Here is a 66380-nt window from a genome sequence, read left to right as displayed (position 1 = left end):
GGCACATGCTTTGCGACCAGATAAGCTAACATTTTTATGAGATATTGGATGAAAAACACTGTCAAAACAATTTTTTTAAAATTTTATCACAGATGATCATTTGGAAATGCTATAAATCGATAACACTATTTTTATTTGGGAAGGAGACAAAAATAGCCTATTTTTAAAGGTTTTAAAAACGAATGACAAATCTCTGCTTTGACTATACAATCCACAAAGAAAAAAAATGTGTTTTTAAATTTGGGGATCCATGCCACCAATGGTAGGATAGAACCCTGTACATATTTTAAAGAGGTAGATTCCACCTAAAACCTTTGAGTTGCCATAATCCCCTAGGGAATTAGAATATCTTTAAAGGTCAATTCATGAGAATCACTACACAAATGATCTTATATTCAGAGACCAAGCTGAATATATGTCCAAATGATTTGAAGAAAGAGGCTATCCAACAAAACTCCTCAAATAATATGTCAGAGAAGTTTAATTCTTTTTGCCTAAAATAAAAGATTGTTCCTCCAAGCAACCCATTTTACACTTTGTTATTGTTTATAGGTTCAAGCTTCAAAAATTACCTAAAAGATACTCCCACCAAAATCAGAAGCTATATTCAAGAAAGCCCCATAATTGAAACAAAATCTTGCTCCAAATAGGAACAAAAGACATTCCTGATGACAATTGGTTGAGTTTCAAATGTTTTTTTTTGGTATGCGGGTTGCAAATCTGGAACAAAAAGAAACAAGTTCATATCAAATATGGACCACAAGGAATATAACATTAAATCCAACATTAGTTTCTGTTATGTAATTTATATATTGGAGTGACCATGTGGCCTCCAATATGTAAGGAAGCTAACCAGACCTTGTTCCTCCACGCATTCATCATTCTATGTTTACAATGCCTGTTTTCCTCTTTTATTAGCTGGTCATCCAAAGACTACTGGTTACACTGTGTGACGCTTTGAGATTTAGTTTCTACATGGGGAACTCACCGAAGTCGGTATAGCTGCAATACTCCACGAGGTGGTAGCCACGGGATACCTTGAGGTAATTAACACAGGAAGCACAAAAACTGGAGATACAGCGGAGTACCCAAAGTGTGAGTTTGGTTAATGTATATGTTGGCACTGTTTGTACATTGCAAGCATGCAATAAGGTACACGGAAGTGTTGGCACTGTTTGTACAGTGTGTAGCATGCAAAAAGGTACACAGAGGTTATGGCACTGTGGGAACAGCACATAGCATGCAATGAGAGGCACAGATGTGTTGGCACTGTGAGAACAAAGCATAGTGTGCAATGAGAGGCACAGATGTGTTGGTGCTCTGGGAATAATGTGTAGTGCGTAATGAGAGGCACGTACGTGTTAGCCATCTGGGAACAATGTCTAGTGTGCAATGAGAGGCACAGATGTGTTGGCACCATATGAACAGCGAGTACAGTGCAATGGGAGGCACAGATGTGTTGACACTGTGGGAACCGAACATAGCGTGCAATGAGATACATAGAGTAGCAATAACCCTGGAGCTGAAAACCAGACAGCGAGTGTATCAGAGTACACACATAAACATAGATCATAAAAGAAAACAGGTGAAATTGGCACAACAAAATACACTGGCACGGATTCTTAGACCCCCACCGGACTTCACCAGGGATCCCCGAAAGTGGATATGGACTTTACTCAGTGAGGACCCAGGTCACAGCCCAGTATAGATGATTCCCACCATGAAAGCAACAGAGTACTTAGCTGGTATGATAATTCTGCCTGGAAACACCACTGATGGAAATGTGGGTATGGATGTGCTGCTGTTGAGTAGTCCGAACCAGAGTTGAAATAACACTGGAAGCAAACTATCCTGCAAAGTATAGCTCCAAGGTAGGAGCAGCTATGAAAACACATCTGATACTCAGGCACCGTAGAAATGCACTGAGCAGGTTTATATAATGGTTGTCTGTTGGGAAATTCCCTGCATAAGTCATCAGTTGGAGGTTTATTGAAAACACCTGAGAGAGGTGCTATGTCATCTCTAGCCTGAGGCTGAACCCAGCTGTGCTTTAAGTATTCTAACTGAGAAGTCCAGCAATTAGTAACGTGCTGAGTGTTGGAAGCAGACCAATGATATCTAAGACCTGTGGTACTGACACACTGTGAGCATCAACATACACTCATTTTAGAGGAACTGAGACACTATCAGTTTGACTATCAGAAGGACATCCATTATGTGAATGGATTATTATGTGTTGTCCTATTATGTAATTATCTACTATCTGGGATAGCCAGCGTTGCCCATGTTGAAGACTGGATCCTGAAGTACACCTACAACCTTAATTTGTTTACATTGTCCTAGCCTATAACCCCATTCCATTGATCCTGAAAAGGACCCACTGTTTGCTAACATGCATGCAAACAGTGGAGTAACTACCGTGGGTGCAAGCGATGTGGCTGCTATGATGCCCGAGCTGCCTCTGTGGCCTGCCGCTCCCCCTACACCCAGTCATGCACACAAGCTGGGCAGGTCCAGTCAGGGTTGCCGAGGGTGCTCGGGTATCAGCGGTGTTGATTTGGTGACGCATCGGGAGGCAGACATGGAGACAGCGCTGCCAGTCACGAGGCAATCGGAGCTCGCGGAGCGGCAGCCAATTAGCAGTGGTGGCCCCTGATCGGCTACTGGTCTGCGAGCTCCGATTGGCTCGCGATCAGCGCCAGATTCAAGTTGTGCCAATGCTAGCTGTCCATGTCTGCCAATGGCACGCAGGGAGAAGCGAGAGGCTGATGGAGGGACACGGGAAGGTGAGTTGCTGGGAGGGGCATAATGTGTAAGGGGCATTACTATGTGGCATAATGTGTAAGGGGCACTAATAATATGTGGAATATTGTGTTATATGGGGCACTAATAAATTGCATAATCTGTAAAGAGCATTACTGTTTGGTATAATGTGTAAGGGGCATTACTGTGCAGTGCAAGGTGCATTACTGTGTGGCTTAATGTATAAGGGGCACTACTACTGCGTGGCATAATGTGTGTAAGAGGTACTACTGTGTGGCAAATGTATGCGGAGAGCCTTTTATGACCTTGCTATGTTGCCCATAAAGTTCTAGTTACGCCCTTGCATGCAAACACAGAGGGCTGGCTAATATAAAAGGTCACTTTAAAAAGTACTAACTCTGGATTTAATATGAATTTGCATGAGTCATAATTTGCTCAGACTGTGAGGACAAAAGGATACTTTTGCAGCTTTCACACAGGTTTTTGGAAGATTGTTAATCTCCACTGGAGCCAGCCCCAGAACCTGTGTAATTTCAAGAGTGTCCCCATTTTTAGGGGTTGTGTGAGAACCCCAAATTTCAAGCGTAGGCAAAAACCTAATCCTGTTCAACCTACACCACCATGCCAAATTTGGTGGAGCTAGGTCCAAAACTCTGGCTGTGCAAAAAGGACAAACAGACAGACACGCTTTCTTGCTTATTATATAGATTTAGAAGTTCTTCTCCTTTACTTACATACCTGTTTCCATGTTATTTTATATATTTGTTTTAATTGTCTTTAAATTTAGGTTGTTGATTTAGTGTTGCTACATGTTTTATTGGTTCAGAAACTTTTTTACTTATATTATATTCATTATTATACATTTTTACTAGAAGGTTATTTATTGGACATTATTCATACTGAAGAGATTAACAAACTCTACCTATTGTAACCTATTTTCCTTATAACTATATATTGGGAGTGAAGGATTAAATATTTCAGTTACTATATAGTGATACCATATTCTAAATAAATTACTTTACTATTGGATGGTCTATTATCTATCATGAAAATGAGTAAATAAAGGATCTATTTTTAAACCTCGTTTACTAGAATCATCCTGAAATTAGATCCCTCGATTATTTAGGGTTCTCAATTTTTGGGGGTTATATCATACATCGATCATATATTTTATTTGGGGTCCCTAGTCCAACACCGGAAATAAAGAAATCTTTCTGGAATGTGTAGAGAATCTACTCGGCCGCTCCCCTTTAGCAGCAGAATGGCCCAAAAGTAAAACTTTATTGTGTTCCAAATCAATATGCACAAAATATTTTTTGAAATATATAAAATGGCAGAAATCAAGTCAAAAACTTTAATATGAAGCCTTCCTCTCTAAGAAGTAAAGACATAAATTGACCAAACAGTGTGATAATCTATGATCTATAGCAGTGGTTCTCAAACTCGGTCCTCAGGACCCCACACAGTTCACATTTTGCAGGTCATCCACAGGTGCAGCTATCAGTTTCACTAGTAATTATGTGAGGAGACCTGCAAAACATGCACTGTTTGGGGTCCTGAGGACCGAGTTTGAGAACCTGTTTTCTATAGTAATGTGCTTGGTTCAATTATGTGCAAGTGACACAGATTTACACAGTGCTACTACAATTAACAAATCCGACTGTATAACTTTCCTTATAAAAAATTTAATCATCACTTCCCTAGAACTGGCAGCTGTCTCTTCCAAGATGTGTCAGTTTTGGAATCATTCACTAATAGATATACAAACGAGAGCACAATTATGACATCCCAGTCGTGCTCTCGTTTGTATATCTGGTATAAAATCGGGAAGCCGGCTGCCTTAATACCGGCAGCTGGCTTCCCGACTGTCATATCCCGGCACTTAGAGGGGGGATTAGGGGTAGGCACTTGGGGGGGGAGTAGGGTTAGGCACCCCTAAGGAGGGTTAGGGGGTTAGGTTAGTCAATACTTACCTATCGACGATCAGGATTTTCAGCGCTGTCGGGCTTCCGCTGCCGGGAACTCTGCTTTGGTCGGCCAGGCGCTGCCCATTCCGTATATCTAGTGATGTGCCTAGACTGAACGTTCACTCGTTCAGTCCAGGCACATCCCTCCATCCCCGCACATGCTGAATTGTCAGGTTGACCAGCATGTACGGGCGATGTCGGGTGTCGGAAGCGACCAGCGGGCACGCGCATCGCTGGTTGCTTCCGACCAAAACATGTCCGATGCATGTGCGATTTGCAAGCGATTGCACGATGACGTCGTTATCGTGCAATCGCTTGTTAAAATCGCCTAATGGATACCCCCTTTAGAGCAAACCAAAAACAAACCACAGAATTTAGTTTTGGTACAGCTGGAGTATTGTTACTTACAAGTAGAACATTTAAAGTTGTCCACAAAGTATGTCAAGGGTGTTCAAGGATTGACAAAACAGAGGTTTTGGCAGATCCCAATGTTTTAATCATTCTCAGCCACTATTGGTGGACATGGGAAGCTCTCACAAAGGGCCGAATTCATTTCAATGCGAAGATGAATAGCTGCGGGAAGGAGCTCCAGCAGCGATTCAATACAACACGCTGTGTGCCTTGTCAGGAATGGATTAAGTCAGAGAATGCCGGTTCTCGCTACTTAACCTGGATGTTTAGGCGCGAGAACCGACACACTCTGACTAAAGAGCAGGCACGTGGCTGTTATCGCCAAGCTAAACAGCGGCGTGCCCGGCACTTATCGGATTTCTCCTTCATCCCCAGGGGGGTGCGAGAAGAAATCCTTTAGCCGCCCAAACAGCGCGGTGTATTGAATAGCTGCGGGAGCTGCCTCTCACGGCTATTCAGCTTCACATTGAATTGAATTCAGCCCATAGAGTTTATGCCAGTTTGTCTGACTATTATAATTCTATTCCATCACCCTTTAAAGTCAGTGCTGATCTGAAGTGCACAAATGTATAATTTGATTGCCAACACAGGCACTGTAAATGGAAGGATGAAAATGGACTCTCAAATGTAGAAAGGATACAGTTTCTTGTTACAATTTCAACAGGACTATTGATGTATCCCTCCTTGCCTCTGTTCCCCAGTTGTTAAATAGAGACAAATAACTTAAAATACATGAATGTTAACAGCAGCTCAGATTGTTTCAGATAAAATAATTTATACACATCTATATGTAGGCAAGTTTGGAAAGGGAGGAGAATAAGCCAGTTGTAGAGCGGCAAATTCCCAGAAGTGCTGCACTATATGCTGGTACTACATACAGGATTTAAAAATTCCACTTGTCAAAACTAGTGAAGGAAGATTAAATGCAATAATATCGGAGACTCAGTTTAAAGTTTTTGCCCACTGGTACAGATGCCCCTCAGTCCTTGCTAAAATGTACCCTGGTGTTTCAGCTACATGTTGTAGATGTGCCTCAGCTGTTGTCTCCCCTCTCCATATATGGTGGGAATGTGCTTCTTTACGCCCCTTTTGGAATTCGGTGATCTCTTTATCTAAAGAGATTGTAAGCCAGGACGTTAGCTCAGAACCGGATTTCTGGCTCCTCAATAATATAGAGGGTCCTGTGTCTTTATATAAAAAAATAGATTATGAAACACCTCAACAGTGCTGCCAATGCTGTAATCCCAGTCCACTGGAGATCACCGAACCCCCCAACTATAGCTGAGTGGATTTCTATATGTCTATGGATGATCTTATGATGTCTGGTGCTACTAGATATAGAGAGTTCAGTGACATATGGGGACCATCGTTTCTGTTTAAAGATTCTCCCTCCTATTCAGGCCATATCAGTGGAACTTGTTGACTCGCCTCATATTTTAATACATTTTTAGGATAATATTTCGGGTGGTTCCCTTCTCATTCCCCCCAGCCCCCCCTCCTTTTCCTTTTTTACCCACAACTTATGTTCTGTTCCAGGCTTTGTTGTATATTTTTGACTTGCCTTATATTGTTTGTGATTTTTTTATGTTGTATGATAAGTTAGGTTTGTGGAATACTGTGGATGTGTTTCTTCTTTTTTGTTGATTTAAATAAAAAATATTTTAATGCAAAAATATATATAAAAAAATTTGATATCTTGCTCTTAAATAAACTGCATTCAACTTCTTACTTGCTCCTCCTGTGCTTTAACAGTCAGATAAAAATTTTTTGCACTGACAGCTAGTAGTGCTAGACTGGCATTACATTCCTATTCGTATGCTCGTATAGACAGATAAATAACGCATGAACTTTATTTACCTGTGTATTACATGGATACAAACACATCCACACAAAGACTGCCACATTTAAGCCTCCTGTTTGAAACTTTTATTTGAAATATTCTGAAGCAAACATACATATAATCCTCAAAGGATTAAACAAATGGGAGATTATGTTTTCATAACAGAAAATTTATGAGGACAGTCTACTCTGTACATTATTGTAACCTGCATATATTCGTATAAAAGAGGGTAGAAATATTTAGCTTTGTATCAAAACACAGGATAATGAGTAAAATTACTTATCTTTAAAGGAGACAAACAAGTATTTCTCTTTACTTGCTTTAAATAATTGTAATTTAATAAAAAAAACAGCACAGGAAAACTTGGCTCAGCGGTAAATAGGATCATATAACAGGTAATATATGAATTAATGCTATGTAAAAAGGTGCAGTGCCACTTAGCAGCATGTCTTCAAGGTATGAAGTGGACCTAAATATAGATATATATTAAAAACAGTCCCAAATTAAATGTATGTATATATTTTACTGAGCTATAACAGAGTTGTGTATATATAATTATATATTTAACGTTGTATGTAATTTTGTCATATGAAATCAAGCTATTGCCCTCTGTACGTTTCCATTGTATTGAGTGGTGGATCCCTGCAGTGTCCCTTCCCAAGCATAAAGTTGGCCACAGATGCAGTGATATATAGCAACTGGTGCGATAGAGAAACATTTAAAAAATGTTCTCATTGATGTAGTTTTCATTAACATGGAAAATATAAAAATCGTCCATACATAGTGTATTAAAGTTAAAAACTACAAATTTATTCACAATATTTGAAAATAAAGAAAAAAAAATGTAAAATGGATGAATATATTCTCTGTGTTACAGCATGTACACAGAAATACAAACATTCAATGCAAACACAGAATCTTAAAGCAAATAATTCATATATGAGTGTTGTTACTCCTTATTCCAATGAAAAATGGGGAATTACCGGAAGTCCCAAAATTTCGGGCTCGTAGTTTTTATAGGTGGAGGTCTCCAGATGGCCTCTCCCTTTTAAGTCCTGATTGAGGGAACTTCCTTCCGCAATCCCACTAGGATTAATAGTCCTGTCACAGCTTACCACGGTGGTAAGCTGTGAATAAATTTGTAGTTTTTAACTTTAATACACTATGTATGGACACTATGCATTTTCCATGTTAATGAAAACTACATCATTGAGAATTGATCACTACATACGGGACATCGGCAGGAAATCATTTGGGAAGTACTGTAACTATTGTTCCTTTTGAATTAGCACTGTGCGCACTTGACAAGTCACTATTTGTATCTTATATAATTTGCTTTAGTACTGACGGGTAGTACTGTTTGTGACTAGTTTTTGCAGCAAAAGAATGTGCTAGGCGCCCGTTAGAACTGCTCACCCCATTGGTTATTATTTAAAAAAATGTGCCTAATGAAAGATCCCATTGAAACTGAGAGTATCGTTGTGGTGAATGTCTGATAATTAAGCCAGGAAAAAAACGCTATTGGCCTATGAGGGTGCCCTACAACTATATAAAGACCTTCTGGAAACTAGAAGTGACCTGGCCGCTTGCCTCCCAATGTGAAGTGGCCAGATCCCTTCCAATTTGGTCAGCAAAATGTGAAAAAGTCCAGGTGTGGCCAACTTTACAGACAGGAACTTTGAGGAACATGAAGAAAAATACTGTACTGATTCACAGCTTTATTTAAAATATATTTAGCTTTAACGTGTTTCTGAAACATTTACATATATATTTTCTTTGAACACTACTAGCAGCTATATGATATAAAGCAGCTTGCCTTTTTTTGTTTTGGGGCCAGTTAAGGCGTACCTGTTTTCTACACACAATGGAATCGGCCTTGTAATACAGTCATATCAAATCATAAGCAACCAGAGGTATCACAGATGCAAGAGGTGCAACACAAAAATAACTTCCTCCACAGGGAATAGATTACAGGTGCACTTGTAGATGGCTTCTTGGCTTAGAATATCACTGATCTGTTGGTAGGGTCTGCAATACATAGTTTGGGTCTCACAGTGCCATAAAAGCCCTGTAAACAGTAATTGTTATGAATAAGAAATGATCAATTACATTTTAATATGCATAATCAATCTGGTATATGCAGTCTTTTCATGAAGACATGTTTGACATAAAATCTCTCTCTTAACATGAGTCTATGACAAGTTTATGGCAGAGGGTATGGAGGTACAATCTATAGTGAATTTGCCAGATTTTCATTTTCAAATATTTAACAAATAGCAGCCACATCCTACACAATCTCCAAAAATTACAACAAAACCACTTGTTATTTTATGGAATGTTGAATTAAATAAAGGTGTATTTATATTCATTAAATAAAATACAGAGGTGAATTGTGCCAGATTTACAGGAATAGGTGAGATGGATAAGAAAGGCTATTGCAAGATAGGCATTATACACACAGGGGATTATACACACATACACAGACACACACTCTACACAAAATCATGCACATATGTACATTAAAACAAATCAGACAGACAATGAATACGGAAAATAGGGCAGTACATTTACAGAAAAAAAAACCTTGTTGTGAAAGTATATAGATTTATTTATATTTATATATGTATACATAGTCAATATGACTACATTTAAATACAATAAAAACAATCTTCAATAAGTCATCATAACATTGAAAACTGGGAGAGCATAGTCTATCCTAGAATATGGGCAGAATACTTTGTTAGGGAACCCTGCCTGAAGGTGACAAGATGGAGTCAGCAGCGACACATTGCAAACTGTAATGTTGTATATACTGACAGAGAAAACAGAGGAGGACTAGTACATCACCTGGATTCAGATTTTGACATTTAAATGATGCAGGAGAAATAAAAAACAATGCTGAACACATTATTCATGGCAGACTCAGATTTACTAAAGGGCACTTTGTCAAAGCCACCGATCATTGATGGCCTTGACCAATAGTTTTAAATCGGCAACAGAAATCAATGCTACACTATTTATGCTGCTATTGCAAAACTATTGGTCAAAGACGCCCGTTAGTAAATCTACATTTCACTCACAACATGTCTATTGCAAAGGTGTTCCCATTCCTCAGGAGCCACACACAACCCAGGTTTTTGGAATACTCCAAATGACTAAGCCAGCTGTGCTGGAGTAGAGAATTAGGTGGTGCAGCCACCACTAAGAGCCAATGGTGCAGTGAATGCATGAATATACTTAAACCATTTATAGATTAAAAACAGAGTCCATTGGCAAGAATAGTAAAAGCTGGTACTGCAGGCTAAAAAATTGTTAATTGAATGAAATTGGTACTGGATTACAAAAGCAATTTGTCCTCTGTATATGTATATGATATGCATGTAAAACATAAGAAATAATATGTATACTGTCACTTTGTACAATGATGCATGTTTAACGCATAATTACAATGCATTTTGGAGCCTAGCAAAAAGCTAGCCACATACACGCAGATTAGCTCAGCCAATTAGGTCACTTCCTACGTGCTACTCCACAAACAATTGTTGCCCACTCTTTAGATCAGAATGAATTGGGTAGAACAGGCTGACAAATGACCTATGTAGCCTCATCAGGTAAGTGCATGTGTGGGAGATCATCTTGTTTAGATATTTGGTCTTACTGGCCATACCTCAGTGTAAATGATCTGTGCAACTTACCACTCCACCAATGTGACCCAAATTACTCACAGATCAGGTCACTTACAGCTTGGGCTGAAACAACTGCACTGGAGTTTTGGGGGCCAGCAAAACTAAACAGCTTTTTTGCTGTCTTGCTCCCACAAATTTTATGTAATCAGCTGGTGTGAGCTACATCTATGGTGTAATTTGCAGATGAGACTCAGAAAGATGTATCTGTATTACAGCCCTATTCTAGAACTATTTAACAATTAACTGAAATACACAGCCAAAGCCTATATATGAAAGTTAAGTTCAATCAAAACCGCTTCGGCTAAGTCAGTAATACTTGAAAGAAAAATTTAAAAAAGGTTACAATCTTTCCTAGAAGGCAAACAGGTAAAGATGATAGAATTGTAAGGGGCTGTTTATAGGATCTATGCCTTCAATGCTTTAAACACACAGCAATTAGGAACAAAGTTCACTTGAATAGAAAATACCTTAATTTTTACACAATGTAAAACTGTACAGTAGCACAACATGTTGCAAGATTCTAACCATTAAAATGTACAGAACTGAGGAAATACACTGAACTTAAAGTTGAAAAATTTACCATCAGAGCTGTTTGTTTTCATAGTATATGTTCTTCAGATTACAGTGTGGATGAATGGTGGTGAGCAGACAAATCAGACTTTTTGGGTCCCTTACATTCCTGGGGAATATTCTTGGCAAGTGGACTATACGGCTGCTTTATTTTCCCATTGAAATCTTGTTCACAAACATGTATTTGTAACAAATACAGGTGCCCTTGTCATGAAAATGTGGATATGACTGGACCAGACCAAGGATGTATACATATTATTGCCAATGTTTTTCAGCATAGGATCAAAGTAAAATGTCATCAATGAAAGGGTTGTTTAAATATTATAAAGTATTGTATCCCAAAGAGCTTGAACATACCCATAGGCAATTACTTTCAATACCCAATGAATGATGTATTTTTAAAGTTCTGGTTAAGAAAATTACAGTTTTTAAACAGACTCTCTAAACCTTCATTTATCTCTACTACATTTTTAAAGTAAGCAGAAATGTAGTTCATTTAGGTGTCACAGATTTATCCAAAGTTTTGCAACACTGACATGTATGATTTTTTAAGTTGTACAAAAGCAGGCCTGGCCAACCTGTGGCTGTCCAGCTGTTGTGAAACTACAAGTCCCAGCATACCCTGACACAGTTTTGCCATTAGGTGTTGCTAAAACTGTGGCAGGGCATTCTGGGATGTGCAGTTTCACAACAGCAGGAGAGTCACAGGTTGGCCAGGCCTGTCCTAAAGAGTACACTGTGTCACCTCTGACCTGACAGTGTATTATACATGGAGACTAGGATTAACCTCAGAGTATTTAACATCAGCCAGTAAGGGTAGGGAGTATCACAGAAACAACTGAATAAGCCATTAAGGGGGGAATTTTATGGTTAGCACTGGGCGTCTAACTAATGGGCGTCTATCAGAGCAATTCAATTGTTGCTCTGATCAGATATCCATTAGTATTTTACACGCTCAAAAGGACAGGGTTTAGCCACATAAAGCAGCTAACCCTGTCTAAAACCCTGCTAAGTCCTGGCTTGGATGTCCAAACTACTGTTTGGGCAGGTAAACAAAGGACTTTTCACACATTTTTTCCCGCAGCTCCGAAGGCTGCAAGAAAAAATTGTGACTGACTCGGGTAATGGACGTCTGATCGGAGCAAATATTGAATTGCTCCGATAGACGCCAAGAGCTAACATTTGAATTTACCCCTATGAGCCTAATGCTCACACTGAATGCGGTTAAAAACTCTGATGTCAATGCCTGATCTCATTCAGAAGTATAACATACCGACAAAATCTCTGAAGCTTTGATGTATGGCTGTTGCTCATTTGCAGACAGCTTGCAGTCCTTTACAGATAGAAACATTTGGTTGGGACCCTTTACTACATTTACACAGCATTGAGTGTAAGGGATGCAAAATAAAAGCGTATTTATATAGTACAGGCATGCAATATCCGATACCCCAAGAAAATAGCTATTAACTCCATAGGCTAGTGTCAGAAAAGATTTACTTCTGTTATATACATGTACATTTTTCACATCGAAGTTACTTAAAAAATTTGCATACAAAAACACCTCTAGGCTTTCCTTACAGTCCAAATAATTTGCTTAAGATCCCTATCAGTTCTTATTATTTCAGTAAACTCATAGTGAATGTTTTGCAATGGTTCTGTTTTGGTCCCACTTTCTCAACATTTGGTATGTACATAATACAGCTCCTGTACACAAGGATCCCAGCAGCACTGAAATATCACACACGTTACTCAGAGAAAGAATGTCTACTGCATTTGGGATCTTTTATCATTCAAATATACATAACCAAAGAGACAGCAGCATCCATGACATTTCAGCCAAGTGTTTTATCAACTTAGTACATATGTCTTTATGTACTGGATTCATAACATTTAGGTTGATGAAATGTTGCCTATGGAATAAGGATCATTCATTTAATGTGTAGTAAGGTATATCTTAATAAAATCCTTTTCCTGGTCATCAGCTATAGCCCATGAGCTATAATTCAGATTCTAGTAAAAGGATAATTCCTAAAAATGTAGCTTTGGATAAATTCACAAAGTAGAATCCATTATCCAATGGCTTACCTACAATCAGATTCAAAGACATATTAATGCACCTTTCCCAGCTAAGCACGCATCAGCATACTGCCACAGACAGTGTAGGTAACGACAGGAGGTAGCTGCAGAAAGTGTCCTATAATGTCCGGTACACTTTCCACACTGCAAGCGGATCACACCTGAGCATCATGCTACCTGGTAGGTCCTCATGGGTTTATTTACTTAACAGGTTTTAAAACCCGGTGCTTCAGATGGTGTTTATGGCTGAAATGTAAGAAGGGAATGCTTTTACAAGCCGTCTTTTAGTAGTAATCTCATTGCCCTTTTAAATTTCAGACATAAATACGTTCGGAAGAGCCAGGTTTTAGAACCCGGCATTTAGTAAATAAACCTATGAAGACTTTCCAGCCAGTGTGAACCCTGTATTGCAGTTAAGCAATCTGGCAGGTCTTATTTTGATAGATTTTACAGTTTGGCTTTAGCCTTTAAAGACACTGCAGTATGTGGGCTAGTCATCTTAGAAGTACTACGCTGACAAGGAAACAGGGTTTATGATTATCAGCTAACAGCTATTGTTTCTTGTCCAATAAAGCAAAAACCATTCAACCCACAACCACTTTTTTTCAAATAGAGGGTTTTCACATATTGCTAAGGACATTTATCATTGACGCTTTTATTCTGCCCTCCATGATATATGTTGTGTAAGCTTTACATCTCCAATGAAATCAGAATTAGCTCAAATATGAAAACTTAAGATGCTAAATACAGCAATTTAAACACCGATCCCTTACAATACCTTTTAGTATATATTTATCTTGCATATTACAATGTTGGACTCTTCTTGCTGAATCAATGTAAACATTATTACATGGTCATTCAAAGCAGATATTCAAATATTATGAATGAGAATACAGTTACTAGGGCAGGGTTTTATTAAAAGCAATGGGCAATAGAAAACTATTAATATGACATATCCCACTTATATAAAATGTATATAGAAGTATTAAAGTTTTTCATGTAACAATTTAGGCCCATGTGTGATGTTAAAGTAGAAAAATAAAGTAAAAATAACCCATTGCTGTAAATATGGAATAATCTTGCATAAAGTAAATAAGTAAAAAAAAAAAAAAAAAAAAAACTGGCCAAAAAAAAAAAGGAATGTTACCAACCAACATACATTTCCTATACGTTCTATCGGTATCTGTAAACGTGGAGAAAACTTCTACTATACATCAATATCTTGTCTCAACCTAATTGATTGCATAATTATGACGTTACCTCCCTATTAACTGGAGAAGAGCATAAATTCAATATTATTTTCTAAACAAACATCAACATCTTTGCTTTCTAGTGAACGCACCAAAAACATTTTAGGGATAACTTTCATATGGTAATCTGGACATCATTCAAATCAATGGTAAACACACCTGAATGGATGGGAAACAAATGCTTGTTCCTCCACATTATGTGACGACCATAACTCAATAACATTAATATCTGGAAATAATGAAATCTAGTAACAAGTTGTTCTTCCAGCCAATGCATCTGCATAAGCAGGAGACATATTTGGGGAAAAGGGGGTTAGGTTGGGGGGAAAGAAGGTGGGGATGGATGTTACTATTTAAACTGACTTCTTTAGGGAAATTTGTACTGGGTGAGAAGTGCATTCAATAATTTAAACAGGACAAGTTCTAAATATAATAAGTAACAACAAAATCCCAGAGCAATTACTTGGTATAGGTTTCATATTTGTTGAAAAAATAAATAAAAAGTTGCATATGCAAATATAGGCTACAAAGGATGCTGAAGTAATGCATTATTCAACAAGGCAAGAAAAATGATGTATGCCATGGATAGAGAAAAGAGTTGTAACCAGATAAGGATTTGTAGTTTAAAAAGAAGAAAAAGGTTGACATAAGGTAATGTAAGCAAATATGGATATTTATCATTACCGTCAATCATGCAAGGTGAGCTTTTCAGAAATGGGCAGTCCCCTCTTGAAATATCCATGCAGTTTGTGAATGGCTCCAGAGAGAGACACCCCTCCCCCTCCTAGTTTGTACATACGGGGAGGGATGGTGGTGGGCAGGTCACAACGATCAGAACTAGGTTTCCAATGTGAATAAACCCTTTAAGTAGCTAATTACTAGGAGACTGTAACCCCAATATTTTCACCAAGACAACCATCAGTTGCCCCTCCTCCCCTTTCACACAACTTGTAAGCTCCCCTAATAACACATGGGTCACATAATGAATATACTATCCACTATTAAGACTTATATTTAGTCATGAAAGAATATGCGTAAATGCTGTTGGCATACATATGGATGTTTTTATATTTAGCTGGGCCCCTTATGCATCGTATGGAATTTGCTCATGTGTGACTTAAGAGGTGTTGTATACATTCAAGTGCTTCGGGTAATGCCACCTAAACTTCCCTTAGTGACCTGTAGCAGTCCATACAGAGCTCTCATCATCCATGCCCATAAGGTTATTGTTGTACTATACAATGAAACATTTTTCTGAAATGTACAGAACCAAGTATAAAAACGCTGCATCATTTACCTGAAAAAATCTGTCCAGAATGAAAGTAAAGAATTAAATTTTTTATCTCTTTCCCACCCACAAATTTACAGAATCCTTCAAAAAGACACAATCCTCCTGCAGTGGTGAATACTATGGTATACGGATGCCAAAGAGAAAAAGCTCTGTCACTTTAAAGAAATGGGAAAAAAACAACAACTTACATTTCTCACTTTCCCTTTATGTTTTTCTGCTGTCCCCCACATATTGCTGAGCCTCGTCGTTCCGTGAAAAGGACAAAAGTGTCCTAAATGACGGTCCACACAAACAAACACAGTACCTTAAACCTTATTTTCTGTTTTAATTTAAATCAACATCCCTCTCAGTTTCTCAGTAAAAATAGTTTGTTTTAAAACTCTCATTTTAGTCATTAACATCTGCTTTGTTTTTACTTCAAAACATGTGATTTTGTCATTGGAGTCCAAGCTTCACTAAGCTACAGTAGAGCGGATCATGTTTTCTGTCTGGTACGAGGTCGTTCCTTGTGAGTCCGTATGTGTTCAGCATGCGCACTCTCAAGATCAAAGGTTAAATTACATTGGGCACACTCCCATGATCCTCCCTGCTCTGACTTTGAAGTTAGACCCTGCTTCTTTGAAGCTCTCAGATTAGGACTTGCTTGGCTCTCATCTTCTTCATCCTCCTTCACCTTGTGCACAATGAAGAGGTGCCTGTTGAGTGATATTTGGGAGGTGTAACACAAACCACAGTGCACACACTGGCATGATGAGTTGTCACTCTTGTGCTGAGGTATGTGCTCTAGAAATTCTGTGCTGTTGTCTGCAGTGAAGCCACACTTTGCACACTTGTATAGTGATTTCAGTTTCTTTGCATCAGGACAATCTTTTGCTTCGGAATCCTCAAGTTCCTTCTTAACAGCCTTCTTGGAACCGGTGGTCTAGTAGGAAGAGGAAAAAGGCTTGAGAAAAAATAAAAGGGCCCTAACAAACAAACCTGGTGCAGTTCATCTACTATGAAAAATGAAAAAACACCACCGCTTACTCCACACAGCCTGTACAGTTTCAACATTGCCAATATAGGGGCCAATTCAATTAGATGCGAGCTGCTGCCAGCAGCATTTAGAAGCACAATTACAGTAGTCTGATCTTGGCTCACACCTCCATAGGCAGCGAGCAGAAATCAGCCTCTGAGACACATCCTGTGACTTCGGACCATATAATACACAAACATACAAAAGGGAAGAAACGTGTACCTGCTCTTGATCTCCACGTCCAGCAGGTGAGTTTGATGTCAACAAAGGAGAGGACACCTGAGGAAGTTCAGGGTTTTTGATGCCATGCATTAAAATTATATGATTGGCCAACATGGATGGCTTGGCAAAAGTAGGCTTCTCGGTGCAGTAGCTGGAAAACACAGGATAATAGAATATTGGTAGTGTGCCCCTATGCAAAGGTGCAACCTTTACAGCAGATCTATAAACCATTTTTATAGCTTCAAATATTGCTAATTAACTTGCCAGATGTAACAAATTTAGCATAAAAAATGCCTCAAATCAAATGTCTTTACAGAGGTCACATAACTGATATGGAAGGAATGCTCAAAATATATTATATATATATATATATATATATATATATATATATATATATATATATATATATATATATATATATATTTGATGGGACAATGATTTTTGATCAACAGGTTAAATGTAAAAAATATGTAAGTTAAAAAATATCTTAATTTTCTCTGGGACTAAATACATTTGAATCTTAGAAAATTGTGCTTTTTGTGTGCCTGTTTAAGGACATGGGGGGTAAGAGTTATTTTTCTAATTTACGGGTATCACATAGGATAGAACATACAAAATTTTTATTTTTTCTAAATGCTATAAATAATAATTCCACTTTATGTTGAAAGTATAACTACCACAACTCCTTACCCAATAGTTGGTTCTTCCTTCCCTGTGAACCCCTCCTCTCTATTAGGGTACTTGATCATGCGGGAGCAACAGCATGGGAGGGACTGATTAGTGTGGAAGCTCACCATTGGGAGGCCCTGTATTCTCCTGTTGTCAGACTTTGAGGTCTCCAACATGATGCAAGACAATAGTAGGAGACAGGACCAACATAATCCTAGTCTATTACTTAAGATCAGCGACAACAGCAGCATGTGGTTTTGGTTACATCTATTCTTCACTGCACTAATTTGCACTTTTTTTCATAGGCAGGGAAAACTTTTAGGATTTATCAGTCAAATAAACATCCCTTATATTCATCACAGATTGTGCAGCCAGTAACTTAAATTAATCTGCTGGCTATCATATCGATCATTAAGTTCCTGAACATCAATCTGCAATGTGGCACTGTTCACTAATTGTGCAAAAGGTCATCATCCCACATTCAGCAAATAAACATCTACTGCATTTCCATTGTGTTTATGCACCTTCTATTTTCAACTCTAAAGTTTGGTGCAACTTATAGTCCAGTATGTTTTTTGGTGTGAATGTTGAAGAAAGCAGACTGCATTTGGTAATGTTAGCTGTAACACAATACACTCCTTTTTGAATCCTCTAACTACCACAAATGGGCTATATGTGGGCAATTGTTAGTCAAGACAAATCCTATGTTTAAAGTTTTTGTTGTGAAGATGAAGAAGCTTACATGATAAATAGGTAAGTTTTAGTGTTTGAATGTTTTCATGCGTTCTTTTTACACTGGAGGGGAGTGCGTTTATCAGCCTACTTTTTTTGCGGTTTAGATCTCTACTAGCACTAATAGATGTTTTTTCCCGACTGCTTTGTTCTTGTTTTTAACATGTTGAAGGTTTATCACTTGTATATATTACCATGAGGACCGGTGCTGTTTAATGCGACACACTTCCGGTTTTCCCAGATGTGACGTCAGACACAGCACACTCATGTCACTACTGGTGTGTGGAGTTCACTAGGATACTTATAAGGAAAAGGCACACATCCAGTAAAAGACATCAAAACGACTGCACGATTACGACATTGTAATCATGCAGTCGGTTGTCAGTCTGTAATGCAGTCGTTCAGTGCAGGCACATCAGTCATCTGCAAACATGCTGAACCTGACGTTATCGTCAGGTTGTCCAGCATGTTTGCCCGATGATAGATGTCTAAACGACCAGCGGGAGCGCGCATCACTGGTCATTTTAGACATTTTTCCAAATAATTTGCGAACGAATAATGAAAGATTGAATGATAAACGATATCGTTCAATTTAATCATCTAGTGGATGTGTGCCTTAAGAAAATTTTGTATCTTCTCTTATCACTGATGATGGATTAAAATCCGAAACGTTGAATTTAAACATTTGTGTCTTCTTTCATACTGAGTGCCCCGTGAGTGCCACCATTGAAAGGAGTACTGTATATAATTGGGATGTAACTTTGTCATGAACAAGGTCCCTGTGAATACCGAAACGTTGGCTTTTTTGGCTGCTTTATGGAACACTTTGAAATTATTTTCAAGTCTGGTGAGTGCCATGCTCTGTATACATTTTTTACATGTGTGTATAATAAGCTATGCCATATAAATCACATCGACAGTGAGAAAAGAAACACTTTCATATACAAGAAAGTAATGACTTAAGAGCGAGCTACTGATTGGAATATAGCTTGAAGGCACAATACAGTAATTAAAACTACTATATAGGAGAAACTCTGCAGCTACTGAAGGGGTATCTATTGGACTCTTACCAGCAGGTGTAATCTTTCTTTGTATCATGGTTGTTTCTAACATGTCGCCGTAAGCTGGCGGTACAGTTGAAGGAGCGCTCGCATTGCCGGCACGGATACCTCTTCATACTCTGCAGAAAAGAGGATGCTCTGTTAACCTCAAGGCAGTCGGATTTTTCAATAAAAAAAGGTTCCATCACCACGGTCATGTCAATTACATCTTTAAGAGTCAAATTTACATAGAAATGAACATTTTACACCTGTGCGACACCTAGTCTCCTCCTAAACCTTTTCCCTATTTTATATAAACATCTCCAAATTATTCAGGGTCAGCAACATAGTATAAACAAATAGCTTTGCTAGACATTGGTAAACTGTCCGATATATAAAAGAAATCAGAAAATAAATGATGATAAATGCAGATATCCCACTAACAGGCTTTTTGTAATGTCAACAGTAGGAGTGGTTAAAAGTGTCCTCTTAAGGGCAAAAATACTCCCCAGCAGTGGTGGCTCCAGCGCAGTGCACCATTTAAATAGGGGAGTCACACCAACTGCCACCCCAAACATCGCCAGCCGGAACTCACTGGCAGTTGGGTGTGGCCTCCTTATTTGAATTTTGGACGGTGCAGCAGCCACATCTCTGGAGCCGCCACTGCTCCACAGTCCTGGTAAATGGAAACGGCAAGCAAGAAAATGCAATACTTGATTTTAGCCTGCTCTTTTCAATCTCCCTAAATTGCATTGTGCTTTTATGGAAGGCTAAAGGTCCAGAAAAAGGGAGACTGCACAGATATTTTGACTAAAGGACATTTGCAACCCTTTTTTTTGATACAGTATGCTTATAAGGCAAGAGGTGAGATCTGTAGAAAAACAGTGTACAGAGCTAAATTTAAAAGTGGATTGTTCTGTTGGTCCCCACTCCCATTGAATCATACTTCATTGCAGTGACTTATACCCCTTTCAGACATACTGAGATTCCCAGGATTTTGGCCTGCCTCAGCCAAAATTCCCGGGTCTCATGTCTGTGTGAAAGGTACCTACCCGGGAACATGTTCCCGGGTAGCCGCCCCTGCAATCGACCAGGGTTTTTCCCGGGGAAATTACCCTGCTTCTGTCTGAATGGTGCTACCCGGGAATTTACTACTCCCGGGCAGCACCAAGCAGCTTTGACATGTAGCTGACAGCGCAAAGCGTCCTATAGGATGCTCAGCGCTGCTGCTTTGAGCTGACAGCGCAGAGCGTCCTGTAGGAGGCTCAGCGCTGCGGCTTTGTTTGAGCTGACAGCGCAGAGTGTCTTATAGGATGCTCAGTGCTGCTGCTCACCACCCCCAGCAACGGCCGGCTGTGCCACAGCGGGCCGCCCGCACTCCTGCTGGACCACCAGGGGATTAAAATAAATGTTAAAAAAATTATAATAAAAAAAAAAAAAACTGCATTACGATTGGCCAGCTTTTGGCTGGGAGGAGCAGACGGCAGAGAAGAGGCAGGTAAGCAGAAAAACCCTGCTCTTGTCTGAAAGGGGTCTACCTGGGAATTTCCCGGGTAGACAGTGTAGTGTGAAAGGGGGGTCTCGACCAAATACCCGGGAATTTGCACAGGAGAAATTCCCGGGTCGGAGCAGGAAATTTCCCGGGTTGTATGTCTGAAAGGGGTATTAATGATATATTAAAGTCCCAGAACTGTAACAACCAGCATTGTCGCTTTCCAATCTCACTATACGGATACAAGGAGGGGGGGACATTTACTACAGTAGACAGTAGTCCTTTAAACAGTTGCAATCTTGGGAGTTACCGATCATCGATTAGTTAAATAGTAAAATTTTTGCATCTCAAGGGCAGCACAGTACTGGGGTCATAGGTGCGATTCCAACCAGGGCATTATCTGTGTGGGGTTTGTATGTTATACCCAGGTTTGTGTGGGCTTCCTCTGTTCTCTAATTTTATCCCTCATTTCAAAAACTGGTAGGTTAATTGACTTCTAAGAAAAAAAATTAACCATACTGTGGCCTATGTGTGTCCGTGTAAAATGTGGTAGGGAATATAAATGTATCCCTTTCTGCAAGCAGCTAATAATCAAATAGGGTTCATTTATCAAGTGAGATACATTATTATTGTTATTATTCTTATTATCGTTTATTTATATGGCGCCACAAGTGTTCCGCAGCGCCTTACAAGGTACAAAACCAAAAAGTGACTTACAGTAAAATACAATACAATGAAGGACAAGGACATGGATAATATACATTGATACATAGGTGGCCATAGCACCCACATAAGCAGCAAAGCATAGGCACCAAGTGTTAGGTGTCCTAGTGGTGAGTAAGAAGTAGATGAGCATATAGTAAGGAGAAGCACAAGAGGGTAGAGGGCCCTGCTCGCAAGAGCTTACATTCTCAAGGGGAGGGGCAGACAGATGGGCATGATACAGATGGGGAAGACAGGGAGGACGGAGCATGTAGTAGCAAGTTAGGATGAGAGCTGGAAAGCATTGATGAAGTAGTGGGTCTTGAGAGCCCGTTTGAAGGATTGTAGAGAGGTGGAGAGTCTGATGGGGAGAGGGAGAGAGTTCCAGAGGTGGGGAGCGGCACGGGCAAAGTCTTGGAGGCGGGAGTGGGAGGAAGTAATCAGTTAGCATGAGAGGAGGTGTGCATTTGTTGAACGAAGATGGCAGACAGGAAAGTGAAGGGAAATGAGGTCAGAGATGTAAATGGGAGAGGAGTGTGTGAGGGCTTTCTAAGTGAGTGTGAGAACCTTGAATTGGGCTCTGAAGGGGAAGGGGAGCCAGTGGAGGGCTTGTAGGAGAGGGGAGGCAGATGTAGAGCGTTTGGAGAGGAAGATAAGCCGTGCAGCAGCATTAAGGATAGACTGGAGAGGAGCGAGATGGGATTTGGGGAGGCCAGATAGGAAAGGTTACAGTAATCCAATCTTGAGATGACCAGTGAGTGTATTAACGTCTTAGTAGCATCCTGGGTGAGAAAGGGTCTGATCCTGGAAATATTTTTAAGATGGAAATGACAGGACTGTAAGAGGTTCTGGATATGTGGTTTAAAGGAGAGGGAGGAGTCCAGGATATCTCCAAGACAGCGCACTTTGGGGCTAGAGGAGATAGTTGTGCCGTCAATTGATAAAGAAATAGTGGGAGGTGAGGTTATGTGGGAGGGTGGGAAGATGATCATCTCAGTCTTAAACATATTAAGTTTAAGAAATCGCTGGGACATCCAGGAAGATATAGCAGAAAGACAGTTGGAGATACGAGTGAGGAGAGAGGGAGAGATGTCAGGGGAGGAAAGGTAGATCTGAGTGTCGTCAGCATAGAGATGATAATGGAGGTCAAAAGAGCTGATGAGTTCACCTAGAGAGGATGTATAGAGGGAGAAAAGGAGTGGTCCAAGAACAGAACCTTGGGGAACACCTACTGTGAGAGGATGTGGGGGGGGGAGATAGGCCATGAGAGGAGACAGAGAAGGATCGATCAGAAAGGTAGGAGGATAGCCAGGAGAGAGCAGTGTCAAGTAGACCAAGGGAGTGAAGGATTTGCAGCAGGAGAGGGTGGTCCACAGTGTCAAAAGCAGCAGAAAGGTCAAGGAGAATGAGTAGAGAGTAGTGGCCTTTGGATTTGGCAGCAAGGAGGTCGTTGCTGACTTTAGTGAGGGCAGTTTCTGTGGAGTGGAGAGAACGGAAGCCAGACTGAAAAGGGTCAAGGAGGGAGTGGGAGGAAAGAAAGCTGGTAAGGCGGTTGTAAACAATACGCTCAAGGAGTTTGGATGCAAAAGGGAGGAGAGAGATGGGTCGGTAGTTGGCGAGAGTGTTAGGATCAAGAGTAGGTTTTTTAAGAATGGGGGAGACAAGGGCATGTTTGAATGCAGAAGGGACAGTGCCAGATGAGAGGGAGAAATTGAGGAGGTGGGCAAGATGGGAACAGGCACAGGGAGAGAGGTAGCGGAGGAGACGTGAAGGGATAGGGTCAAGGGGGGAGGTGGAAGGGGGGGGGGGACTGGATAAGGGCCATGACTTCCTCTCCATATACAGGGGAGAAGGATGTTAGTGTAGGTAAAATGGAAGGGGATGGATGACCCGGGAAAGGAGGTGTAGTGCTGGGGGACTGGTGGGATATGATATCCTGATGCATGGAGTCAATTTTAGATGTGAAGTAGGAAGCAAAGTCAAGGGCAGAGAGCAAGGAGGGAAGGCGAGGAGGGGGTGGGCAGAGGAGGGAGTTCAGGGTGGTGAAGAGACGCTGCGGATTTGAGGACTGGGAGGAGATGAGGTGCTTGAAATATGACGGTTTAGAAAGGGAAAGGGCAGCACTGTAGGATGAGAGCATAAATTTGAAATAGAGAAAATATGCCTCACTACACTACATCACTAGTATATTTCAGAACTATTCCGTATCTTTTATCAATGTCTGGGGACCCTGGACCTCTCATTTTAACACACACTCTCCTTTCTCCCTGTGAGAATTAAAGTGAGGTCAGTCCCTCAGTCACCTCGTCTTCCTTACACCCCATTACCTTGCAGTCTGTCACACCACCTGTTTTCTTACACCCCTCTATGCTTTCTTTACTTAATTCAAAATTGGACCGAACACAAAATCTAATCTCTACTGGTTGTTCCTATACTTTTACTATTTTTGGTAACATTTACTATCTGCTGTTCATTTCAAAAATACATATTTAAAAGAAAAAAATGTTAGGGAATATAGATTGTGAGCTCCAGTAAGGTAAATATTCTCTGTAAAGTGCTGCATATTGTGTGTGCCATGTAAATGTTAATAAATAAATCCAAGGCCATACAATTCAAGTATGAGACTACATCATTTGTGGTCAATGTTACTAACATCCAAGACAGCATAATTCTGCACCAGAAGACATTCTGCATATAAATGACAGGAAAAGCAAAGACAACATGGAACAACACATACAACTCCCATCTCTTTCCAGTTTACAAAGTATGGACCAAGGATTGCTATATTTAACTAATTAGTTTGAGTGCACATAATATTGTGGTGAAAAACACATATGGAATTTATTTCATAAAAAAAACCCAAAAAAACAGAACCTGAAGGTGATCGGAGTATGTAAATGTCACCAAATAGATAGCAATATTTAGAGACATATGGTAATCAGACTATTGTACAATGCTCACATGGCGGTAAACAGCTTATCGTTATGCTTTGGCTGTTAAACAAAATTTCTGGTTGTCTTGCAAAACAATTCCACAAATTTCTTATTTTTTAGAATATAACTTTAGACGCTATTGTGTATCTTTACTACAGTAACCCAGCTCTTAGGCTTAGTAGCACACACTAATATTTAATTGCACTGTGATCACAAAGTTGTGGGGCAACAGAAAAGGTAGCCACTAAACAGATGGACATTTAGGGGGGGGGGGGGGGTTCAACTGATTATTTGGGCTCCCAGATTTCTGCTTGCATCCTCTTGAGGTGGCGAGCAGAAATCTGTGAAAAGTCGGTCATTTGGCGCTCTATCCAAGACTTTAAGTGCTTTACATGTCTACAACCGGTACATTTGGGTACAACAAGAGCGATAATTAAGGAGCGCACTATGGAACTCGTGCCCATTAGTTAAACAATTGAATTGTTCCGCCGGGAACCTGTTACCTAGGGACGCACAAAAAACTACTGAATTCCTTCTACACTATCAAAATAAGTCCAAAACAATCTCACCCTTCCATGACTTTTCTTCATATGGAAGACATAGGTCTCTCTGTCAAGAATCCACTCTGAGCACTCTCCACAAGTCCAGCCTGCCAGCTTCTGCTTGTGCTGTGACTCTGAAGACTCATTGTCTTTCTTGTTGGACGAAGTAGTTCCCTCACTCTTGCCAGAGGGTTTAGATGCTGAAGAAGAGTCTTCATTTTTTTCCACAGCGGTATCTGGCTTTTTCTGAGAGCCAGAGGAATCTTCAGCGGATTTAGGAAGGCCGTGGACACTCTACAAGAAAAACAAGACATATGAAAAATAATTTGTCACAGGGATTTGATACGACTGAAAAAATACCCACTGTCAACAAGCTTAAACCAGCTCATTTCAATATGTAGACTTAGTTAAATTGTAAGGAGTCCGTATTTCAAGTGTACTTTGTATTTGGTTCAAGGTCATATTTAAAGCTAATACAGGAGCCTAGGAATATGACATGGGTCTGACTCCCAAGAAGTGGTATGAAATTAGGCATAGGTTCTCAAACTCGGCCCCAGGACCCCAAACAGTGCATGTTTTCCAGGTCTCCTAACAGAATCACAAGTGAAATAATAAAACCACCTGTGGATATTTAAAATGTGTCAGTGAGTAATGAATACACCTGTGTATCTGCTGGGTGACCTGGAAAACGTGATCTGTGTGGGGGCCTGAGGACCAAGTTTGAGAACCACTGCCCTATTGCTACCAATCTTTGCTGGCAATTGTGTGGTCAGTAGGTAACCGTGTTGCACATGTGGTGGTCCTGATCCTGCATTCGAACCGTCTGGAAAATAATCCATGACCTAATTAAATCTATTATTGGTATACAAATGCCAAATTCTCCTCTAACCTCCTTACTATCCTGGCCCATTCCACATACTCCACAACCACTTAAAAAATTAAGCGTATTCTGAATGAGTCTAAATATCACATTGTATCCAAATGGAAATCAATTACTCCCTCCTCCCTATGTGCCACAATCGATGCGATCTGGTCCATCTACAGGATGGAAAGGATCACCTCATTATTACATGACACCCCAGGCAACTTCATTAAGGGTTTGGACTCCATGGGCTGTTCATTTTGAGGTCGAACCTCCGTTAACCATGATATAGCTCTGTCACCACATGTCTCAGATATTTTGACCTCAGCGACACACACCAACTGGTCCCTCTCCCCCCTCTTCATCCATACCTTCTCCCCTGCTCCGTTCCCTTCACTCTGTCGGTCACCCTCTGTATCTTCCCACAATTTGCTCTTAGGTCACCATCAGGCTCTCTATTACATCCACGCAATATCAAACTACTACTCCTACTACTGTCTATGTCTCCCATTAGATTGAATATCTCTTTCTATTGGACTGTATCCCTGTATCTTTTTTTTTTTATCGTTGATCGTGCCATATTGGCACTTATTTCCCTTACGTTGCATTCTATTCCCTACTGTTTACACTCTATATTTGAAAAACTTTCAATAAACAGATTTTTTTTAAAAAGCTAACGCAGGGGCGGCCTTTCCTGTTGTAAGCCCAGAAATTTCAGAGGTAAAACTCCCAAATTATACAGTCACAGGGATGAGACTCAGAATTCAGGGGTAGCTGTCAAATTGTCTTGGTTGTTTTCACCTTCCTCTTCAGTTAAAGGAATGGGCGCCACCGACTTGTCTGAAACATTCCCCGGGAGTTTAGTCTTATCGCTAGGGAGAGGACAATTATGCTTCAAGGACCCAACTTCCTGCAGGCTCTTAAAAGAACTCCAAATAGCCATAAAGGACTGAAAGGAAACTAGCCAAATCAGATACCCATGTGTTCCCAACGGACAGATAGACGGGAATGTGATCCACAGACTGCACAAGGCACTGGTCCTATAAAGCTTAGGATCTGCAAGGGGTGGCATCCCCTGGTTGTGCTGTGTAGCACTACAGAACAAGAATTCCAGCAAGGGCCTGATTGGCCAGATTTTTCACAAGATATTTAGTTTTGTCTGTCGTTTGCTGAAGACCTTACAGTGGACCTTCTAGGTTTGGGGCCTTGTGCTCATTCCCTTGGACGTGGACTTTTGAGAATAAGACATGGTTAATCAATGAAATGAATACTTCACTTTGTACCATGCAGCCGAAAACTAAAAAGGGATGACCTACAAAAATTGAGAGAACAACATTTTTTACCCGCTAGTCAGATACAAAGTTCAAGGGTAGAACTAGAGAAACAGAAGACACTCTGGAGACAGGTTGCAGCACAAGTACAAGACACTGCAGAAAATATAAGTTAAAATCAAAACATATTATATTACAGTCAGGTGCATAAATATTGGGACAGTGACAGAATTTTCATATTTTGGCCTCTATTCACCACCACAATGGCTTTGAAATGAAACAAACAAGATATGCTTTAACTGCAGACTTTCAGATTTAATTTGAGGGTTATTACATCCAAACCAGGTGAACGGTGTAGGAATTACAACGGTTTCTATATGTGCCTCTGTTGTGAAGGGGTTTTTCTTCACCAGGAAAATAATTCTTCTGTCATCCACCACAGTTGTTTTCCGTGGTCTTCCAGGTCTTTTGGTGTTGCTGAGCTCTCCGATGCGTTCTTTCTTTTTAAGAATGTTCCAAACATTTGATTTGGCCACACCTAATGTTTTTGCTATCTCTCTGATGGGTTTGTTTTTGATTTTTCAGCCTAATGATGGCTTGCTTCACTGATAGTGACAGCTCTTTGGATCTCATATTGAGAGTCGACAGCAACTGATTCCAAATGCAAATGTCACACCTAGAATCAACTCCAGACCTTTTACCTGCTTAATTGATAATGAAATAATGAGGGAATAGCCCACACCTGTCCATGAAATAGCTTTTGAGCTAATAGTCCCATTACTTTTGGCTCCTTAAAAAGTGGGAGCCACATATAGAAACCATTGTAATTTCTACACCATTCACCTGATTTGGATGTAATTACCCCCAAAATAAATCTGAAAGTCTGCATTTAAAGCACATCTTGTTTGTTTCATTCCAAAGCCATTGTGGTGGTGAATAGAGGCCAAAATATGAAAATTCTGTCAATGTCCCAATATTTATGCACCTGACACTGTGAGTGTGTGTGTGTGTAAAAATTTAAAAAAGTGGGCAAAAAAAAATTTCAAACAACTAAAATATTAATTTTGTATCGCTCCTATTTCAGTCATTAGTATCTTTTATACTCTTCATGGAACTCCGTTCTTTGAGAAGACTTGCCGGACAGCTATAAAGAAGATCACCATGCAGGGTTTAGACCAAAAATGCTAAGCACTTCTTGACTATTCCATAGTTGGAGAAATTTTTTTTTTTAACCAGGGAAATTACTATAAAAACACTTATTTTACAATGCCAGAACTTTGAGCGTACAGGAATCATGATGGCCCTCGGGGGGGTCTTGTGTAGCCTACAAACCTCTAACTTAAACATTTAAAACTTTTTATGGTTTGTACCTTTCTAGCACATTGCTAGATTTTGCAATAGTAGGAATTATTTCTATTAAAATAACAAACCCCTAATAAGCTCATAAATATTATTACATTTTTAATATAAGTCATAGAATAGAATTGTGAAATATTTAGAGTGCCTTAGGCATCAATAGCATCTGAGCTAATGTACATCTTAAACATTAGAACAACCTTTGCACAGTAATTATACTACAACAAAAGTGGCAGACCTGATAAATTTCATAAGGTATGCAGTCTATGACCAACTCCCAAGACAGTTCTGCAGGTTCTGTTAATATTTTATTTACCTAGAGGCGGCCAATACCATTTTTTTTCTTACATAATGTCCTGTCTGATGTCATGTTAATGTTTTGAGTCTGAGAGAATACATAAAGTATTAAAGATAGGTTTGGTTTAGTGAAAGCAAACAAAATGTAAAAAGAAAAAAGTGAGAGTTATGATAAAACTTACCTTTGCTAACTCTCTTCCTTTGCAGTCCACAGGGATACCATGGCGTGTAGGTGGTGGATAAGGACTGGACACCAAACAGTTAAACTTTCAACTGCCATGATGCAACGGTCCCTCCCCCCTAAACCCCGCCCCTGAGGCAAATCAGTTTGTTAACAAGCCCAAGGCAGGAGGAGGAGAGGAGAGAAGGAAGACTGGTACACAGAAGAATCACACTCTCACATCAAAGAGACAGGAAACCGGTGACCCAGAGAAGCCAGGGGCGTAAGGGTGAGTTAACAAGGAGAAAGAGTTAACAAAGGTAAGTTTTACCATAACTTCCATTTTCTTCTACAGGGTCCATAGGGATCCACAGGCTCCTGAGCTGAGAGGAGTATCCTTTGTCCAAATGAAGTATCCTGAGAGGCAAAGGTATCTAAGGCATAAAACCTAAGAAAGGTGTGGACAGAAGACCACATGGCTGCCTTACAAAGCTGTTCAGCAAAGGCGCCATGGCGAGCTGCCCACGAGGGTCCCACAGAGCGAGTGGAATGAGCAGAGACGGTAGCCGGCACAGGAAGACCCGTCTGTGTGTAAGCCTGTGAAATAGTCATGCAAAGCCATCTGGCCAAAGTCTGATTGTTAGCAAGCCAGCTCTTCTTTTGGAATCCATAGAGGACAGATATGGAATCTGTTTTCCGAAGAGAACTTGTACGGTCCACGTAGATCCTGAGCACGGACCACATCCAAGGAGGTCTCACCTGCCGAGAGGTCTGGTGATTGGAAGGCTAGAATCAGATGGACAGAGCAGAGACATACACTTTCAGCAAGGTCAGGCGGAGTCCAAGGTCCAATCCTGCTTGAAGGAAGGGCAAGACTCTAGAGACCCTAAAAACATGAGGGTCAAAACTTCTGGTAGAACACCACTGGAAGTATGTGTGCCACACTCTGAAATAGATACGGGCAGAGGTCAGCTTACGCGCTCTGAGCACAGTCTGGACCACCGAGCTAGAAAATCCTTTGGACCATAGGAGGAATGTCATGCCTTCAAAGACAGATGGGCCAGGTCCGGATGTAGACATGGACCTTGAGACAACAGGTCCGGCCATTGAGGAAGTAGGAGAAGAGCATCTATGGAGAGGCTGTGAAGATCAGAGTACCAATATCGTCTGGGCCAGAGCAGAGCCACAAGCAGGACAGCGCCTCCATCTTGCTTGACCTTCCGAAGGACTAGAGGAAGGGAGACTAGAGGGAATAGGTACGCGAGCTGGAAGGTCCACTTCACCGGCAAGGCATCTACAAAGGCTGTTTTGGCATTCTCTTGTTCTGGACCCGTACAGCTTGCGATTGTGTTGCTTATGGCAGCTTGCGATTGTGTCGGGAGGCCATGAGGTCCACCTCTGGCAGGCCCCACTTGTCCAAAAGGAGTTCAAAGACCTTTGGATCGAGAGACCATTCCCCGGCATGCACGTCGTGATGGCTGAGGAAGTCCGCTTTCCAGTTGAGAACTTCAGGAATGAACACCGCAGAGATGGCCGGGAGGTGACCTTCGGCCCATGCGAGAATGCGTGACACTTCTGCCATTGCTGACCGACTTCGAGTGCCTCCTTGGTGATTGATGTAGGCCACTGCTGTGGAGTTGTCAGACTGCCCTTGTACACGCTCGCCCTGAAGAAGGTCCTGTGCCAGAGTGAGGGTTCTGTAGATGGCTCGGAGTTCTAATACATTGATTGGCAGGGTCGACTCGACCGATGTCCAATGGCCCTGGAAAGTGTTGACTGGCCACTGCGCCTTCTTTCCGTTGTAAGGAGTACCCACTCCGGGATCCAAAAGGGGCAACCCTTGGTTATATTAGATGTCTGTAACCACCAGGAGAGGGACAGACAACCCTCTGGAGAGAGAATCATTGTCGGGGATCTGATCCGATTGGGTAACTCGTTCTATCTGGAGAGGATTAGGTATTGCAGAGGCCTGGAATGAACGAAGCGTACTCCACCACGTTGATGGTGGATACCATGGATCCCAGAATCTGCATTGCTGAGTGAACTGAGACTCGGCGACTGCGGAGTAATCTGCGGACTCATTGTTGAAGTGTAGAGATCTTGTCCGTTGTCAGGAAGATTCTCTGAGCTTGAGAATCCAAAAAAGTCTCTGTAGGAAGGCAATGGTTGAAGATGGCATTGAAGAACCTCTGGGGAGCATGCTAAGAGCAAGAGGTCGTCCAGGTATGATAGCAGCCTGACTCCCTGCCACGATCGCCATAATTTTGGTAAAGATCCGTGGAGCTGTAGAAAGTCCTAAGGGCAGAGCCTGAAATTGGAAATGTTGGTGTAATACAGCAAACCGGAGATATTGCTGATGAGAGGGCGTTATAGGTACATGTAGGTAAGCTTCCTGAATATCCATAGATACCATAAAGTCCCCCGGCTCCATAGCTAGTACAATAGAGCGCAAGGTTTCCATCCGAAATCTTGGCACTCTGATGAATTTGTTCAGAGATTTGAGGTTGAGGATAGGCCGATAAGACCCATTTGGTTTGTGCACCAGATTAATAGCCGTTCCCTCGTTGCAATAGTGGAACTGGAACTATTACCCCCGCTTGCAGCAAGGACTGAATGGCTTTCTGGATAAGCAGGGCCCTGCTCGGGTCTGATGGAGGGCCTGTATAGAAAAACTGGTGGGGTGGCCGTCTTAGGAATGAGAGGACGCACCCGAGAGAGACCACTTCTTTTACCCAAGCGTCTGTGGTGGTTTGACGCCAGCAATGGGAAAATTGAAGAAGTCGGCCTCCAACTCTGGGGTCCCCCAGGGGGAGGCCTACCCAGTCAGGCTGAAGGTTTTTTCCCAATATATGGAAGCAGGACGTCGGGTGGCCCTGGTCTGCTTGGTACTGGGCTTGGCGGCCCTTGTGGAAGCCGATCACCGAGGAAAGGACTGGCCCTTAGGCTTTTCTCCTAGGGACGAAAGGACCTGAAGGACGTTGTCCGAGGCTATGCAGTAGTTGCTGAGGACAGAAAATCAGTTTTTGATGCTGCCAAAGTGGCTACAATCTTGTCTAGATATGGGCAAAACAGGATCTCACCAGTGTAAGGTAATGTTTATAAGGCCTTCTTAGAGTCTGAATCCGCTTTCCATGACCGTAGCCAAAGAGTGTGGCGGGCAGACACTGACATAGCTGATGCTCTAGAGGCCAGGAGTCTAGCATTCAAGGTCGCTTCTCCGTTATAGGAAGCTGCATCTCTTATGTGAGCTATATAAGACATCTGATCCCTAGAGGCCAGTAGAGAGAAAGACTCTTCTAGGGCATTTACCCAGCTCTCAATTGCTTTCGCCACTGATGCAGTAGCCATGGTTGGGCGAGCAATGGCTCCTGAAAGGGAATACACAAATTTAAGACCAGTTTCAATCTTTCTATCCGTAGGGACCTTTAATGAGGAAGCGGTAGGGATAGGTAATGTGGAGCTTTTAATTAATTCGCGTAACATGGGAATCTACTGCTGGGGGAGCCTACCATTTTGCGCAATGAGCTGCAGGAAAAGGGTAACAATAGGTCAAGTGTTTTTGGAGCCGAAACCTCTTACCAGGCATCTGCCAAGCTGCTGCCATGTGTTCGGCTAGCTGATCAGAGAGAGGAAGCTTTGCTGAAGCCACTTTTGTTGTTTAAATAGTGAGTGCTTTGATTTGGGGGCAGGCTCATCGTCTTCTATTTGGAGGATAGATCTGACAGCTCACACCAAAGCAGGTATATTAATTTTAGATTAATGCACTCCTTCCCCTGAGGGAGATTCAGTGTCAGAGAGATCGTCAGCGCCTTCTGCCTCAGATGATATTTCTGAAAGCTGCATAGACTGTGAAGACAACACTGTACGCTTGGTAGGTTTACTGGGTAGGGGCTTCTCACCTTGCACCATATTTTGAAAGGCTGTAGTGGCAGCTGCTAGAGTCTGTACCGAAGGACATCTACTCATGGAGGTACCAGTACTGACTGTATCTGTTGAGGCAACTCCATAGGGGGAATTCATGCCAGGACTGTCAGGCGGTCTTGTAATAGTAGCTACTGTAGCATCTGAGTCAGGGACGCTCAAGGAGGCTCCTGGGCAAGGGCAGAAGACTGGACAACATCCTCCTCATTCAAGCTCGCTGCACAGGATTTACATGAGAGCAATGTAGGTGCAGTCGCTTGCTTGCTACTTTTGCCTTTGTTAGCCATAGTCGCAGAGTATACACTAATATGCGACAGAATACACCAAATACAAATGGGTATGCAAACGCTATTATGCAACAGAATACACCAAATACAAATGGGTATGCAGATGCTATTATGCAACAGTGTATGCAGTATAGTGATAGTGCCTATGCTTAAATAAGCTGCAGGAGAGTACAGCTCAGAATATGGTACTGTGTTGAGTGCAACCAAACAGTATGTGACAGACTTCACATTTATAAGTAAAAGTGAAATATAGTAGACCCTGAATACACCGGTATGATTAGGGTTATAGTGAGAAGAAAGGCATAGGCTGAGAGATTAAAAAAAATCATACAGACAGAGCTAGCAAAAGTCACATACTATGCAGAAAAACCACTAACTGGAAAAGAGCGCTACATTCAACTACTCAGACGCAATGTCTGGTAGGCTATAGTGCTACATAACCTGACTCCGGGGAAAGGTGTAGGGGGACCGGACCCAGAGTTTTCCAGAGAGAGCTGTGGCTGAGCCTGCAGAAAATGGTCACCGGAGACCTCTGAGGGGGCGGCGTCCGAGGAGGAGAGCAGCTCAGAGCCCTAGACTGCGGTGGAATGACGCCTTGAGCTTGGGGAGGGGCCGCTGTAATAGGGAAAGCGGACCTCCCCAAGCTGATTTTTGACAACTGGGACGCTGGATTCCCACCCCATATGTACGTTGGTGGTCTAGTGGATCATGCGGTCGAGGCCGGTGTTCAGTCTCAGCAGCTCCGGTCTTTCCCGAGACCGGAGGTAAGACTGCCAAGCCGCGGGCTACAGCAAGCGGTAACCTGCCTTACCTGTCCCCATGCATACGATTTGCAGTCTGGGGTCCCCGGGAGTCCCACCGAAAGTACTAAGCGATGCTATGAAGTTGCGACGCCCGGAGGGGCAATGGAGTGGCAGCATAGATGTCCTAAGGACGCACTCAGTAATAAAGATAATAAAATTAGAAATCATAAAAATAAAGCTTAGGGCTGCATAAGGCAGCCCACTGTTTTAAAAGGTGATCCGAGCTCCTGCTGGACACCAAGCAAACTAATTTGCCTCAGGCTCAGGGGCAGGGTTTAGGGGGGGGGAAGGACCGTTGCATCCTGGTAGTTGAAAGCTTAACTGTTCGGTGTTTGGCCCTTATCCACCACCTGCACCCCACAGTTCTCCCCAGAATTTTTTTCCAGCCGGGTGGCATCAAGAAGTAGCCAGGTGGGGGCCTTCGCAATTATGCGTGCGCCGGGAAAAGGGGTATCTCCCTTACCATTCCAGCCAGACAGGTCTCAGGCTGGCCCCTTATGCAGTGCCCCCAGGCTGGCCCCTTATGCAGTGCCCCCAGGCTGGCCCCTTATGCAGCGCCCCCAGGCTTAAATAGTGCCCCTTAGACAGTGCCCCCAGACTGGTCCCGGTCCCAGCCCAGAACTTACCTTAACTTGCTCGCCGCTCGCTCTGACTGGATGTAACTAGATCCAGCAGGAACGTGGGGCACTGCATAACTGGAAACGCATTCCTCTGAAGCGATCGGAGGCTTCTTTAGTCTTCAGCGTTCCACAGCAGGGGTCGGCGGGGGAAAGTGCCGGGCAGTAGGCTGTTTCTGCCAGGCGATGCGCCCACAGAAAACAGCCTGGGGAGAACACTGCCCCATGGTATCCATGTGGATCCCTATGGACCCTGAAGAAGAAAAGATGCATCATCCAGTATAACGTACACCAGTAGGGTCCAGTATAAAGAATACCAGTAGGGTAAGGTAGTGTCATGATTTTGCAGCTGTAGAACACCATTTTCCAATTAATCTTTGTGGGAAACTTGCTAGCATGGCACCACCCTTAATTCAATACATTTTTGAACATTACAGTACCGTTGCACTGCTTATTAGTAGAAAGTGAGAAGTCACACGTCTCACCTTGAGATGCTGCACTAGTAGCTGTTTCTGCATGTACGCCAGCTGGCATTCTGGACACTTGAAGACACTCACTAGTAGAGTGTTTGTGTTCTGGTAGAAATGCTGGTGCAAAAGTCTTTTCTTATTGAAAACAGTCTCACACGAACACTTATAGATTATCCTGCAAAACAGAAATTCCAGAAACAAATAGGTGAATGATTCCAAACTTAGCTTCTCAAAAACACGAGTGAGAAGACAAAATGCAATTAATGATTTGAATCTAACAATGCATAAGCTTAAATTTTACCACCGGTCTGTTACTGCTTATTTTCCACAGTTATACTGGCCACACTACTTATTGCTACAAGGCTTTATCTACAAGCAGTTTGCATAACACTCACACTTACAGGGGTATTCAATATGAAACGTAAACTTCGCCGTCTAAGTTTTTGACGCAAATCAGAGCTTTTTCCAGGGAATAAGTATCGCGCACGCTCCCGCTTATCCCCGTATTCAATATGAAATCGTCGAAAACGGGACCCGCAGATACTTGGATCGGCGAAAACAAACGGAATTTTTTGGAAATAACTGTAGGACCCCCCTAAAGATGTCCAGACCTCGGGGATCACTAGGGGTACCCCCGTTTTTGCCTGCAGAAGAAAGTTGGGGTTTTTTAATAGCCACGGCAGATGTTTTTTTCCCCGACTTTGAAAAGAGATGCAGAAGAGCATTTAGCTTTTTTTTTTTTTCATTTTTAAAAGTGGTCCCAGCAAATTTGGGGTACATGAAAATGGGTACTAGCATATTTAAGTCCCTAAAGTTATTTTTTTTTAATTCTTCAATAATGCACCTGCCGCTACTTTGCGCAATTAAAAACACACCTGCCACATACTTGGGGACCGCACCAGAATTAATTTAGTTAGGCATTTTTTTTTCCCTTTTTTTTTTATTTTCACAACAAAATTTTTTTTTTTTTAGGGTGTCCCGATTTTTTTTTTTTTAACATTTTTTTTTAACATTTCCTTTCAAGGGGACATTCCCAAAAGTACAGGCTATTTTTTATAAGCCTGCACCCCCAAACCCCAATTCTGCACTTTTTTTCACTTGCTGTAGTGATTTGAAAAATTATCCCTGTTTTTTTAAAAATTACCCCTGACCCCATTAACGAACAAAAACGGGAATTTTCGGGAAATATGCCTGGGACCCCACTAAAGATGTCCAGACATGGGGGATCACTATGGGTACCCCTATTTTTGCCTGCAAAAGAAAGTCTGGTTTTTACATAGCTTTGGCAGGTGTTTTTTCCTGCCGCGGCTATTAGAAACCCTGACTTCCTTCAGTAGTTAAAAATGGGGGTACCCATAGCGAGTCAGCCCATGTGGGAACTGTCAGTTGCCGGAGCCAATCTGCGGGCGCTCTACAGTGAGCGCTGCCGCTGATTGGCTCACGGGACTGCAATGCCCCGTGAAGTGCCAATAGCTGCTATTCGGGAGTTATCTGTATGTGTAACGACAAACATACAGATAGCTGTGTTGCGTGGATCGGGTAACTCGTTTTTTTGTTTTTAAACTGCCATGGATTACTGCGGAGACCAACGCTGGATGTAGGCGAGTATGATTTTTTTTATTTGTAGAGCCATGTTTTTGGGAAATCCTACTGGAGAAGACGACAGATTCATCTGATATAGGTAAGTATGTGTGAATGGGTAGGTGTTTGTAATAAAGTTATACTGTCACGGTGTGTGTGTTTTGTCTTTTTTTAACTATTTATTTTACAGTGAAATTACAGGTGCCGCATGTCTGCTGGCACTTGTAGTTCCACAAGTGCAAAATGGCAGGCATGCTGGCACTTGTAGTTCCACTGTAAAGTACAATAGTGTTACATTATTTGGCCCCCCTATTACCCCCATACCCACCGCTCCAGGGGTATGGGGATGAGCCCCAGGCTTCAGCGTAAACCTGTGGTGCTCGGAAGAGGGGGGACCCTTTTTTGGGGGGTCCCAGACTCCCTCGAGATCACCGGCTTGCGCTGACCGACTTGGGGTGTAATGCTTTGGACCTGGAGCCCCGGTAATTGGGTCTCCGGGCTGTGGCATTACACCCCGGCCGGTTGGGTCTGGTGCTGGTCTTAAATATACGGGGTACCCCATGTCTTTTTTGCCCCCTATAATTAAAACCAGCACTAGTCCCTGCAGCCTGGTGTTGGTTTCTAAAATATGGTGGAACCCTACACATTTTGTTCCCCGTATTTTTAGAAACCACCACTGGCTGGCAAGCCTGGGGCTGGTTTGGCTTTTGGGGGTGGGGGGCTTTGGGAACCTTATGTCATTTTTTTTGTACATTTTTGCTACTTTTTTTTTACAGGTTCAACAAAAACTGGAATTTTCGGGAAATATTCTAGGGACCCCCCTAAAGATGTGTAGACATGGGGGATCACTATGGGTACTCCCATTTTTAACTACTGAAGCAAGTCGGGGTTTCTAATAGCCGCGGCATGTGCATAAATGCAACTTTGAAGAAAGTGATGCAGAAGAGCATTTAGAATTTTTTTGGTGGAAAAATAACTATGCCCAGGAAATTTGGGGTACAGCATATTTTAAAGTTGCTAAAGTGACTTGAAAAAATCGTGAAAAACCCACCTGCCGCAAGCAGCTGCAATGAAAAAAACACCTGGGGCATACTTGGGGACCCCCCCAGAGTCAAGTTCGCTATTTTTTAACTTTGTCCCCCAACATTTTTTTTTTTGGCCCCCAAATTCAAAGTGCTTTTTTTGGGGTGTCCCGTTTTTTTTTTTTCATTTTGGCACAGATCGTTTCAAGGGGTCATTCTGAAAGGTGCAGGCTATTTTTTTTAAGCCTGCACCCCTAAACCCCAATTCTACACTGTTTTTCGCCACCTATTCAGTGGCGAAAAGTTATCCCTGTTTTTTTTCAAAGACTTTTCAAACCTGCGAAAAGTCTTTGAAATTGAATACGGTGTAAAACCAAAACCAGCGAAAATGACGTCATCGGTGCAAAATTATCGCAAAAACTGACTTTTCTCTCCAAATTGAATACCCCTGTTAGTGAACTAGGAAATACATGCATTCATAGTAGTGACTGCATAGAATACTAATAATATTCCGCCTGCATTCAAAATCTATTCATAGAGCCATGGACTATGGGAGCAACTTACTGTGCATTCCTGTGGCTTGCGGTGGGATGCTGGGCTGTGATGTGAGCAGCTGTACTTTCTGTGCTCTTAAAGGCCATGGGGCAGAAGGAGCACTTGTGGAAAACCTCGCAGTGTTTATCCTGGATGTGAACCTTCAGCATCCCCAGGGACATAAACACTACTCCACAGTGTATGCACCTGTTAAAACCGTCCAAGTTAGAATGAAAAGGTTGCAATTCAGCTGAGATGTAATAAACGGTACTTGTGTACTTTACGGACTCATCGCAGAGAGAATCCAATGAATGATTTAAATAGTACTTGTGTACTTTACGTACACAAGTACCAAAAGTTGTCCCCACCTAAAGAAGAAAGTTGTCCACTTGCCATGCTTCGGGCTTGGTGGCTCGCTAGAAGGTTGTATTCCCCCTCTATGCCCACTTGGATGGTAGGGAATGACGCTGGACACTGGCTGATGATGTCAGGGTCCTCTCCGTGAAGGGGATTTAGACATTGCCATTATTGATACTAATAATAATGAGTGTAGGACACTTGGGTTCTCTCTGCAATGAGTCCGTAAAGTACAATAGATGGGTGAGGTGTGTAGGTGGAAAAGAAAAACCATAGAGGAGATGTCCTACTATCTAGTATTACTCTGTCATTCTATTGTGGTTCAATATTTCTGTAATGGGATGCTATAGCAGTAAGCTAGTTATTGCAGTAAACCTACCTACACAACAGTTGTCTAATCCAATTAGTTTCTCCTAACTGACAGTGGAAACAATGGGTTGACACGATGGAACGTGTTAAGTGTTATAGAACAGACTGTCCACGCACTGATGCAGGTTACAGCAATGGGACTGTCAAAGTAACGGGTAATCATATCTACTTATGCCATTGCTCTGTAAAACAGGGAAAGCAAACAGACCTGGCCAGGCAGCTGTATTAATTAGGTTATACACAAAGGGGTAAATTTAATCACAGGCTCTGTGCCACCGAGCATTGTGGCTGTGCACATATCTGCCAGCTTCGGTAGCCACAACATCGACGATTTGCCTGCACACCTCTGGGTGCAAGGCAAAATCGGCGATGTTGGTGGGTTGCTAGTGCCATTCTAGAACACATCACCTGTAATTGAATTACCATCAAAGACTGTAGCATAATTACTGCATCATTATGGGATGAAAGAGTAACATTAAATAGAAAATGGCTGTCTGCTCTAATGTCAAAATTCTCAAATTATGTAGCACATTTAATAAATGAGATTATGGTGGGAATTGAATAAGCCCCGATAATTTATCGGGGGTCAAAAAAAGGACGTAGCCTCGGGCTTTAACGCCCAGGACTATTCAATTACAGACCTTTTTTTTTCGCCCTATACATTTTTTAATATCGGGCATTAACACATAGAATCCGAGAAGAGCACCAGTACCTATGTGTTAACCCACTGTTTGCACCTGAAAACAGGCTAATTAGCGTGTATATCCTTTCGGGCTGCTCAGACCCGAAAAAAATACGCGTTAAGTGCAGTGCTGCGGGCTAATTGATCCGCGGGGCTACCTAATTAGCCCCGGGGGGGTCAATGGTCAATTAACCCACACCAAATTACTGCGGCTAGTTGAATTACCCCCTATATCTAATGATCTGCAATATGGGTTTACAGACTGTAAAGTACCCATTTGGCAGTCAAACACTATTTATTCAACAAAATATCAAAGCCAGTGCATTAATTAAATGAATTATATAAACAGAAATAACTTATGTGTTTACACTTCGTTAAATCTGCTCTGCATGCTATGTCACATGCCAATGTTGTATTCTCTACTACTGGCAGGGTGGAACTTGTACATCTCATATCACTGTAGCAAGTGCAGAGAAGCCAGAGAAGGTGACTGGCTTGCAGCCTCCCTGGGAGGTAATGCTCTGTAGACTCATGCACTTACACAGTGAAGAATTGCAATTGATGTTGCAGCTGTGACGGTGCCTATAGCAGATTACATATCAGGGATTAACAGTGGAGGAGTCATTAATTTACTCTTCAACAAAGGACATTACAAGCAAGACTGAACAATGCATATTAACTTTGAGGATCATACATGAACATAGCAAATACTGGTTTACGGTGTTCTTTACAGGTATGTGGTTGACAAGTGTATCCAAAGTATAGCCACTCCTTCCACGTACAGTGCATGTTGCTTATCTTGGATCAGGCATATTACTCACCGAAATGCCACTTTGCGAGTATAGTGTAGGCAGTTCTCCTTAACATGTGTCTGGAAATAAGCAGATCGACACAGGACCCCACATTCTGGGCAGCAGTATGGAGACTTGTGGGTGTGAATGCGCTGGTGAGCACCGTAGCTGCATTTATTTGGGAGCATCATCTGGCACACCTGGCACGTCTACAGAGGACAGTAAAAAGGGTTAATAAAAATATAAAAAAGAAGACAGCTGACAAACTGAATTGGTGAATGACAAAAATAAATACATCAAGGAGTGAAATATAGCAAGCAATAATACACAAACCAGGAAATGTCACCCATTTTTTTTGATTTAGCACCTTCCTTAATTGGTAAACAGGGCAGACACAAAACTTGTGAAACACCGAAGAGCAGAGCCAAACATCTTGCAGCTGTTAAAAGTTGACTCAGTGGCTTCATTTAAAGCAGAGGTACACACCTGGCCGACGTTGACCTATCTTACCAATCGTCTGTCTGATGTGTATGGCCAGCAGAGCCATTTGAATATGCCCGCCCACTTCTGATGTAATATATACAATGGCTGAGACGGAAGACATATCGCTCGGTTGGCGGTTTGGCATTACAGCCAGCCAGATAAAACAATACATCTGCTACATATATCATCAGCTGTGCTACAGGGCCAATCAGATATGTCTGTGAACTGCATCATTCACAGGCATATCTGCTGTACACACCTGCTGATGCACCACCTATATATCGTTCGTTGCACAAACAAACGATATATCATACCCAGCATTAGTTAACAGCACTTATCAGGTCAAACCACCAAAATTAAACCACTAATACCCAATAACAAATTATTCAATCTGCAATGCCTGATTGATTTAAATTTCCGAATTTGCAGGTATACCAGATCTGCTCTGTTAGATGGTACAGAACATTAACATAACCATAAAATCTCCTTACAAATATATTGGAAGGTGCTGTCATCCTTTTGAAGTGATCATGACAATAACAAAGAAAAAAAAATAGAATCTCTCGGTTTAGGTAGACACTCCAGAAGAGATCATAAATAAGGATTTTGTTGAAACAATATCACATTGACAATGTTGTCCCTAAACTAGCGGTTACCAAATCCAAGCTTTTTAACAACTGTACCAATGCATATAACATAAAAAAGATCAACAAAAACATTTCACCACACACAACCGTAAACAGTAAGAGGAGAGAGACTAATAACTCTGAGTGAAGTCTCACTCACCAGTCCATCTTTTTCCTCAGCCACTCTCTGATAATGTCCCGCCAAACAGGTGTAGTCCTCGACCTGCTTGCTGCATTCTAAACATTTAAACCCATGGCGTATAAGTCCATAGGGGTCGGCATAAAGTGGCATAGCTGGCGGGGCATAGGAAGAAGTTCCAGACCATACACCAAGTGAGGCTGCTGGAGCTATTGTTCGTTGAGTGGAGGATGAAGGCTGATGTGCCATCAGTGGGGCAATTAAAGGTGGAGGGGCCAACATCTGTTCTGAAGATATTGGCTTCATCATGAGTTGGGAGCACTGCATGATCAATCCTTTACTCTTATGCTCCCTGGCATGACCTAGTAAACTACATTTGTTATAAAATTGGACTGTTTTAGAGCACTGGGTACACATTACTTCAATATGGATACTCCGTCTGTTGTGGTGCTGTGCAAGGCTCTTTTCCAGGGCAAATGAGTCTCCACACTCCAGGCAAGTGTAACCAGAGGCTGGCAATGTAATATTGCAGTCAGGAGGAGGGTTCAAATTGGGGGTATAAGTTGGAACAGGATTGGCACTGTGCAGTAGTTTATTAAATGCATCCACAATGACAGGAGCTGCTATTTTAACTTGGTGAACCAGAGGAACTGCCATAGGTGCCCCCTGTGTCTGCCTCAAAGCTGTAGTCTTAGTTCCCACAGTGGTAGTGACACTATTAGGAACCAAGTTAAGGTTGGCAAGGTGAACAGCCTTGGGGAGTAGGGGGGTTGAGTTAGATGCGACCTTTGTGGGAGCCGCTGACTGCTTCTTGTTCTGTGAGGAGTTAGTGGTCTTTGCTGAGCCACTGCCAGGGTTCTGAAGTTTAGAAGTTTGCACTGCTTTCTTTTTATCCCCTTTAGTATTAGTGACTGGAGTATTTACAGTATTTTGCCCTTGGCTACTAGTTGGGGCTGTACTTTTTCCAGAATTTGTTGTCCTTTCCTTTTCTGAATCTGCCACATCTTCCAGGTTTACAAGTGATTTGATATCTTCCCCAGATGAGCTTTCACCCTGTAAGTCCTCTGGAGATTTTACTAGATCATCTGGTTCAACTTCTGGCAATATCCTAGTTACTGTTCTTTTAATCTCGCCAGATGACATTTTTATTGTTTTTATTCTTACTTTGGGAATTGCAGGAGGTGAACCAGCACAGACAGATGGGGAGTCTTTACTACTGGTGTCACTGCAGACACTCATAGGGCTGTCAGGGTTTCTAATAATCTTCTTTACCACCTCCAGTGGACTTCTTGGGCTTTTTGGGGACTTTGGCATCTTAGGACTCCCTTTGATACTTTCTTTTAATGGTAAAGTAACTTCTTTAGAGATATTTAAAGATTCTTCCTTAGGTACCACTGCAACTTTTTTGGCTTGCAATGCAACCAAAGCAGCTACACAAGATGATAACTTAGACTGAGCAGGTTTAATACGCTGGCGAGGAGGTACAGCTGAGGAACCAGCTGCATTACCATAAGCATCAACTGCACCTGAAAATACTTTCTCCTCAGGGATGCTGTCATCTTGAACATCTCCGAATGCCAAGGATGAGCCAAGGAAACAACTGGCTTTTTCGCCATCTCTGCTCTGATCAGAAGACCTGCCCTTATCTGCCTCCAAGCACTCAGATTTCTGCTCCTTTTTGCAGTATTCATCAAACATACTCAGCTCAGGCTCTGAGGGCTTTCTCAGAGAATCCACCATGCAGCCTTCTTCAGGAATATACATGGACGGCTGTGGGAAATAAGGTGACTCTGCTGTCTTCTGCTTGTTTAATACTCCATTATCCTTTGCGTCTTCTGGTTCAGGGCTAGAAATAGGGCTAAACTGGCTAAATGTTGGTAATGGTTCGGTCTTGAGAGACTCTAGCTTGTCAGTGTAACTTCTTGAACTGTCGCCATTGATGAAACCTGGCTCAAATTTTCCATAGCCTGGACCCACAGCATGGGGTTCAGAACCCACTTCTGGCCCACAAAACCCATTCTGGAGTAGAGTTGGACCCATGTGATTTCCTTCTTTCTCAGCTGCCTCAAAGGACTCCTGACGGCTGGTGTTTTTCACAATCACACTAACTGCAGGAACATCAGGGGCAGGAACAGACTGAGCCAAAGAAAGATTCTCATCCAAACACATTCCTGACTGCTTTAGATGGTTCTCTTGCTCATCACTTGTAGACTGAATAGCTTCTTTGGAATCCAAACTTGTGGCATCTGGGATATCGAAAGCAGCAAGAAGATCGTCAAAGTCTGGAGTCTTCATGTCCCCCATGACTGGAAATGTAACTATATCTGAAAGAGCAATGAAGAAAGTCAGCATACTCAATTTAGGGAAATATCCACCATGTGCTCCAAAATATAGAGGGCTCTCTAAAGTTCATCGGTTTAGCAAGTCTTCCAATGAACACAAAAATATTACATATATAACTAGATTGTTGTAGACATTCTAAAACATTATAGTTATAAATGCAGGATATAAAAATATATGGGTTTTAGAAGCTAACCAATATTAACAAATCATAGAGCCAGTTTAATATTTTATAAAGCTAGGACAAGATGGATCCATTCGGAGCTATAGAAAATAATTCAAAAGGTGCAGTCTTGTTTATCAGAACCTGTTAGCAAAAATTAAATTGACATGAATTTCTAACAGAACAATTCAAAAACACAGCAGACTTCAGATTAAACCAAATTAACAAAATAGCTATGGCTAAGAGAATGGTTCTGTACTTATGTTACAGAATTGGTTCCAAGGTGCAATTCTATCACCTACATAATTATATTTATAAGGATTTCAATTAGCCCTGTTAAGTTTTTGCGTTTTCAGCGCAATTTAATTACTTTGCCTTAAACCACCTAGAATCCGTGACAAATTCACTGACCTATGCGTTTTTACGGCCGCGAAAGTGAAAACGGGGATAATTATAGGGGATTTTATTTTCCAACCTCTCTCAGACAGGTGAAAAAAAATCCCCGATAACTGCTAGCTAATTAAATAGCCCCAAAGGGATCAATTAGCCGCTGTAAATTACCACGGCCAATTGAAATACCCTGAATGTTTAATTACCTTGTCAGTTTGTTTTATGTGGTAACGGCAAGTTACAGTCTAAAGAAAACTTCAGTGAAATAGAATTTGTTGATTTATTGTGCACATCATAGGTTTAATATTTTGATTAAATGAATGAATATAGTGAGAAATAACTCAAAAAGAGCTTGAACCAGGAGAAGTTCATATAATGACAGTGAACATGCAGAACTCAAATCAACAAAAGGAGGCATTAAGATGACATTTCTTTACACCAGTGGTTCTCAACCCTCAGGTTTTTCCAACACGTCATATTTTTAGGATTTCTGTCTGTGGAAGCAGATGTGGCCCAGTATATACTCACCTATGCATGATTAAAGAAATCCATATAACATGACCTGTTGGTGGTACTTGAGGTCTGAAATTGATAACTCCTGCTATAAGCTGGGTACACACTGGCCCTGATTCAGAGCCGGACGCTCTGACAGACACATTTTGGCCGCAGCTATAGCGAGCGGCCAAAATGATGGTCAAGACCATCACGACCATCGGGCTTGCGACGAGACCCTTGCGGTAGGGTCTCGCTGCCGCAAGCCCTGGAGTGCTTTTGGCTCTATCACTATACGATATATTGGCCAATTTTGCTATCCGTGATGGATCACACGACCATCGGATAGTATGTACCCTCAAATCCACCCAATTCATTGTTTGATGAATTGAGTGGTTGCATCTTCCTATCTGATGTGGAGCACATCAAATGGCATGACGTCGTGGTAGCGATACATTAAGCATGTAACGATATATTGCACCATCATAAGGTGGATCATGCAGTGTGTACGGTGATGCGATATGACGTTACATTGCATCGCAAGCTTTACACAAATTATCTGATATTGCCAATTTTAACCAACTGCCACTCATATTTAATCAGGCATGAAATAACTGTGCACTTTAAAGTTTATCTGCCAAGTAGATGAAATGACAGGAAGTAAAAAAAAAATAAAGAGACTAACCTGGTAGTTTTAATGCATGGTTCCACTTAGTGTAGATACCGCACACAAAACCTGGAATAGATATATGGAAATGAGAAACAGTGGAGGTCATACAAGGGAAATCTGTCTTGTATTGCATATTAGAACGTACTTCACAGAGAATGCAACTTGGAAAATAATGACAGAGAGAGCTACAGTGAAATGACAGCATACAGAAATCAGTTTCACACAGTATGTTACATATTACATGTTATAAACTACAAAGCAGTATACACTATAGTGATGGCTCAACTGAATTTAGCATCCAAATTAATGGAAGGATCCACTAAACAAACCCTAGTCTGATTTTATTCCAACTTCTCAACCAATCCATGGGTCATAGTGCACAGACCTTTTCTTCATCTTTAAAACATGGGCGTTCATTCAGCTCCAAATAAATATCTATAAATGATTACTGTTGAAGATATAGTGCTCTGTAGTAAGGAATACTGTTTAGAATCTAGTAACCATTGAAAAGTAGAGAGACTTGGAATTGTTGGACTGAGATGGATTACAGGCCTATTTTTATAAATATAGCATTTTGGTTTACAATGTTTCCATGGTGTAACAAGAGAGACAGATGTGGAAATGCAACATGGTAAACCATAAGGTAGAGAGTAAAACAAAGTAACAAGGGGTCTTCCAGAAACAACAGTAAAATATATGACAGCAAGAGGTTTATTGAGAACACAGACAATTCATGACCCGAGTGCTACTAATAGAATAGAGCACAGGTTCTCAAAGTCTGTCCTCAGGACCCCAAACAGTGAATGTTTTCCAGGTCTCCCCACAGAGTCACAAGTGAAATAATTAGCTCCACCTGTGGGTCTTTTAAAATGTGTCAGTGAGTAATGAATACACCTGTGCACCTGCTGGGTGATCTGGAAAACGTGACCTGAGGACTGAGTTTGAGAACCACTGCCATAGAGAAGAGATGATGTCTGAGATAGAAGACCCAGCACAAAGAAAATACTAACATTAGATAAAATTTGGATAGAAATATAGAAATAAATAACCCACTGCCCCATACTTCTCGCTCACGGTCTCTCCCCTTCTGTATTTTTCTGCCCCTCCCCTTTAGACTGTAAGCTCTCACGAGCAGGGCCCTCTTCGCTCATGTGTTTTGCCTTTCCTCACTTATACCATCATCTCCACCCCACTGCAGCACCTATTTTGACTGCTTATGCAGCAATGTTTTTTTAACCATGTCCTTCAATATTTTGTACTGCAGGTGATTTTGTTCTTGTTTTGCTCATACTTTTACTGTCTTTGTACCTTATAAGGCACTGCGGAACCTTTGTGGCACAATATAAATAAAGGACAATAATAATAGAATGCAAGGTTGTGTTACAGGTGATAGGCCATATCAAAGAGTATCACTGCAATGACACCCAGTAAGGAACTTAAATCTAACTGGCAAGAGGTCTTTTTTAAGACTAAAAAGCATGTAACCGGGTATGTGTGGATTTAACCCATTGGTTCAATTGGGGCCTTTCACAACAGAAGAGCAACTGGAGTTAGACAACCCAGAGATAGTTGCGGTGTGACAGCCCTGGCATGGTGACAATAGGGAGGGGTGCTGTGTGACAGCCCTGGCATGGTGACAATAGAGAGGTGCTGTGTGATAGTGAGTGCTTGCAAGTCTTCTAACTTGAAGAGAGAGATGTTGTAGTTAGTGTTACTGCCTAATAGCCCTGAGGTCATGAGTTCAATTACTGACTAAGGCACTGTGTGGAGTTTGCATGTTCTTTCTGCGTATGTTTTCTTCGTATGCTCCGGTTTCCTCCCTCAGTCCAAAAACATCCTGGTTGCTAAACTGACTTCTGACAACAAATTAACCCTAGTGTGTATGTGTGTACATGCGACAGGGAATATAGATTGTAAACTGATGTGAATAAATAATTCTTAGTAAAGCACTGCTTAATGTGTGTGGTATATAAATAACTTAATAAATACAATGAGTAAACAGAGTTCCCCGTTTTTACTTTAGGACATAGGTCAACAATAGAAAGAAGTGCAAATATTGTTTAATGACATGTGTCATAAGAAACCATGTCCACATATCACTAAGAGGATGGCCACAAAAGGTGATTAGAGTACCACTCACTGCAATAAAGTAGCAGTGTGAAAAAGAATCATGATTGTCATAGTATGACAGGGGGTCTGCCAGATAGAAGAGTATGTACTACTGCATGACAGACAGGAGAACAGAGGGAAAGGGTGCACCACCACAGCATGCATTCACTACAGCAGTTTCAAAACTTCTGCATGCACAATCATGTGGATAAACACAGCCAGTGTGTAGCTCACATGCTGAGTGTGCATGGAAATGGCAGTGCCCTTACCAGCTATACTCAGTGAGACAGACCTTGCCATTTTGCATATGGCAAGAGAGAAACATGTAAAGCAACCTGTACATACACACCATTCATTCCTGTATATAAATGACATATTAATGCGTCTATACCATTAGTCACCGTAAAGGAACAAGCAATATAAGAACAAATGCATTCTGCTACAAGCTGCATATCCCTCCGCAGCCTGCTGCCGCGCACCCTGACAGGAAGGGGTTTCCCGGGGACTATTTACAGTATCTGCCAATATGTAAGTATATTTGTATATAAGGGGATGTATACCGCCCCTACACAAATCACCATGGTTCTGGCTAATTCTGCTCAGTGTCCGGATCTCCGTCTTACCCCGCACTGGCCCGGAGCTGCCGCTCACACGCACGGGCACCGAGGAGGGAACGGAGCTGGAAACCAAACGGTAATCAAAGAAATCGGCCAGATCAGTAGGCCGGGACCGGGAGAAACTAACATGGCGGAGAGAGACTGGGCCTGGGGAAGAGGAGGCGTCTAACTCACACTGGGAGGGGAGAGGGGGCCTGCTGGAGGTGGGGTCTAGGAGCACAGAACACAGAGACCAGCACTGGCTCTAGCTGCCGGCCGGGAGGGAGGCACCACTGCGCATGCTCCGTACAGCACACAGAGACAGGGGAGAGAATGCCTGTGACTGATGCTGGTGCTGAGGAAAGAGGCCCCAATCACAGGAGTACTGAGCTTAGGCAAGCTATAATAATACCGTAACCGTGTGTTAGGGAGGCAAGAAGACTGGCAGGACACGGACTCGGGAGGAGAGGGAATGTAAGAATAGCTGTGACAAACATTTTACTGTTGTTAAGTCTTCTACATACATAAAAAAAGAATAACTACACTGACCTGTAGGTTCTTTTTTTGCCACCAAATTATGTGTTTCTATTTCACAGAATGGTCCAAAAGGACTGGATTTGGAAAAGTAAAGGCTAAAGCAGATACATACATCCCTACGTTCTATCATTCTATTCTATTAAGTTGAATCAAAGTGGGTGAAAATTGCGCTGTGTGACACTCTCTTCTATCAGCGATAACTCACACTCTATCGCCATTTTAGCTACGTTACAGAATGAGATGGTGCCATTAGTTATCAAATGTGCACCTGCCAGAGAGGTCCTGCATAAACCTACCCCTCCAGCAATGCCGGAGCCGAGCTGATAAGACTGTGCATGCCCAATAAGTACGTCCCCTATCTGTCTATACTGTACATCAGGAGTGGGGACCCTTTTTTCTGCCAAGGGCCATTTTGATATATATAACAGTATTTGCGGGCCTGTTGCAGGCCACGCCCCCTCCGTGTGATGTCACATGGGGACGGGGCCGCAATCGCCAATGATTACAGCAATGCCTGGAGAATCCTGAGGATGCTCCGGGGAGCTGTAAGGGCAGCGGTGTGACCATCTGAAGCATCCTAAGGATGCTCCAGGTGGCACTGCTGCATAGATTCTGGCCACAGGGTGCCATTATAGGCACCCTGCTATCCAGATGAGGCTAGCAGAAAAAAGCTCAGAGGGCCAGACCAAATGATTCCGGTCCCCGGGCCTGAGGTTCCCCACAAACCATTAATCCTGTGCATGCCAAGTAAGCTATGTAACCTTTTTTCCTAATACTCATGCACAAGTTGAAGAGTCTTGCATGTACAGTTCAATTAAGTCTGGACGGGGAGGGGGGGGGATTAAATTGTTTTCTTACTCCCGATGTCCTGTCTAAAGTGACAGGGCGATATTCAAATTTGCGCTGCGGGCATGAGTTAATGGGCACCTACATGTTGCGCCCAAATGCACCGGTTTTAGGGTCTATGTTCTAATAATTGCAATACTGCTGCAATTATGTATGCATCTCGAAGGGGATATTTAAATTTTTTATGAAAATATCCAGGCTATGCACAAAGGGGAATTTGCATGGACAACGGTTGCGGTAACTGCTGTCCCTGCGAGTTATATCCCCGGCAAATTGTAGAAGTCTTTCACAGAAGTGAAAGACTTCTCCGGGGGGAAGCTGACACTGTACATGTGCACAGTGTCAGCTTCTCTCTCCTGCACTTGGAGCCTCCATAAGCTTCCAGCAGTTTACACCATCTGAAGATGGGCTATGAGTTTACATAGTGGTCTGATCATTGATAATAATGGGGACTGCGATCCTAAGTGTTAATTAGCACTCTGCTAGAGATTTCTGTGAAATCTCCTGCATTGTGATTTTAGTGCATAACTACAATACATAATTATATGTAATAAAAAAAGATTGATACATAGGGGCCTAAGACTTTTAAATCGTCTAAACCCATTGAAAGTACTGGGCATGTCTGGTTTGGGCGCCCAAAAGCCTGTCTTTTGCAGATTTCTGCTCTCCACCCCAGGAGGAAATAACAGGCACCAGCAGCACTCGCACCCATCGGCACAAATAATTACATTGCTCCTGTCACTTTAGATAGAAGCTGCGGGCAGCGCAAAACAATTCCCTCCTGGATGTCTGTGGTACCAGTAAAAGAGCATGACACTCATCGAATGAACACACTGATTGTGCCTTATAGGTTCTGGCTTCTCACACACACGTGTAGAAGGTGAACATATGATAAATACGAACAGTTGTTCTAAAAGCCCAGCCTGTGTACAATTTATTGATACCAGCCAGTAACATTTTTATCTGGATATTCTTAGTTTCTGCCCAAATTTTAAGGGGACAGTTCCCAAAAGTGGAATGTGAGCATGCACCTATGTACTGTATATGCCAGTCGGACAAATAGACAATTTCACATAATTAAATGCAGTTTTCTACTGCAGGGTCCATAGGGTATCCACAGGATACCTTGGGGCATAGGTGATGACGTCAGGCATCGGGCACCACAGAGTTAAGTTTCTTTATCCTCCCAGGATGCACTGGGGTCCCTCTCCTATACCCCGCCCCCGAGCCTCAGGCACCGCAGTTTTCGTTGGTGCTCGGCCCGGAGTCGGATGCACCTCTACAGAGGGGGGTCTGTCAAGGCCCCTGAATTTTTTCCTCGGGCAGCTGTGGCTGCACACTAAGGGCCTGATTCAGAGCCGCTCGTAAGCGGCCGCTCGTTCGCTCTGAGCGATGTTCGTACAACTGCGCATGCGTATGGGTTGTAATGCGCATGCGAAAACCAGTCATTGCGGTCGGAAATCATGCACTCGCAAAACAGCGAGGGGCTGCTAATTTGATTGACATAATGTACCGTTTGTGGGTGGTAACAGGGGAAGGTGCTTAAAAACGGGGGAGTGGAGATCCGAACGCAGGCGTGCCAAACGGTCAAAAAGGGCGTTTAATGGGAGTGCATAATTAGTAAAGGAGCATCATCGACCACGTCACTTGGTTGTCTTTTAGCCTGAACTGCTCGCAGTGATTGCGGTAGGAAAATCCTACCACAAGCACTGGGAGCAGTTCAGATGCCTTTCGATGTACCCAATTAATCATATAAATACCAGCGATGACGTGTGATGCGAACGGCAAAGGGGCGTCTTTACAAAATAGCGAGCGCATTTTTCGTTCGCTCACTCAGACATAGAGGCGTCATCAAACCGCAATAAGCGAGCGCTCAATTTAAGTAGCCGGCCCCTTTTTTGGAACGACCGTCCGCAAATAGCGTCTGACTCTGAATCAGGCCCTAAGAGTGTACAGCATGGACAGTACTGACGTCCATGCTGTCACTCCTCCACCCCGCCGGTACCAGAACGCCGGTACCGACCTGGGGAAGCTGGTTTGTAACAGGGGTCACAGCTAGCGGTGACCCCGGTTACCATGGACTGTGGCCTGATCTACGGGGACGCAGGTAAGCGGCGGGGTCCGGCGGTGGGTCCCCACTGGTAACAGTCCTGAGTCCCCAGGCAGGGGGCTCCCTGGGGACTGGTCGCAGCGTGGAGCCAGGTACTGATCCTGCGCTTCCACTTACCCCCTGGGACAGCGGGTCGCGGCGGTGATAAAACGCTCCGGCGTCCTGTGGGTTAAATGCAGGCCAGGGGAGCGCGCCATCCCTGCATAGCAGCCGGCGCCTCCCCCGCTGCACACGGCCTCTCCACAGCGGTCTGAGCCAGTGCAGCTGCTCTTCCCCCGGGCCAGCCTCATTCTGCTCCTCGGTGGCCATTTTATCTAACACATGGCAAACGTTGCTGGATGCGGTGAGCGGTGGCAAGCAGTCAGGGTCCCCCCTGCATACCTTTCTTCCGGTGGCACAGGTCTGTGTATGCAGCGCTGATTCCTACCAGGCTCTGGGCCTGATTCAGAGCCGGACGCTCTGACCAGAGCGCTCGCTCTGAATCAGGGCTCTCCTACCTAAAAATGGAGCGGCCTCTTGGACGCTCGCATAGCTGTGGGTTACCACCCACAGCTTATGCGATCGTCCATTATGATGGTCTTGACCATCGCGACCATCGGGCTTGCGACGAGACCCTGCGGTAGGGTCTCGTGGCCGCAAGCCTGGAGTGATTTTGGCTCTATCAGAGCCAAAATCACTCCCACTGACATCACTAGTGATGTCAGTGGGGCCAGACCCAGACGGTAGGCGTTCCCATGGGAATGCCTCCGTCTGGCAGCCACGCCCCCGGCACGCCCACCAAAGGGGGCATGCTGTCAGTCACCATCGGCAGCACGCCCCCTTTGGTGCGAGACCCGGAGCGACAGCTTGGCTGTCGCTATGCGGGTCTCGCGCATGCGAACAATGGAGCTCCCTCCGTCGTGCGCATGCGCATTAGGACACCATCGACCCAATTGCGAGCATCCTACGCTCGCTCGCGGGTCTGAACTAGGCCCCCTGTGTCCTGTGTAGTTGATCACAGCACTAATAGTGCAGGGTTATTCTGCATTGTATGTGACTTAATGCTAGTACTGCTGTTTGTACTTTCACTTTCTACTGTCAGCCATTTTACCTATCCCTGTCTTCTCTGCTAAAAGCCCTTGCGGTGCGGTGTTGCAGGGCGTTATTACCTCACTGTCCAGATTGTTTGGTGAGGTGTGTCACATACAGCGCTGTCCACTACCCCAGAATGTCTGATAGCGCGATTTTCCTCTGAGGCCAAAGTGTACCATATGTCAGGTATAATTGGCGGAGGGTGATGGAAATGTGGAGGGGCTATGTAAGGCGCGATTTCTGTCACTGCACCTGTGCAGCAGCCACCATGGGCCTGTTTTGCTAAGGCACTTACTACCCTGGTGCGCCAGCTGGCGACGCCCCCTGCGTTACCACAGATGGGCTTCTCACAGCACTCAATGGTGTCGTCTCCCATACAGGGGTTCCCCAGGCAATTGGTGGTACCCCAAAGTCTCCCTCTCTCACCCCCTCAGGTCACACCTGAACCTGCGTGGGTCAGCTCTCTGTCCAATACGGTGCAACACCTGTCGGACGTTTTACAGGGGGAGTCTTCATTGCGGCCGCATAAGCGACCTTTGCCATCTCAGATCACACAAGATGATGTGGCCACTGATGACGGTGAGATGTTAGACCTTTGTGACCAGGAGACTTTCCTTACAAGAGAGGCGGAGTCTAAGGTATACATACCGGGCCTTATACGTGCAGTTCGTACGGCCCTAGTTATTGATGAGGACGATCCTCCCGTGACTAAATCAAAATTTGCCTTCTTTAAGGATATTAAGGGTGATGCCACTGTTTTTCCCCTATCTGGTCAGCTAGTGGACGATTTAGAGGAGGCGTGGAAAAATCTGGGTAAGTGTTACCAGCCTCAAAGACGTTTGGCTGTTGCATACCCCTTTGCAGACAATTATTTCTCAAAATGTGAAACCCCTCAGGTGGATTCTCATATCACACGCATTGTGAAGAGTGCTACACTGCCCATGCCATGCATGTCCTCCTTAAAGGATGCCACGGATCGTAAGGTGGAAATATGCCTGAAGTCCATTTATTCCCTTGCTGGGGGGGGGTGTCCAGGCTGGCTGTGTGCTGGGTGGCTAGAGCCATGGAGCTCTGGGCTGATAGCTTGGAGGCGTCTCTGGACACTGACTCCTCACCTGAAAAGGTGGAGTTAGTGGGTAACTTAACAGATTCGGCCACTTATATTAATGAGGCGGCCTTAGATATCGGTCTCCTTGCTTCCAGGATCTCCTCGGCAGCAGTGGCAGCTCGCCGCACCTTATGGTTGCGGTCTTGGAAGGCGGATGCAGATTCAAAGCGGGGTTTGGAATGCTTGCCTTTTAATGGACAAGTCCTATATGGACCTGATCTGGACAAAATTGTGGCCACTCTGGCGGCAGCAAAGTCTGCGTGTCTGCCATCAGCTACGGTCCCATCAGGGTCAGGTTCTTCGTCCTTTCGACCTTATAGGGTAAGGGTAAGTCCAAGGTACAGTCCTTTCTGAGACAGGCAGGAGTCAAGAGGACTGCAAAGCCAAAGAAACAGGCTTGGAGTATCAGACGTCCTGCTCCCAAGTCTGACGACAAGCCTTCAGCCTGACGGGGCGGGCCTCTCTTTGGAGGACCCCAAAGTGGGAGGCCGACTTCTTAGATTCGCCCAATGCTGGCGTCTGACCACTTCAAACACTTGGGTAAGAGAAGTAGTTTCTCAGGGGTACGCCCTCTCCTTCCGGCGGCGGCCTCCCAGATGGTTTTTCACCACGGGTCTTCAGTCCAATCAGGACAAGGCCCTGGAGTTACGGAAGGTATTGCACACTATGCTCCAGGCTGGGGTCATATTGCCAGTTCGTTTCTCTCAGAGGGGATTGGGGTATTACTCCAATCTTTTTCTGGTACAGAAACCTAATGGGTCCTCCCGGCCAATACTCAATCTCAAATCCCTCAACAAAGTTTTGAGGGTTCCTCGATTCAGGATGGAGACCATGCATTCCATCATTTTAGTGATGGAGCCTGGGGATTTCATGGTATCGCTGGATATTCAGGATGCTTACCTGCATATCCCCATTGCCTCAGCGCACCAGCGCTTCCTCATGTTTGCAGTGGTCAACGACCATTTCCAGTTTCAAGCGCTGCCTTTTGGTTTGGCCACGGCACCTCGTGTGTTTTACCAAAGTTATGGCAGCTCACCTACGGATGCAGGGGGTTCGCTTGTTACCCTATCTGGACGCCCTCCTGCTGTTGGCAGAGTCTCCAGAGATACTTCAGCGCCATCTGCAACTGTCGGTCTTGGTGTTGCAGACTCACGGCTGGCTGATAAATTGGAAGAAATCTTCCCTGGTTCCATCACAGATGATCCATCTCGGAGTTCTGTTGGAAAGGTACAGTCAGACAACGCCACCGCGGTGGCTTACATAAACCGCCAAGGAGGGACCCACAGTCAGGTGGCTCTGACAGAGGTGTCCCACATTCTGGCTTGGGCGGAAGGAAATCTCCCTGCCATATCGGCAGTGTTCATACCAGGAGTCCTCAACTGGGAAGCAGACTTTCTCAGACGTTAAGACGTGCATCCAGGAGAGTGGTCTCTTCACCAGGAGGTGTTTCAGCTACTGGTGAACAGGTGGGGCCTTCCAGAGATAGATCTCATGGCCTCCCGACACAACAACAAACTGCCGGTGTTCGGGTCAAGGACAAGAGATGCAAAGGCTTGTCTAGTGGACACTCTGTCGGTCAAGTGGTCCTTCCAGTATGCGTACCTCTTCCCTCCGTTTTCCCTTATTGCTCGAGTGCTACGAAAATTCAAGCAAGAAGGCAGCATGCTCCTACTTATAGCTCCAGCGTGGCCCAGACGGCACTGGTACTCAGACCTTCGGAGTCTCTCAGTGGACACTCCGATGCTGTTGCCTCAATGTCTGGACTTGTTATCTCAGGGCCCTTGTCTTTATCCGGACCTAGATCGGCTGTCTGACGGCGTGGCTATCGAGACTGCCCTCTTGAGGTCCAGGGGTTTTTCCGGCTCTGTAGTGCAAACTATGCTAAGAGCTCGGAAACCTTCATCTGCAAGAATTTACCATCGTGTGTGGCATACTTTCTTTTAGTGGTGTCACCCTAGAGGCTATGCTCCTCGGGTGTTTCGACTGTCCAGAGTATTTGCTTTCCTACAGGCAGGCTTAGATCATGGTCTTCGCCTTGCCTCGCTGAAGGTGCAGGTGTCTGCCCTGTCAGTCTGGTTTCATCGTAGGATTGCTACGCTCCCTGATGTCCGCACCTTTATGCAAGGTGTACTGCGTATTCAGCCTCCCTTTGTTCCACCTGTGGCACCTTGGGATCTGACTGTGGTCCTAAGGGTTCTTCAAGGACCACCATTCGAACCACTGGGCTCAGTGGATTTGAAATGGCTTACGCTTAAGACAGTTTTCCTTCTGGCCATTGCCTCGGCCAGAAGGGTTTTGGAATTGGGAACTCTGTCATGCAGACCTCCATTTCTTATTTTTCATAGGAACAGGGCTGTGCTTCGCACCCGTCCTGGATTTCTTCTGAAGGTGGTATCTAGTTTCCATATCAATGAGGATATTATTGTACCGGCCTTTAATGCACGGACCTTTCGGTTGGTGAGGCCACTTTGGATGTGGTGCGGGCCTTAAAACTCTATGTTGACCTTACCGCTTCTTTTCGGAAGTCGGACTCGTTGTTTGTCCTTTATGGCTTCCGGAAGAAGGGTTGGCCTGCCACTAAGCAAACTTTGGCAGGATGGATTCGCCTGGCTATTTCTGAAGTTTATGCTCATGAAGGTCTTCCCGTTCCATCTTCAGTCAGGGCTCATTCCACTAGGTCTGTGGGTCCTTCGTGGGCAGCTGGGCGTGGCGCCTCAGCAGTTCAGCTTTGCAAGGCAGCCACGTGGTCATCTGTCCATACGTTCGTACTAGGTTCCGTTCGGATTTAAAAAAACGAATCTTATTGGGTATCAGCTGTCACGAGTTTTGGATAGCAAATAAGATTCGGTTTTTAAAACCGAACGGAACCGAGTAGAACCGAATCCGCTCACCCCTAGTTCGTACGGTATTATGCTTTTGATACCTACGCCTCTCAGGATGCTTCCTTCGGGCGGCGGATTCTCCTTACAGCACAGGAGCGTCCCCACCCTTAAAGGATACTGCTTTGGGACATCCCCAAGGCATCCTGTGGATACCCTATGGACCCTGCAGTAGAAAATAAGAGATATTGTAAGAACGTACCTTTGTTATCTCTATTTCTACGAAGTCCATAGGGTTCCACAGGACTCTCACCCTGTCGCACCTGTACTGCAGATGGGCTTTGCTCTGGTCACCGGTTTTTCCATTTCCTTCTGGTAAGAATGTGATTCCCCGTGTGTTCCAGACTTTTCTTCTCTCTCTTTCTCCTCCTCCGGCCTATGGCTTGTAACGTAACTGAGGCTCGGGGGCGGGTTATAGGAGAGGGACCCCAGTGCATCCTGGAAGGATGAAGAATCTTAACTCTGTGGTGCCCGATGCCTGACGTCATCACCTATACCCCAAGGTATCCTGTGGAACCCTATGGACTTCGTAGAAATAGAGATAACAAAGGTAAGTTCTTACCATATCTCTTTTTTTTTTTTTCTGTTTCATAAAATATTTCCACTGATATATAAGTTAGAAGGGCAAATACATCAGTTGTTATTAGAAGGACTAAACTTACAAAATAAAATAAATAAAATGTGACACAAGTGCCCATTTCTAGCCTTGGTGAGTTTATATATCTCTTCCAGTATAAACTTGCCAATCAGGAGTTACTTGCAGAGAACATTATCATGCAAGTTGTAACACATAGTCTGGGATGGTACTACTGAGAACACAGACGGCAAACGTCTGTGGCAAAGAAGAAGCTACAAATAGATTCAATTCTTACATTCTTGTTTAAAACTGTAAAACTCAAAATCAAAAGGGTTTTCCACAATTTAAGGAACTATAAAAATGAAATCTCTCTAAATACATTTTGACACTGTGGAGGAATGCCATACTTGTGGACTTTATTCATGATCCCATGTATAAAAATACAGGTTGAGTCTCCCATATCCAAAATGCTTGGGACCATTAGTATTTTGGATATCAAATTTTTCTGTATTTTGGATACCATAATGAGATCTTTAGAATGGGACCCAAGCCAAAATACAGAACACATTTATGTTTCTTATACACACAGCCTGAAGTTAAGTTTATGCAGTATTTTTAATAATTTTCTGCATCAAACAAAGTTTGTGCAGATACACAAAATGTATTTGTTTCATATACACCTTATACACACAGCCTGAATATAATTTTATACAATATAATATTAATAATTTTGTGCATTAAACAAAGTTTGTGTACATTGAATCATCAGAAAGCAAAAAGGTGTCACTATCTCAGTCATGCTAAAAAAAATTCCATATTTTGGAATATTACGTATTTCGATATACAGGTCGAGTCTCCCATATCCAAAATGCGTGGGACCAGGGGTCTTTTGGATATCGGAATATTCCGTATATTGGAATATTTGCATATCATAATGAGATATCTTGGGAATGGGACCTATATATAACCACAGAATGCATTTATGTTTTATATACACCTTATATACACAGCCTACAGGTAATTTTATACAACATTTTTAATAATTTTGTGCATCAAAAAAAAGTTTGTGCACATACATGAAATTCATTTATATTTCATATACACAAAGCCTGAAGGTTATTTCATACTATATTTTTAATAATTTTGTGTCTTAAACAAAGTTTATGTACACTGAACCATCAGAAAGCAAAGGTTCCACATTTCGGTTACGTATTTCGGAATATTTGGATATGGGAGACTAAACCTGTATTTGGATATGGGAGACTCAACCTGTATATATTTTATTCAGAGTATTTTATTTTATTTTTTCATTTGACAATTGGAGATTAAACTAGGCATGCCTGGTGTCACAACTTGATTAGAACTTGGATCCGGAGTGGTCACAGGAGACGTTCATGGGACGGTTTGCTGGTATTGGAAGAAGCCGGCCTCAGGGGGGTGTGATTCATGAATGAGGAAGAGAAGTGCGGGAGGCTCAGACTGTGGCAACTGAGGGAGACGAGGTAAGTCGGACACTGGAGCTGGAGGCTGAAGAGGACACTGAACCCCAGGGACGGCAGGCCCTCCTGCTGGGTAGGCAAATAGGATGATGCACTCAGGGACTGGAGTCAGAGGTGGTTTAGACTGGAACAGAGACGGTAGAATAGCAGGCAGACTACAACAGAACTGCAGCAATTCAGAGGCAAGGGAGCACAGGAACTAGCACACAGCTTGCGCTGTGTATAACGTTGCACTGGCAACTAGAGGGTGTACTAAACACCCTTAAGTACCATGGATAAGTGCAGGATAGGCTGCTAGCACTCCCAGGAAGCTGCTGTGACTGGGTTGGCTCAACCAGGTCACATGTCCAAATCCAAGATGGCAGCGCCCAGTAGTCATCGGCGCTGCTTGGAGAATCAACTGCCAGCTGTCCCTTCTGCCACCCTGCCCGATCTCCAGCACCAGGATCACCTCCAGAAGCCAGGACCCCCACAGGAAGGACCCTGCCAGAGCGCCCGGGCAGGTAAGGTCCGTGCTCTCCGGGGGCCAGCAGTCCTGGTCGTGACACCTGGTACAAATGTGATTGGTAATTTTATGAAATTTCCTGGCTAATATACCATGTGTACAAATCAATCTTTACGCACTCTGGATTAGATTTTATTACCCAGTGTTGTGTGTAGGCATTTTCAATACAGTTTGTACGGGATGTAGTTATGAGACCGACGGTTTCAATACCAACAGGGAATCCCAACAAGGGATTTAAGATAGGCGTCGAAATACCAATGCCTATCTTAATCTCAACGCCGGAACACCGAAGGACGCCAGCCCGAACCAGGTAAGTCTGGGGCGCCCTTAGCATTGTCGTGCGGGGGGGGAGGGTTAGGTTTAGAGAGTGATGCGAGGTTAGGTTTTGGAGGGGGAGGATAGGGGTAGGCACTCCTAGGGGGGAGGGTTAGGATTAGGCACCACTTGGGGGGGGTAGGTTTAGGTATGAAGGGGTTAGGGTTAGGCTACAAGAAGAGGGGGGGGAAGGGGGGAGGTTATGTATACTTACCCAACCCCTGTCTGGATACCAACCATCGGGATGCCGCTGTCGGTATTCTGATAGGAGGCATACTGACAGCCGGCATTACATACCCATTCCAGTTCATACGGCACATATATAATTGGATGAGTGCCTTTTGAGCATTCACATGTGTAGCTAAGTGGTTCACTGCTCATTTGGTAGTAGTGATCATTGGCTGCAACATTTGTGGGCTACGCTATTGAGACAAGCTAGTTTGGTGTGGTAGTGTTATACATAATACCTGAAGAGAAGTGATAAAACCTCTAGAACTACTAAGAGAGCACTTCTTCACATTTCCTCAGAACTTCAACTCTATGCACTGAAGCTTACCACTAATTAGATATAATTGTAGTTTATAGGTAGACAGGACACTAATCCAGTATTTTAGTTGTTAACAGATATATAAGCTCTCTTAGAAAATGTGATAATACTTGTCCTTATCCAGTATTGTAACATCTATTCGTATACAAATGGGTCATTCCGTGTCAAGTGGACCAATTTTGAAAATCACCCCCACTTGACCATCTCCGATTTTGTTGAAATTTTGCATGAAGGATGTTATATATGTAGAACTAACTTTGGTGAAGTTTCAGTTCATAGTATGCAATAGTAGTGGAGTTGTGGCGCTGGTAGTGGAGGTAGGTGAAACTGTCACAAACTCCATGGTGCACAATCAGCAATGTTCAACTAATTGCTGTGGCAGATCTATGAAAGCAAAAGTAGTGAACATGCTTATACAACTTTTGATGCTGATTTCAAAAATGTTTGCCTCAATGCATACAAAAAAGTACTTTTTGACAGTATGAGGTCAAAGCAGGCCAAAATATACATTGTGTAAAAAAAATTCTGGAATTCAGCTGCCCATATCTCCAAAGGAAAACCTTATTTTAGAATGACATTAGTATAGCTAACTATCCAAGTGGACACAATCACAATCATAAAACAACAGACAAGTTTCTTAGTTCCTTTGATTTAAGATTGCTTTCACAAATCTTGCGTATAATTTTCCGCCATCTTTGAACTCCAACAGCAATAAAGAAGCATAACCGATTTTCTTGAAACAACATTCATTAAAAAGAGCAGACTTTAAACTACAACATATATTTGTTGATTTTTCCTCAGTTGGTACAAAACTTGTTAGATGTTGTTTGAGATTTCTAGCTACTTTCACCTCCTCGTCCAGCATCAATATATGCCAGTGTCGGTTGAGGATATTTTCAATATATTTATGGTTTCCATTAAACTGTGTTATAAAGGCTGTCTATTTCATTTGGAATTTTAGTTTTGTAAGTAACCTGTCAGGACTTTGACTATTTCAGTACATAAATATAAACTACACTTGCCGAAGTTCCATTGTGGTCGTTGGAGGATCTATCCTGGTTACTGGCGTTCATCACATGCAGTGTGCAGAGAGTTAAAGTGATCATCTGTTTCTTAGGTGTCATCAGGTTGTTGGATTCCTTGATTGCTTATTATTCCAAACCTGATTCTATTTGGGTCACATGTTCTGAACTTCCTATGGATCACAGACCTCTAGTATAAAGCCTGTTACTAACTATGCCTCATTGTCTGTGCAACGTTGCTTTCAGGTCTTCCTTGGACTCCTGCCAGATTCCCACTGTGCCTGGTGTATGCTGTGGACCTTGCTACATTCCTGCTGGTGTTCCGGTTCAAGTTCTGATACAGGTTATCAGCTGCACTACAGAGCTCAGCATTGCCATTGTCTTTCCGTTGTTATCCTGCTCTATTACTGCTATTCCATTCTATACTACACTATTTGGTTTACTTGTTATAATTGACTCATACAGACACTGGGGTTACTTCTTCTACAGTTGTCAACTGCACCGTTACAGTCTATCCTCATCGGAACCCCATCACATCGCAGGGCTCAATCCTGCTCTGGATATTCATTACGTCGCAGGGCGCAACCCTGCTTCGGACCTTCATTACGCCACAGGGCTCAACCCTGCTCCGGACCTTCATCACATCGCAGGGCTCAACCCAGTTCCGGACCCTCATCACGTCTCAGGGCTCAACCACGTTCAGGACCCTCGTCACGTCTCAGGGCTCAACCGGGTTCCGGACCCTCATCACGTCTCAGGGTTCAACCCTGTTCCAGATCTTCATTAACCTCGTTCCGTATCTTGTTACATCTCAGGGCTCAACCCTGTTATTGACCTCCATTCTATCCTGAGGCCCTAGCCTCATGTCTTACTCGGGGTTTCACCCCACACCAGTTTAGTGTGTACTTCGAACTTTGTTTCTCTCAGGGGCATACAAAATCGGAGATGGTCAAGTGGGGGGCCCCTGGTCCACTTGACATGGAATAACCCAAATGATAACAGTTATGTACTGCAAGGTCACATACTGAGTACTGGCAGCTATATTAGAAAACTTAGTGATGAAGAAAATCTGCAGATAACACTAATATATGTCATTATTAAATGTCTGAATGCAGATAAAGTATTAATATAGACTTGTAAGTCAAAACTGATAATTATCAAACAAATCAATTTGTACTTACCAAGTTCAAGGGCTGGAGACAGGCAGAATACTGATATATATTCTGGGGTCAGGGCTTGCAGTAAATAAATCGTGGTCATAAGAATATCCACGGTAAGGATAAGGAAAGTGGCAAACCGATATACAGAACCAGTTCAGCTACAACAAGTAGATCTCAGGAGCACAGGTCACCACACTGAAGCGGGAACTTTCAGCAGCATGGGTGAACCGGCAGGCATGCTATTTAAAAATGCCTGAACCAATAGGCTGAGGGCTGTCCCTAAACCCAGCACCACTGCATCTTGATAGAGAGGGGTGGACTGGATAGGAGAATGCTAACGAGGTTTCTTTCGACAACCAGTGCTACAGGACAGAAATTATAGTGGGCCTGATTCACTACGGATTGTAACTGCGATTATGCATGCAGTCTGACTGCGATGATATGCTAATCCATTGCGATCGCTATGCCGTCGCAGCACACATAAGGACGCCCACCTTACCTTACACACAACTGTACTGTTTAGCAAGACTGCAAAACCATCTGTAACACTGAGTACAATAGGAGCATCACACACACTTGCACAAGCTCTGACCTCACTCAGGAATTGCTAACCTCATCGTACGCACAGAGCACTCGAGCAGCATATGGCAACGTAATGGCTAATTTATGCACGCCCCTGCAACGGCGTTCAAATGCCCTGGCACGCCTGCGTTTCGCTGACCACCATCCCGTCACCTCCCACAAATGGCACTTCCTGTCATTCACTCTGAGATGGGTCTGCGTAGTCACTGCGATCGCAGTCCCGATCGTAGTGGCTAGTTTACACATGCACACTGTGATGCATACACATGCGCAAATTGCAACAATTGGCCGATTGCATGCGTAATCACAGTTGCGCGCCTTGCTGAATCCAGCCCAGTATGCAAAACCCTGTTGCCAAGGTAGAGCATATTAATGTAGAAAGGTGTGTTTTGGGCATCACATCTTTGTAAGCCAAGTTCTTATGCACTTCAGGGTTCCCCGTCTCCAGGGGTAAATGGTTGCACTTGTCATGCAGCAGTCAAGTAGTAGTACACCAGTCCAGGGCCTAGGTACAAGTATACACAGCTAGTTTATTAACAGCACTAAAATATAAAAGTAAATCCTTGTCTGTCCACCTCCAACTACACAAAATGATTCCCTTTCTCAGAGTGGAGGGACCCAAGAGCCCTCTCATAAAACAGAAGTCTGTAACAGAGCACTTACATTCAGTGATAACAATGTGTCTCAGCAGGCCTCTGACCTGTTCCCCAGGCAATGAGAGACTGACAGACCCTTTAGCAGCCTCTAACAGGAGGTCTGGCTATCAAGGCTATCTAATATATATATATATATATATATATATATATATATATAGACACACACACTACTCCGGCTCTGTCCTTACTGATATTACACACACACACACATATATATATATATATATATACATATATATATATATATATACTACCCCTGCTGACATTACACACATTTATACTCCGGCTCTACAGCTACTGACAACACACACACATATATATGTATGTGTGTATTGTCAGTAGCTGTAGAGCCGAAGTATAAATGTGCGTAATGTCAGCAGGGGTAGTATATATATGTATATGTGTGTAATATCAGTAATGACAGAGCCGGAGTAGTGTGTGTGTGTGTGTATGTGTGTATATATATATAAATATATATATTACCCGGCACTACCCCTACCGGCATCACACATATACTACCCCAACTCTGCCACTACTGACATTATGCACACATACTGTGTATAGTCCGGCTCTACCCCCACTGACATTATACACACACACACACATATATATATATATATATATATATATATATATAAAAAATCGTATCCTCCAATAAATGTTGGATGAAGGCACTCACTTAAAAGAATTTTTCATTTTATTGAGACATGATGGGTGAAAAAATCTTACTTAAATATTCAGACACCATTCCATATGTATCGACGTTTCGATCTGTTAACAGACCTTTATCAAGACAAGTGTCTGTAACATAACATCACATACAAACATCTAAAAAAGAAACAGAGACAAAAAACAAATCACTATCATAAGACAAAGTCTATCTGGCCCCATTCTATTTCCCCAATGGACGAATATTGCCAACATACCATAAGACACGCAAACTCAATAATCCTGGCAATATTGCCAGGATTATTGACACTTGTCTTGATAAAGGTCTGTTAACAGATCGAAACGTCGACACATATGGAATGGTGTCTGAATATTTAAGTAAGATTTTTTCACCCATCATGTCTCAATAAAATGAAAAATTCTTTTAAGTGAGTGCCTTCATCCAACATTTATTGGAGAATACGATTTTTTCTATTTATGGACTTTTCGTCTTGAAGTGCACCCTGAACAAAAGTTGTAACAGGTGTGAGTGCAGAACATTCTTGGACTATATATATATATATATATATATATATATATATATATATATATATATATATATATATAGACATATAATCTCTAACTCTGGCTTTACTCCTACTGATATTACACACACATATATGCACTACCCTGGCTCAATCCCTAGTGACATTACACACATATACTGTATATAATAAGTCTCTACTCATACTGACATTACACACACATATATATATATATATATATATATGTGTGTGTGTAATATATATATATATATATATATATATGCACAAATCCATGTTCACATTACAGAAAGCTGTATATTTCTGTTGAAAAAATATACGTCCCTCAGGCCCTTAATGTACACAGTAGACCAATGTCATGTACATTGTTTTATTTAAATGAGGAATAAGCCTGCATAAATAGTAGCAGAATATAAACATTATGGTGTGTCAGAGGTACCATCTTCTAGCCAGCACAATAGAGGAATGCTACACCCAATTAGCCCTGCTCACTGCCATGGTAAAACCTAATTATATATATTTTTCAGTGTTCTACAATGTGCTTCCACAAGTAATGCCTTTGTCAAAGATGATAAAATCTTGGTGCATTGCCATTTACCTCAGTAATTGTGCAATAATATAGTAATTTACAAAATAATAAAAAGTTAGGAAATCTTTGACGAAGACTTGACTCATACAAGGATCTTGCTATTTGCCAGACACCTGACTGTTTTCAAGAAGTAAAACAATATTTAAAATATCACCATGCAGATATTCAAACCACCATCCACACACTTGTGTGAAACTGGACTGGTCTTTGGAGGAGGGAGATGGAGAAGTATGGAGATCATTGACTATATATGATGTAAAGAGGATTTAAGGCTGTTCACTATGTGCTGTACTGGGGACATCATACTGGTTTTTATTTGCTGGATTTAAGGTCGTACACACTGGAGCAATGGGCATTCCATCCGACATTGGGGCAAATGCCCGTACAGACTTTAATGAGTTAATGGACGGAATAATCACTCTTCCGTTTATTAACATAACACAGGTTGCTAGCGATATAGCTAGGTTTGATGTGAGCTCATTGTCGCTAGAGACCACGCACACTCTCCTGTACACAGAGCAATGTAGGCGATATGTTGTTGCGAAATGGAAAATCGGGCCGACATCGCTCCAGTGTG

The 66380-nt window shown here is 42.8% G+C and overlaps 1 protein-coding gene across 2 annotated transcripts; it reads right to left on the bottom strand.

The window, feature by feature from the left end:
- Positions 1-7039: 7039 nt before the first annotated feature.
- On the bottom strand, positions 7040-48447 carry ZNF592 (zinc finger protein 592). Of its 2 annotated transcripts, XR_015869789.1 has the most exons (11): positions 48385-48447; positions 45900-45950; positions 41851-44153; positions 40612-40790; positions 38413-38589; positions 35261-35420; positions 25229-25495; positions 19563-19672; positions 17092-17242; positions 16043-16776; positions 7040-9049 (listed from the first exon to the last, which is right to left on the bottom strand). XR_015869789.1 is itself a non-coding variant. In XM_088446762.1 (10 exons), exons 1-10 carry the CDS (start codon positions 48443-48445, stop codon positions 16330-16332), a joined length of 3906 nt encoding a protein of 1301 aa, XP_088302888.1. In that variant the 5' UTR covers positions 48446-48447; the 3' UTR covers positions 7040-16329. The 2 variants fall into 2 exon arrangements, 1 of the variants encoding a protein (XP_088302888.1); XM_088446762.1 differs by having other exon boundaries at positions 7040-16776.
- Between the last annotated feature and the right edge of the window lie 17933 nt (positions 48448-66380).

This window comes from Taudactylus pleione, unplaced genomic scaffold (genome assembly GCF_031769625.1).
Source record: "Taudactylus pleione unplaced genomic scaffold, aTauple2 ptg000019l, whole genome shotgun sequence".
Lineage (NCBI taxonomy): Eukaryota > Metazoa > Chordata > Amphibia > Anura > Myobatrachidae > Taudactylus > Taudactylus pleione.
The sequence above is the reverse complement of the archived record's forward strand: the minus strand, read 5'-3'. Positions and strand labels throughout refer to the sequence as shown.

Bases quoted from the DNA above. Each gene is read 5' to 3' on its own strand.
- ZNF592 (XM_088446762.1), bottom strand. From the start codon at position 48,445: ATGCAGCTTGTAGCAGAATGCATTTGTTCTTATATTGCTTGTTCCTTT. The intron at 40,791-41,850 runs GTGAGTGAGACT...TGTCCTCTGTAG, and splicing joins CTGAGGAAAAAGATGGACTG to ACGTGCCAGGTGTGCCAGAT. The intron at 38,590-40,611 runs GTGAGTAATATG...CGGTTTTAACAG, and splicing joins ACTCGCAAAGTGGCATTTCG to GTGCATACACTGTGGAGTAG.